Genomic DNA, 72,089 nt, shown 5'->3' with positions numbered 1-72,089 from the left:
ATTACTTACTTATGTTGGCATCATTATCACCTTAGTATTCTTACCAAAATGTCTGGGAGAACAGTTAACTTTTCACTTCCCATTTTATATGTGCAACCTTCAATAGTAAGATAAGTAAGTTGTATGGGAGATTTAGAAAAACTGTACTTGCAATTTTAATGGCCTTTACTTAATTTTTTAACAACATTGAAAGAAAGGTATTATTATGACCCTTGCCCTAATTTAAAATGAGAAAACCTGGGCTCAAAGGGATTAAATGTTCAAGGTCACCTAGCAATGTAGCAATGAAGAGGCAGTATCTGTACTCCACTCAGATCACCTCCCACCATGGTCAATGCTCTTCTTCATCCATAGATGCCTTTTTAGAAAATAAAACCCCTCCTCTTGAGGATCACTGGACAGAACGCTACCTACTGGAACAAAGACCAACCAGATGCTTCGGCAGTGATAGCAAACCAGGTATGGACTAATATGTAGTATTAATGAACACGTTCCCCACACATATTCTCACATACATCATTCACCTGTGCCCTGAATAGCTGCCTATAATCCAAATACTGCTGAAACAGGGAGCAGGAAGACCAAATTCCTTGACTTCAGAAGACAGTATCCAGAAATAAGACAGAAAACATCTGAATAGAGCTATAAGCTGGCAGCGTTCATTTTTTCCTGCCCTTTCTTCATCTGCATCCTCCCCCACTTCCAAGCCCAATAGATAACGCTCTGTAAGCTGGGTAGAGAGAAGAGAGTTGAAGAGGAAATATGAGGATCAGATCCCTACCTTTGTCTGTGTTTTGTGAATGAATAGTTGCTATATTAGCTATTGTTTTATGCCAAGTACTTTATACATATCATCTCATCTAATCATAATGATTTTATGATGTATTCATTACTGTCCCCACTATGTGAGATGGAAGAGACTCAGTATCTACCACTGGTCAGTTTTAATAATCAACAAAGCCAGGATTTGTATCTGCATCTATATGAATCCAAAACATGCATTCCTGGGATTGGAGGGGAGAGATTATCCAATGCGCCATTTGTACCTTTGTCTTTTAAGTTACTTCCTACTTGGCCCTTTAAAAATGCAAATATAGCCTTTTTCCTCCCCTTCACCAGACACTCCCTACAAGGCAAGTTTATCTTTGTGCTTAGAAACTCCAGAAAGGAACTCGCACCCACCAGGAGAAAGCCTCAAGAGAAAATGGTTGATTTACAACCCAAAGTCCCGCTACAAAAACTCTCTCCTACCTGGGGAGTTTTTGGCCTGGTCCTGTCCACAAAGGCACCAGCAGTCACCAGCTCTACAGCTCAGTAGATAAAGCACCAGAGCTAGCACTTTGATGCCCCCCTACCTGCTGACTTCCTCCCCTGTGTGCCTTCCCCTTTAAAAGTACCCAGTTTCTGCCCCATAAGCAAAGTGGTCCCCTTAGGCAGGAATCCTGTACTTTTTCCCCTAAATTGACTTTGGAATAAATCACTTTCTTTACACCAGACCTCACTCTTGTTAATTGGACTCTGCAAGCCACGTCTACCTATCCTCTCTACACAAAAGCATACTGATATTCCCAAAGCACTGAATTCCGTTCCCCTCCTTCTTTACAGGTGTGCATAAAAGCACTAACTCCTGATAACTAGACTTCCACTTTCAAAGCTGTCTTTGCCTTTAGTAGGCATGAGCAGGTAGGGTAGGCTCAGAGGGCTTCACAGGCCCTGGAGAGCAAACAAGATATTGAACTTGTGGGGGCAAGCCCTTTAAAAGGTCTGTGAGACCAGCAGTTCTTTCTTTACTCATTAAACATGGTTGCTCATGACCTATGTGACTTCAGACTTTGGACAGCGTGAGAGTGTGGAAGAGATATGCTGGCTGTCCTCACATGTCTGGGGAAGGGGGAGCACTGTACATAGCAGAATATCTCTTGCTCTCAAATCGTCCTCCTCTAAACACATAGCCAACTGCAACCACACAATGTGTTCACCTTGCCTGCCACCTAGACAGAACCGATTTATCAAGACAGGGGAATTGCAATGGAGAAAGAGTAATTCATGCAGAGCTGGCTCTGTGGGAGACCAGAGTTTTATTATTACTCAAATCAGTCACTCTAAGCATTTGGGGATCAGAGTTTTTAAAGAATTTTGTGGGTAGGGGCTTGGAAGTGGGGAGTGCTGGTTGGTCAGGTTGGAGATGGAATCATAGTGGGTTGAAGTTAAGTTTCCTTAATGTCTTCTGTTCCTGGGTATAATGGCAGAACTAGTTGGGCCAGATTACAGGTCTGGGTGGTGTCAGCTGATTCATCGAATGCAGGGTCTGCAAAATATCTCAAGTGCCGAATTTAGGTTTTACAATAGTGATGTTACCCCCAGGAGCAATTTGGGGAGGTTCAGACTCTTGGAGCCAGAGGCTGCATGAGCCCGAAATTGTAATTTCTAATCTTGTAGCTGATTTGTTAGTCCTGCAAAGGAAGACTGGGCCTCAGACAAGAAGGGGGTCTTTTTGGGAAAGCACTCTTATCAATTTTGTTTCAGAGTCAAACCATGAACTGAACTCCTTCCCAAAGTTAGTTCCACCTATGCCCAGGAATTAATGACAGCTTAAGGGTTGGAAGATAGAGTTGCAAGATAGAGTCAGTCAAGTCTGATTTATTTCACTGTTATAATTTCCTCAGTTATAATTTTGCAAAGGCGGTTTCACAACCAGCACCACTGTTTTCCTATCAGATTGCCCATAGTGCCATAAGAAAAAGGGATTCCTTACCTGAACAAGAGACAAAAATCAGAAAATCATTGTCCTGATTGGATGCAGCCTTGGGGGTTACATTTTCATTTCATACCTAATCTTTGGAAATGAGAGAGAAAGGATAATTCCAAAACTGACTTTGAGGACAGAGAGAAGCAGAATGATACTTCAAATCCCTCTCATTCACAATATCGACAATTTTCCAAGTAGGAATTGTGAACCCAGAAAATCTGAGACAGGTCTTAGTTAATTTAGAAAGTTTATTTGCCAAAGTTGAGGATGCACCTGTGACACAACCTCAGGAAGTCCTGACAACACATGCCCAAGGTGGCCGGGGCACAGCTTGGTTTTATACATTTTAGGGAAACATGAGACATCAATCAATATATGTAAGAAGTACATTTGTTCCATCCAAAAAAGTAGGGACAACTCAAAGCAAGCCCCCTTTACCCTATGGGCTTCCAGGTCACAGGTAGGTGAGAGACAAATGGTTGCATTCTTTTGAATTTCTGATAAGTCTTTCCAAAGAAGGCAATCAGAATATACATCTATCTCTGAGCAGAGAAATGACTTCGAATAGAATGAGAGACAGATTTGTCCTGAGCAGTTCCCAGCTTGAAGGGACTCAATATATTTTCCTTTCACATTTCTCCTCTTTTGTTTTTAAAAATCTTTTGGAGAAATCATTTTAGAAGAAAATGAGTCTCTGGCCTCAGGTTTCATCTGATCTCTCAAGGCTAGGACTGTTTATTCCTAGACAGGTAGGTCCCAAAGGCTTATTTTTAGCAGGCTGTGAAGTCTCATGTCCTATGAAGAGAAAATTGGGGAAAGAAGGGAGAAAAACAAAAATAAACAAAAGAACAATCCTGGAAAAATGTATATAGGTCACATTACTCTGAAGTCCATACATCAGTAGGCAGGTATGCAAGTGGCTTATGTATATAAATAGGTTGCTGTTACTTTCTTCTGAAGTTTAAGTTGTCTGGCTTCAGTTCACAGGGTTTTAAGAAAGCAAAACTTACTTTTCAGTGATTTCAAATTAGGAAAAACTTGAAAAAAAGAAGGAAAAAAATTGAAAACATTATTTTGAAGACTTGTAGCCAAGAAAAATTAGAATTCAGTTCAAACAGTAGAAAATAATAAAACTTGAAAAAAACATCACACAAGACTACAATCTAACAACAGGGGTACTGTAGTTTTGAAACATAATTTTTCTCTCTCCAGCTTCCCATTTGTACTGAAGACAAATTATGGCAGTACTGGTTTGCTTTATTATACTTGGCCTAATTATTTGTATACAGTGTGGCAATTATATATATGTGTGTGTGTGTATATATATATATATATATATTTTTTTTTTTTTTCTTTTACATAGGTTTTTAATTGGCTTTGATGGAACTTGTTTCATAAGAAGAATCTCAGATGAGACTTTTTAAAGCCAAACCAGGCATGGATTTGTGTCATCAAATATCTATGAGTTGGGTGAATTTCCTCTCCTCTTGAGGTTTTAAGATAAACCTGGGGCTTCTGGGCCTGTTGGAAAGTGACATTCATTATTTACCACAAGTCAGAAGCCCTGTATGCAAACTGTGTACACAAAATTTGAGGCCAGTTTTTCCAAGGGTTTATTGGCTCCATAAGTCAAGTTTGATTCCTTAAAAGAAAGCACACCATTCCAGTCAAAACCTTGGTGAAATAACCACTTTCTCCAATTGTTTCCTGTTACAAATGAAAACAGATTCTTATGGCACTTATACAAATAACTGTATTGCCATAAGTTAAAAATACTCACAAATAGTTTCCAAATTCTGAAGAAATCAGGTAGAGAGAAATAAATATGCTCCTAATTTTATTCATACGAGCATTCTGAGTTGTTAAAAGCTGTCAATAGCATAAAAGAAAAGTTTTAAGACTCTGAAAAACAAAACAAAGGATGAGCAAACATTTTAAGCAAAAAAGTGAAAAAGATTAGTTCAGTCCATGTAGTATATTCCTGTTCTTCTTGATATTCATGAACATTTTAGCTCTCCATGAGTCCTGAAAGTTTTTCCTCTATTCTGATGTCACAGTCTCCAGAGTTATCAGAAACCTGCATTCAAGAGCACCTGTTAGAATTTTATAGCTGATTATAAAACCACCTTGTAAAGAGGACCAAAATAAGACAACAATTGTCCGTGGATGACAAAAAGTTTTAGGGCAGCCTTAGTCAAAGACACAATTGACAAGGAAATTTGTTACCTCTGTAGCACACAATTTTACCATAACAGTTATGATTATTACTGATAATGTACACTAAGTTATATCAGAATTATAGGAGTTTCCCATAATTTTGGAACACATAACAATAACCTATTTATACAAATATAGCCCAAAGGAAACCAAACACCATTGCATATTCCTGTAAAATTTTTGTACCAAATAAGCCAAATTATGTGGCATTTTTTGGACGTTAGGGAACCTAATATCTTAAAGAATTAATTAGGTTATAAAAAGACATAATTTATAATTGATTTTGGAAAGTTTGTCAAACATCAAAGGTTTTAAACACTTGATATCACAAAATAGGATCACAGGTCATAGTAAAATAAGTCATTCATTTAACCAAAGTGATAACTCAAATACTAAAAACAAAAAAACAAAAAAACAAAAAACAAAAAACAGGCAAACGCCTTTATTCTTTGAGAGAGAAGGCTTAATTTTCCAAACAATAAACCCTAATAAAAACAGCATGTAATCCCAGCGCTTTGGGAGCCTGAGGCAGGCAGATCACGAGGTCACGAGATTGAGACCATCTTGGCTAACATGGTGAAACCTCATCTCTACTAAAATTACAAAAAATTAGCTGGGTATGGTTGTGGGCGCCTGTAGTCTCAGCTACTTAAAAGGCTGAGGCAGGAGAATGGCATGAACCCAGGAGGCGAAGCTTGCAGTGAACCGAGATTGTGCCACTGCACTCCAGCCTGAGTGACAGAGTGAGACTCCATCTGAAAAAAAAAAAAAAAAAAAAAAAAAAAAAACCGGCATGAAGTCAATTAATTTTTTTTTCAAAATTTTATAAACAATCTCTAAAATTTTAATCCTGACTGTAAGATATAGCTTCCATAAGCCTTTTATAATCTTTATAACCTTTATATAGGAGCTGGTTAATGCTTCGAGAAAACCTTATTAATCTGACACAGGGGCCCATATGCTGGTCTTGCCTCGGTGTGCCTTTAACATTAATGATTAACTTATAGAGAAACAGAACTTATTTTATCTTTCAAAATTGACCCTTACAATCTTATGTGTCCACCTCTCCCTCAGTAGTGCCTGGGCCTTGAGGAGTTGAATAGCTTTAATTTATTGCCCCATGTGTCAGGAATGCAGTTTATTTTGATTAGCCTCTTCTATCAGGCCTGAAGATGAGGCTTTAATTGCTGTCAGTGTTTAAGATTTAGCTGGACTTGGTGTCCTTTTTAGACCCAGGAGTCAAAACCCTGTAACTCAATGTCACAAGGACTTTAAAAGCACGTACAGGAAGATACATTGATGTAATAACCTTAATTTTTTTAAAAAAAATTGTCTCAGTTTTTTTTTTCCCTAAGCAAGCCAAAACTTGATGACAATATGACAACTGGATCATATTAAAGTTTTTTATTTTAATATAAATCCTCTTATTGTGACTTATGCAGACTGTTCATGACATGCTTGGACTTTCTGGTTTGTCCTGGACATCTCTCTTTCTTAAACAACCAGTCTTTTAATTATTTTATTTTAAAACTGCATTTACCATACAAGATTCTTTCTCTTATAAAATTATTTCTCTTTCAGTTTTCTTATCACAAAATGAACCTGTTTATTGTTATGATTTTCTTTACATCTTGTTTTATTCTCTGGTTCCTTTTACCTTGTTTTATACATAACCTTTAAATAAGCTTTGAATTAGACAAAACTTGTACAACTTTCTTTTAAAAAAGGGACACCCCCTTTTTTTTAGCAAGAATGTTTTCCTACAATATATGTTTATTGGAAAATACCCAAATAATAAAATATCTGTTATTTAATTTAATATAACTTTATATTCTAAATTATGACCAGTTTGTCTACAGGTGTTTATCCCATTACATTTACCTAATTATTTTATTTTAATTGTTTACCCAGATTATTTATGAAAACTGTGATAGTCATGATTTAAAGTGATAAAACCACCATTTCAAAATTATAACAAAGATGGTGAAAAAAATATTTGACATAATTGACTCCATCTTGTTGTTAACCTCCAAGCTACCCTTGTTCATTCCTAGGCATAGGCCAAACTAACTTTAGGAGGAACTTAGTTTATAGTTTAGCTTTGAAACAAACAGTCCTTTCCCAAAACAAACATCCCTATTGCCTGTGGACTAGACTGCCTAAAGTCAAAAGATTAGAATTCATAGTAATCTTACTAAATTTAAGATGCAGCTATTTTCATTAAACCAGTATCAATGTCTTATTAAAAATTACAAAAGCAAAGATCATTCTGTTTGGGGCTGGGTTTATAATTTTGTAACCCTTGTGCCAAATTTTGACACCTTATAGTATTTGGCAGGGATAAGAATGAAATTGCTTGACTAATAAATGCAAATAAAAATGTATGCTGGTAATTCTTAAGACATTTCTCATATTACTTTACCAATAATTTTAAAGCTAGCTTATTTATTAAAGATTTTACTTAAGATACATAAACTTGAAAAAGCATTTGACTAGTCTTTGCTTTTTTAGTATCTGATTTAGGCACTTTTTTTAAAGCCAATTAATTAGAGCTCTTTTGTATTTTTTTGCAGTGAAACTTTGTGTATACACACATAAATACAGAGACATATTAGGCATGCTGATAAAAGTATATTTTATAGATTCATAAAACATTTTTTTTTCCTATCTTAGACTTTCAGATTCCTGATAACCTGCTTTATCACCCTAGGCAGTTGTCAACTAAATAGCCTTAAATTTGCATATTAAAGAAGCAGCTCATGTGAAAGTCAAATAGCAAAAATTACATTGTAAGATGCAGAGAGAAAAAGGTTGGGTTATATAAATTATAAAGAACTTTTAAATAGATAAATACACATGTACACACACACATACACGAAGTTCCTACGGTTTTTACTTCAGAACTTTTAGCCATGAGATAAATACAAATTTACCAGCTTGCAGAAAGAACTTCTTGGGTCTAAACAGTGGTTTTTATCTTAATGGAAATATAATGGAAATATAACAGCACATTCAGAGCAGGAAGAAAAGAAAAACAGAGAAAAACAGGACTTAGGAACTCTATAGTTTGCAGGTTGACCTTAGGGCTCTTTTTTCTTAATGTAAATGTGCACAAAGGCTATATTATTTCCATTTTATGTAAACTTTGGCAAGTAGAGGTGACATAAAACCTATGGAGTTCTCAAAAGGGGGTCATTCTCCTTGTTTTCTCCTCATTTTTAGATTGTTTCCTGCCTTTTTTTTTTTTTTTTTTTTTTTTTTTTAATGGAGGAACGGAGTTACGGTCTAGGGCTTTTGTGTGGTGGATCAATATGTGCTGCTTGTGGGCAGGACTCCACAGTGTGTCACCACTGAGTCATCTCCACCCTTTTACATGTCTCAGTTTCTCTCTCCAAAGGTCTATGACCTCATAGAGGGCTCAAAACCCTGGGTGATCAGTCCTTATATGCGTTTCCTGGATGAGCCATTTTTAAAATTAATTTTTGTTGGGGATTTCCCTGTGGGGCTGCTTCACATCATGGAGGGGGTCAACCCCCAGACGCTCCCATGAGGTCTTGGTCACCCAGGGACATCCTTCGGCTGGGAGGAACAAAATGCCCTTTCCTTCAGAGCTGAGAAAGCTCAGTCTCTTATTATGAAAACAACGGTTCAGTTCCTCATGCAAATGCACACAGACAAACCAAATTAAGATTAAATTTGGGAGAAAAAGCAATAGAGAAGACCCTTTAGAATGTATCTCCAGACTACAGTTAGGATCCTTAAACAACAACTTCAGACAGGAACAAACAACAACAAAAACCCCAACAATATGATCACTGAGCCCTCTAATGGTAAGCAGAAATTAAGACCAGTTTGTTGTTAATCTTAACTTTAGCCAAGACAAGCTCCAATTCAGTTACTTACCTAGAGATGGGTCTCAGGCTGAAGATTGCTCTCTAGCATCCTAGAAGAAGGGAAAAAAACAAAACAAAACAAAAAACCTCATCTTCCTTGTTGGAAGCCAGCTCAAACTCCATGAAGGAGTTACCTGCCTTCCATCATCACAGAAGCAAGGAATACCTGCCTTCCTTATGTTGGAAGCAAGTAAAACTCCGATAAACAAAGAGGAGCTGTACAGCAAAATAAACTTTAAATCTCAACCAAATTTGGGGATATCTGGGATTCTCTGGAGAGGGTACCCACTCAGACCTCAGCAAATTGTCCTATTGGTTTGAGTCATAAAGTCAGTTTGTGCTGGTACCAAGCACCGACAGGAGGTTTATGAAAGATCAGGGGCATCTCCACTCAGAATCCTCCCATGGTTACCAAAATGTGAACCCAGAAAATCTGAGACAGGTCTCAGTTAATTTAGAAAGTTTATTTTGCCAAGGTTGAGGATGCGCCAGTGACACAGCTTCGGGAAGTCCTGATGACATGTGCCTAAGGTGATCGGGGCACAGCTTGGTTTTATACATTTTAGGGCGACATGAGACATCGGCCAATATATGTAAGAAGTATATTAGTTCCATCCAGCAAGGCCCTCCCCCGTCCAACCTTGGGGGCTTACAGGTCACGAGTAGGTGAGAGACAAATGGTTGCATTCTTTTGAGTTCCTAATAAGTCTTTCCAAAGGAGGCAATAAGAATATACATCTATCTCTGTGAGCAGAGGGGTGACTTTGAATAGAATGGGAGACAGACTTGTCCTGAGTAGTGCCCAGCTTGAAGGGGCCTAAGACATTTCCTTTACAGAATCATGACACTTTCTTCATTATCTATAACTGTAAACTTTGGAAAATCAGAAAGAAAAAGGAGAATGAAAGGAAAAAGAGGAGAGTGGCAGCGATAGATGAGGTGGATTCATTTGTGAGTGGTTTTTATTTGTACACAAAATTGTATCACTAATTCAGGGTCCATATTTAACTATCTCTCTATTAAATTTTCCATTTAACCCTGATAAAAGAAAAACCTCAGCTGAATTAAATTTAAAGGAGTTTAATTGAGAAGTGAATGATTCCCAAATCAGGCAGCCTCCTGAGCCAGAATAGGCTTTGAGACTCCAGCGCAGCACAAGGTGGAAGAAGATTTATGGACAGAAAAAAAGGAAGGTGATATACAGAAAACAGAAATGAGGCACAAAAATAGCTGGATTGGTTATAGCTCAGCGTTTGCCTTATTTGAACAGAGTTCAAATAGTTGGCCACATTTGATTGGCCAAAACTCAGTGACTGGCACAAGTGTAGGCTACGGTCTGTTTACACCTTCATTTATTAGAGTTCACGATGTATAGAGAAACCTTTAGGTTGAACTTAAAATATGTAAGGAGGCAGCTTTAGGCTAAACTTGTTTCAACAACCTATATCTTATGCATGTATTATCAGGAAATCCAGAATCTTATTTTTGAATTCTCTTCCCCTGTATCTCAATATCCTCAGATTGTACAAGAGTTCCAAGAACTTACACATTATCTTCTGGTGAGAGAATTGAACATTTGCCAGATCCACTAATCACTGTAGGCCCTACAGGAGTTGACAGCTACCCTTGGCTTCTGATGTTAAGATGGCCTTGCTTAGGTCACTATAGTTCTCCATGCAAAGATTACAACCCTTTTAACCTCACATTTCCTTACTCAGCCATCATTCTCCAGAGCACTGTTAAAGCAAACTAGATATGACCTGAGAAAGACTCTGTATTTCTATATTTGAGTCCTTGTGGATGCACTGTAACCTAGCTTAACAGGCAGACAAGACTGAAAACTTAGGAGTGTGCACCTGCAACAATAGCTGAGTCTTGACCAATCCCAGTGGCCATACTTCAACCCCTCATAGACTGATAAGTGTTCAAACTGTGCTCAAGTAAGGCAAATGCCAACCTGTAATGAATGCAGCTGTTTCTATACCTCACTTCTGATTTCTATACAACACTTTCCTTTTTTGTCTACAAATTTGTTCTGACCACGAGGCGTCCCTGTAGTCTCTCTGAATCTGCTGTGATTCTAGGGGCTGCCCAGTTCACGAATTGTTCATTGCTCAATTAAACTCCTTTACATTTAATTCAGCTGAAGTTTTTCTTTTAAAGGCACAAACATTGGTGCCTCGGTGCTTGTGTCTGGAGGACCTCTCACTATGAACCTTATGATGTGTACCCAAAACTACCCTCCTCTACTCTGACAGATTGCATCGTTAGTCAGTTCTCCATCCCTCCTTATATCCATGTACTTTGCCACATAACTTTGAAGTTTCTCTACTAAAGGGGCAGAGTGGCTAGGTGTAGTGGTTCATGCCTGTAATCCTAACACTTCAAGAGGACAAGGCGAGAGGATTGCTTGAGCCCGGGAGTTTGAGACCAGACTGGGCAACATAGTGAAACCTCATCTCTACAGAAAATACAAAAATTAGCCAGGCATCGTGGTATGCACCTGTAGTCCCAGCTACTCAGGAGGCTAAGGTGGGAAGATCAATTGAGCCTAGGAGGTCAAGGCTGCAGTTAGCTGTAACCATCAACTGCACTCCAGCCTGGGCGATAAGAGTGAGACCCTGTCTCATAACAAGGATAGCAGGGAGGTGCAGAATATATTTTCCCACTCTTAAATTTGGACTTGGCCATGTGACTTGCCTTGGCCAATAGAAAAAGTTGAAAACAATGTGTTAGTTCTATGGCTGAGCCTTAAGAAGCCTCATGTATATTTGACTGCAGAACTCAGCTGAGCCACTGCAGTCAAGGACAGCCTAGATTGACTGAGCTCCAGCAAACCCACACACATTTGAATGAGCCTATTGGAAATCATCAGAGCCTTGCTCCTGAGCCTAGCAAATATCAGCCAACCCTTAGTCAACTAAAAGACTCCTTAGCAAAATAGTGTTTATTGGTTTTTCCACTGATATTTTGTGGTTGTTTGTTTTACAGCATTAGTGTGGTCACTGTTAATTGGTCCATGGACTATCACTCCATGTTGAGCCCAGGCCATCATGATTCCCCCTTTCTTCAAGATAATTTAGTTTTCAGGGAGTTTATTGGTCTTCCCCATCCCTGGCCTTGGTTGGGGGCTCCCTTAGCCTGTGGATCATTATAACTTTGGTTCCTTGGAACACAGGGTTGATATCTCAGCTCCTGTTTTCCCAGAAACCCTTGTGATCCTTTTGCAAAAATGTCATAGCCCTTTACCAGAGCTTCCCTTCCCAAGGAGATAGGCAAGTTTGTGAAGGCTCAAATATCAGAAAGTCTATTTATCTCTTTCTCCCAGAGATGATAATCTGATTAGCCAATTCTTATGTAACTAACAGGCATTTTTCAGGCTATGCCTCTGTAGAGCCTTGAAAGCTTCTCTGTCTAGAAAAAAGTCTCTAACAGTACACTGTATTATATACATGTGTCATGGTGTGGTACGCCACTACACATACAGTAGTCCCCCCTTATTTGCAGTCCACTGTTTCAGCTACCTGTGGTCAACTACAGTCTGAAAATAGTAAATGGAAAATTTCAGAAATGAACAATTCCTAAGTTTTAGACTGCATGTCATTCTGCATAAGATGGTTAAATCTCATGCCACCCAGTCCGTCCTGCCCATGATGTGAATCACGCCTTTGTTCAGCATATCCATCCTGTACATGCTACCCACCTGTTAGTCACTTAGCAGCTGTCTCGTTACCAAATGGAAAAACACAGTATATATAGGGTTTGGTACTATCTGCAGTTTTAGGCATCCACTGGGGGTCTTAATATATATTCTCTACAGATAAAGGGAAACTGCTGTGTAATTGTAGGGTAGTGATTTTATGAACTAGTTTTACATTTAAGAAAATTGAAGCAGAGAAATGTTATATGTCTCCCCAAAATTCCAACACCTAAGGAAAGACAGAGCTAGGATCAGAACTAAACTTTTCAAGTTCTCCATTCAGTTTGCTTGATGCTTAAACCATGTTGGGGTGTCTAAGGAATCCCAATAAATAGCTCTCCTCTTTGCCAATGTTCTGTACAAATTGAAAAAGGACTGGCAAATGGAAAACCAAACTATCCTTTGTTTCTGGTAGAGGCCAGGTTGGAGGATGTGGCAATCTGTTAGCCAAGTTGGTCTGCCTGTACTGAACCCCAATAAGGAAAAACCCTCCCCTAGAAGAGCAAAATAAAATGCTTTCTCTCTGTGAGCAACTCACTCCCAATAGGGAGGAACATGGAGCTGAGCATGCCCAGAGGTATCCATCAGGTAAGATACTCCATCCACCCCGGAAGGGTGAGCAATGGAGACAGGAGGACAGGAGTAACACTAAATGAGCTCCCTTTAACAAAAGGAAACATCATGAGTTAGGTAAAAATATTCTTACAATACGCCAAATTTATTTAATGTCAATCTAAGTGAGGCCTCATTTGAAAAGTCCGTATCTCAACCATCCAACTTCCATTAAGCCAGATAGATATGTCCTCTGCCTCTCTGTTAACAAACACAATAGCAGTTTTTCAAGCCTTAAACTCTGAAGTACTGTGAGGTAGAGTGGAATGGAGTGTATACTAAACCATCCTGAAATCACACCACCATATTCAACTATTAGCTCTGCCTCTGTATAAAATTGACCTGACTGACCCTGACACAAGGAAAACCTCTGTGTTTTGTCAATTTGTCAACTAATAAGAAACTACCTCAATCATAATACAGTTGTCATTTCTCATCCCATTCCCACCTTCAGATGTAGTATTCTTTTTTTTTTTTTTTTTTTTTTTTTTTTTTTTTTTTTTTTTTTTTTTGACAGAGTCTCTCTCTGTTGCCTAGGCTGGTGTGTAGTGGTGCAAACTTAGCTCACTGCAACCTCCGCCTCCTGGGTTCAAGCAATTTTCCTGCGTCAGTCTCCAGAGTAGCTAGGATTACAGGTGCGTGCCACAATGCCCGGCTAATTTTTGTATTTTTAGTAGAGATGAGGTTTCTCCATGTTGGCCAGGCTGGTCTCAAACTCCTGACCTCAGTGATCTGCCCACCTCTGCCTCCCAAAGTGCTGGGATTACAGGCTTGGGCCACCACACCTGGCTGACAGTAGTATTCTTTTAAGCCCAAATAGATTTATCTTCTAGAAAAATTATCTGTTAGAAGAATCTGGATTTTAAATAGGTTGCCATCTTAGCATATTCCCAATTCATTATCAAATCCAGTTGCTTATTAGCTTCTTATAGCCAATGCACAATGCACAGTGTACATTTATAGAATAAGAATTCATAGATGGATTCCTCAAATCAAGGCAGCAAAGATTACTAATGGTCAAAGCCTTTTATAAAATAGGTGGAGAGCAGGAATGGTTCTCATCATATCCTGTCTCTGCCATCTTGATTCATCTACAGTAAAAAGGGGGAAGGGTGTGGGTGTAGAAATACGTGTAGATGTGTGTGTTGATGTGTGTGTGTGTGTGTGTGTGTGTGTGCGTGTGTTTCAAATTGCATTTTTTGGCTACATCTCCAGTGAGATGATTAAAGAACTTTAGCTCTTTGCAACCAGCCCAGCCAAAAGTTTGACTAGGCTTCACTTTCCCAATGTGGTTCTCATTTACTTTCAGCCTTACTCATTTATTATTTGTCTTACAGAGAAAAAGGCAGCAAGAAAAATCAACCTTGGGGTTCGTTAATTAGGCCTGCATTCTTGTTGATATATTTCAGGAAAACAATTGGTAACTTTTGCCCTGCTCTCTGGAGAACCTTATAATGTGGTTCTATTCATTCATCAGGGCTCAGTGAAGCTTTGGGGCCCACCCCCGTTAGGTGATCCTTAAATCCTTTTGCATATGGAATTGTGGACACCACATCAGTTTTTAAAACGAATCTTTCTCCCTGCAGAGCTTCAGCAAGCAACCACTAGGGTAATGTCAAAGATCTTCAGTGGTAAGAAGACAAGGAGCAAAGATTTTTATCTTACTTTGTGATTTTCATAATTAAAAAAAAAAAGAAAGAAAGAAAAGGTAAGCACTAGCTCTCTCACTGCCCTCACTCCCAAACACCAAGCATTCTAGTTCTGATTTCCTGTTTACTTGGTATGTGAGATCCTGACCCATCTTAAACTTAGTTTCATTTTTCATGATAAACCAAAATAAAGGCAGGAAACTGTGGGGATGTTTTCCCAAATGTGGAACCAGATAGAGTCAGGAAAAGAAGCCATATATGTGTCTTCTCAGCTCTTTCCTCTTCACATTTATGCCTCTGGAAAAAAGACTGATGTGGTTCAGTCATTTTATCCAAGCCCCTTTTGTCATTTTCACCAAAATAAAATATTCAGGCTGGGATTCCCTAAGTAAGAATAGATCCTTAAATAAAAAGTTCTCTATTAATTATTTAATTATTCTGCTCAAGGAAATAGTCTGGGTGTTGTAGGAACTCAGAGATGAGTTCTACATTTGGTTTTCCAAAGGCTTTGCCACAGCCAGAGGAACTAAGTACCATAGAAGAATTCTGCATATGAGAGAGCTTTGTACATGTGATCTGTGATGGAAAAATGGCCCCTATTTTCAGAGATGTTTGAGTGCGTGACTTAGGGAGGGATTCCAGGAAGCACTGAGGAGTGGCCATGCAGGCAGCCAACGGTGCCAAACCAGCCAGAACTGTGCATGCAGGGACATGTGTGGCAGGCCCTACAGGCAAGCCAGGGCTAGATGTTGAAGAATCCTAAATGTCAAGTTAGCGAGTTTGAAATTCCCAGGAGGTACTGAGGAATCACTGAGCGCTATAGTGCCAAGAGTGTAGATGATACCTGCAACAGTGCCTGGCACACAAGAGGCATTCAGTATGTGCTCATTGAATGAATAGCTCACCTTAAGATGCTCCAGGTTCTTCTGCTTCAACATAAACAACAAGGCTGTTAGCACCCTCCTCTTTGAAGCAGAAGGCTATTACACTGATGGTAGCTCTGCTCCCATTAGGTAGAGACCACCGCTGAATCTTTTGTATTAGGGTATAAGACTGCTAAAAGTTGTTATATTATTATTATCATCATCACTATTATTTGACAAGTAGCCATCCTGCAGAATGGTGCCTGGAAAGTGCTAGGGCCCTAACTCAGAGACTGATGGCTTGAAACCATCCTCTGCTCCTAACGTTTAAAACCTCATGGTGGGAGAACTAGTTATTGTATAAAAATTAAGGTATTCAAGGAGTTATATAAAACAATGCATATTATAATCTCAGTTTTATTATCTTGTTCCCAATCATTTGTCTATTGAGGCACTAGAAACAAGAGTATGAGAATGTTTAGAATGTGTTTAATTTCGTTGAATTTGTACACTAGACCAAAAGTGCTAGAATCCCAGTGAGAACTGAGGTTGGCACCTTCCTGGCTGCGTGATGTTGAGTGAGCTTCTTATCCATTCTGGGCTTCTGCTTCCTCAGCTGTAAAACCCATAGCACCTACCACAAGATATTGTTCTGGAGGTCAAATGACACGATGCATGTGATGTTTGAATGAGGTGATGCTACTCTGACCATGCTGACAGGTTCTCTCCCTGAGCACCTTGTATATTTTTTGGAATAAGTGTGGTCCAGCTGCCTTGCTTATTCTCTAATAGTAGCTATTTTATAATAAAGGGTTGAATGTCTCATGTAATTTATTGAATACTGTACTGAAAGTGAAAAACAGAATGATCACATGGGTATGCAAAGCATAGTTTCAGTTGAGTGCATATGGCACAAAGAGAAGCCATAGGAATGTAAAGCTGTTTCTTCAGTTCACCCATACAACACCCTTCACGCTGATTCCCGACACCACCAGACCAATGATTCTTTTTATAATACAGGTGTAATTGTTGCCCCTTTACCATCCTAAGATTAAATTCATAGTTTAACCTACCTCTGCACATTATTATAAAAATCAATAGGCCAGGCATGGTGGCTCACGCCTGTAATCCCAACACTTTGGGAGGCCAAGGGGGGCAGATCACGAGATCAGGAGATCAAGACCATCCTGGCCAACATGGTAAAACCCCGTCCCTACTAAAAATACAAAAATTAGCTGGGTGTGATGGCGCACGCCTGTAATCTCAGCTACTCAAGAGGCTGAGGCAGGAGAATCCCTCGAACCCGGGAGACAGAGATTGCAGTGAGCCAAGATCACGCCACTGCACTCCACCCTGGTGACAGAGTGAGACTCTGTCTCAAAAAGCAAACAATATACTGTCCTAACTGTAATAGAAAGGTGAAAACATAGTATTCTGTGATAAAAATATGCAACTCAATATGTATATATTCACACATAAACAGACCAGAGGACATAATTGGGTCACATGCTTGCACCTACTTAAAATGATAGTTTGAATTAAACAAACAAACAAAAAAAAAACATGCCTGTAATCCCAGAACTTCAGGAGCCTGAGGCAGGAGGACCACTTGAGCCTAGAAGTTTGAGACAAGGCTGGACAACAAAGTGGGGCCCCATCTCTACGAAAAAAAAATAAAATTACCCGGATGTGGTGGTGCGCACCTGTAGTCCCAGCTACTCAGGAAGCTACAGTGGGAGGCCTGAGAGGTCAAGGCTGCAGTAAGCTGAACTGGTGCCTCTGTACTTCAGCCTGGGTGATGGAGTAAAACCCTTATGAAGTATCTGGAAAAAGTGTCCATCCTCTGAGAATTCATAGAAATATGGAAAGGGAGGAATAGGAATTCCAAATTCAATGTGATATGGGAGTTAGAGCCAGTTTGCTTTTTAATATTGAAGAGAAGGTGGCTCCATATGACAAGAGGACCAGAAACATTTAGGAAGCTGAAACTTGGGTTGCAAATCACAGCTCAGGTAGTGTTGCTGTCACTGTGTGAGATTTATCAACAGAATAAACCATGTACCTCTTTCAGAGCAGGAACTTAACAAAGGCTGGTTGTCAGCTGAGTGAATATGCATTTGGTAAATGGTGCCCTTGTATAACTCAGACAACGAGCCTACTTAATATTGAGGCTTTTGTTTGTTGTGCACCCACTGTAATGGTGCTTTATCTACACTACCTAATTCCTATAACAACTCTGTAAGGCATATACTATTATCTTTATTTCATGAGGATGAAAACCCAGATTTGGAAAGTTTTTGGTAGGATGTGAATGCAACTGTTTCATATTTGACTCTCACCCCCATCCTAGGCAGTAGGTCGGTAGACACAGGAATTACTGTTCTCACTTTGGCTTTGAGGCCCCTGACGCCAGCAGCAGGGATGCAACTTGCTGGATGCTGTATAGCTGGTGTGCAGCATCCCTTTTCTGCCTGGAAAGTCCCTGTCTTCTCAGCATTTACATAATATCTTGTGATATGTGCATCAAATTTGTTTTCGAGATCTCAGAAATCAGCTGCAATCTTAGGCAAATTAAAATTAAACCCTACTACCCAAATATGAGCATGGTAACTTTCATATCAGAGAGCAGAAATTTAAATGCCACTCAGTTAAGATCATTTAGTTAAGATCTGTGCTCAGTATGGGAACAATTAGCTAACAGATTGCAAATAAATTCTCTGATTACTTTCAGGGATGGAATAGTGACTTGTTAAAAGCCATTCCTGGATACGATGGTGATGTTCCTCTATCATCTGCATCAAATTGCTTGTTGGTTTTGACCCTGTATGGTAGAATGAGCTGTTCTGCCTTCTGTGCTCATTGCTCCTTGAACAGTCTTCCCAAATGTGCATGCTGGGCTGAAGGTCCCAGTGAGTGGAAACCCCTTCTCCTATCAGGATCATTCCAGGGTGAAGCATCTCCTGAGAGGCAGAAGACCCTGTGAAATCGGTTTGTAGAAACCAGTATTATGGTTGTATGTTCTCTCTAATTAGCGACTATGTGCTATTAGAATGAAGCCTAAGTGGAATAAAATAACTAGAACTTGTGCACTTTAAAGGTAGAAATGTAAAATGGGACTACTTTTTCTTATAGTTAAAAATACACTTGCCTTGTTACTCACCAACTTTACTATGAAGCATTTATCTCAGAGAAATAAAATATAGTCCCAAAAAATTGTGTAAGAATATTCACAGTGGTTTCATTCATAATAGCCCCCCAAACTGGAAACCATTCGAATGCCCACCAACAGGTGAATGGATAAAACAAATGTATATTATATTCATACAATAGAACAGTGCTGAGCAATGGAAAAACAGTGAAATACTCATGCAAGCAAAACACAGTTGACTCTCAAAAGCATGTTGAGCAAAAGGAGTCATGAATTAATTAATTAATTAATATTTAATTGATCCCAATAATTAGAAACTCCAGAGCAACAATTTGAAATTCTGTGTGATGATGAGAGAAGTCAGAACAGTGACTACCTCTGTGGGTGAAACAGCATTGACTGGGAAAAACAAGGAAACTTTCTGTAATGTTGAAAATGTTCAATTATCTTGAATGTGGTGGTATCTTGATGCCTGTCTTGCCGAAACGAAGAGCTGTACACTTAAAATGATGTGTTTTATGGTGTGTAAATTATATTCTAATTTTAAAAAATGAAACCTAAGATGATTTCAGCTACTGGATGATCATAACTCTGTTCTGTTTCCACTCCTGCCTTCTCTTCTACTTCTTTCTTTTATGCTTCAAGCCTTTCTTTTATGCTTAAATGCCACACCTGCAGCAAATATTTGCCTGGGCATCCAGGCGTTTCCACACATCTGATATCTATGCAGAGGTTTCCAGACCTCAACTCTTGACTTCTGTGCACCTGCAGGCTCAACACGACACAGAAACTGCCAAGGCTTGGGGCTTCCTTCCACCGTCTGAAGCCACAGCCTGAGCTGTACTTTGGCCCCTTTCAGCCACAGCTGGAGCAGCTGCAACACAGGGCACCAAGTCCCCAGGCTGTACATAGCCTGTGTTGGGAGGGGCTGCCCTGAAGGTCTCTGACATGGCCTGGAGACATTTTCCTGTGGTCTTGGGGATTAACGTCAGACTTCTTGATACTTATGCAAATTTCTGCAGCAGGCTTGAATTTCTCCTCAAATTTTTTTTTTCTTTTTCTACTGCATCATCAGGCTGCAAGTTTTCTGAATGTTTACGCTGTTTCCGTTTTAAAATGGAATGCTTTTAACAACACGCAAGTCACCTTTTAAACGCTTTGCTGCTTAGAAATTTCTTCTACCAGATACCCTAAATCATCTCTCTCAAGTTCAAAGTTCCACAAATCTCTAGGGCAGGGGCAAAATGCCGCCAGTCTCTTTGTTAAAACATAACAACAGTCACCTTTACTCCAGTTCCCAACAAGTTCCTCATCTCCACCTGAGACCACCTCAGCCTGGACCTTATTGTCCATATTGCTATCAGCATTTTGGGTAAAGCTATTCAACAAGTCTCTAGGAAGTTCCCACATTTTCCTGTCTTCTTCTGAGCCCTCCAAACTGTTCCAGTCTCTTCCTGTTACCCAGTTCCAAAGTCCCTTCCACATGTTCGCGTATCTTTTCAATGATGTCCCACTCTACTGGCACCAGTTTACTGTATTAGTCTGTTTTCATGCTGTTGGTAAAGTCATATCTGAGACTGGGAAGAAAAGAGGTTTAATTGGACTTACAGTTCCACATGGCTAGGGAGGCCTCAAGATCATGGCGGGAGGCAAAAGGCACTTCTTACATGGGGGCAGCAAGAGAAAATGAGGAAGAAGCAAAAGCAGAAACCCCTGATAAATCCATCAGATCTCATGAGACTTATTCACGATCATGAGAATAGTATGGGAAAGACTGGCCCCTATGATTCAATAACCTCCCCATGGGTCCCTCCCACAATAGGTTAATATTAGGTTCATGCAAAAGTAATGGTGATTTTGCCATTAAAAGTAATTAATGCAACCTTGGGTTGTTGGGAATTCTGGGAGATACAATTCCAGTTGAGATTTGGGTGGGGACACAGCCAAAGCATATCAGGCTCTAACTGGGAGTCAGTGGTGCCCATATGAGGAAGGGACTGAGGGTCTCCCTAGACTTTTAGAATGTAATGAAGCTACGCCCAGAGAAGCTGATTGTACTAACATAAGCTGGTGTGCTCACTTGGAGTTCAGCTTCTGGATATGTCGACGTCCTTGTGAGTTCAAAAATGTAAACATCAGTCCAAGAACCAAAGATGCCCTGACCTTTGCATTCAGTTGGCCATACCCTTCCAGAGGAGACCATGGTAGAAAGCAGAGAGAGCAGGGTGAGGCTGGGCAGAGATGGGAATGAGTAATGCTGACTACATCCTACCCCTCCTTCTTTGAGAATTCAGGTTTTAAAATCTGTTCTCTAATTCCACAACAAATCATCATCATGCACCTACTATGTATCAGGCTCTGCGCTGGGTAGTGGGATTCAAGAATGAATGCAACATGGTTCCTGGCCTCAGGGAACTCAAGGTCCTGAAAAAGCCACACTGTTATGACACACACACGCACACACACACAGCCAGCTCTACCCAGTGGCACTGAGGAAGGTTTCATGGATGGAGAAACACATCAACTGAGTCCTAAGGATGAGGAATGATTAGTATGCTCCAGAATGAAGGAACAGTAAGTACAAAGCAGAAGCTTTTTAAAAAATGTGTTTTGATGTAGGCAGAGGCAAAAGTCCCCCAGTGGGCTGTTAGAACTTTCTTGAAGACTCAGATAGTCTTGAAGAGTTCCTCACCAGCTTTACCACTGGCTTCCCACTCTCTGCTGAATAAACTCTTGGTTCAGCAGGCCTGAGGCCTTGGCTACATACCTGTACCCTGGTTCATGTAACAGCAGGACCTGTGGGCTCAGTTTCATACCCAAGGACTAGGGCGGGCAGAAGAAAATATAGTTCAATTTATGTGAAAGGGCCAGCTGAAACACCTGTCTCTTCTGGCAGTGTTCCTTGGTCACCGTAGCCAGAAGCCATTTTGCCCTCCTCTGATCTCCTGTTGGCAACTCTTTGTAGTATTAATTAAAAGCACCATAGTTAAGTGTGGACTCTGGGGCCAGAATTCCTGGTTTTGAATTCCAGAATGTCTGGCCTCCACCTCCATATCTGTAAAACAGAGATAATAATGATCCCTACTTAATGAGTGAAGAGCTACCAAACCCTTAAAACACTGCCTGACACACAGTAAATGCTCTGTGTTATTAGTTACTATTATTGAAGATAACGCAACCATTTATTGAGTATTTATTGATACTAAGTGCAACACTAGGCCCTTTACATGCCTTATCATTGCTCAGCACAGGGTGCTGAGTGTCTGAGCATAGAGGATGTTACAATATTAGGTGACTTTAGGGAGGACATTGCTGCTTTCTGAGTAGAAGAAACTTTGTCTCCTGCTGAAGCCACCTAACTCACAGTAAGTTGTGTTTGATCCTGGATCAACCTAAACCCCTTGAAGAATACAAACTGTCTCCAAGATGCCAGTGACTCTCACATCCACAGGCTGTTGAGAGTGGATCCCACAGCATCTTACACGTAGGCACCCATGTCCTCGACCCCAGACACCCAGCAGATTCTGAAATCCTGATTGTTTTTCCTGTACCCAGCAACTGACTTTCTCCATGATCTTGGGAAGGTGCATAATCCCAGCTCTTGCTACCTAACTCATCTTCACATCCAGAAACCCCACTTCCTCCAGTCAGATCTGATCTACGTAGCAAGCTCAGCAGCTAGAGGGACACACTTCCTTCCTACTTTAGACCCGATAAAGCAAACACAAACAATGCAACCCTATGACAGAAGTCATCGGCCTTGGACCAAGATCTTCAGCAGGCCCTCCTTCAGGCTTTCTTCCCATCTCTTCCTGTAACTGACTGCAGAGCTGCCCCCATCCACCGTGTAGCCATTGCAAAGAGGCTCATAGCCTATAAGTGGCTTGTTGGCTGCAGAAATATGCAAACTGTCTTCAGTTTGACTTAGCCATCCATGACTGATTTGGCTTCAGTTTGCAATGACCCAAGGTTGCATTAATTATTTTCAATAGCCAAACCACAGTTACTTTTGCACCAACCTAATATTAACCTGACCACAGCACCAAACTGTTCATCTTTAACCCTGACGGGCAGGCTTGAGCACAGACTGCAAAGTCCAGGGCTCATCCTGACTTCCAGAATTACCTCAAGCGAAATGGATGGCTGGGTTAGAACAGGATCACAGTGATCAGGAGAACCTAGCATGTTTTTAATCCCCTCCATTATGAAGAATTTTGGCATTCTATTCTACTGTGAAACTATATTTGCTTTCTAAGAGACTGGGTTATGACAGCTCAAGAATGACTCGACATTTCTCTTCATCCAAAATAAGCAGGCATATTGCTCAATGGGTACCCCATGACCACCTGAATAAAACCAATATCTTTTCATAACCTCATCCTGAAACACTCTCCAAGCCTGCTAGTGGGTCCAAAGCTGGCCTGTCTTATCCATGGACCCATTCCCTGGAATTCAAGAGGTGCTGCAAAAATGCTGCCTCAATTAGCTCTGCCTGTGGCCGTATATCCCCCATTTGAGATTAGTTCACTTAGGTGCAAACATTAGAGGCTGATATTACACTGTGTTACCTTGGAGAGAAGATGTTCTTTAACTCAGTGCAATGATCAGATTTAAAAGGTCTCCAAGAAGGTCATTATTTCAAATTTTAGAATCTCTCGTGAGAACCTCTACTGTTCTTTCTATCTACTGCCAGCACCTTTTAAGTATTAACTCACTTGCTTCCCATTACAGTGTGGGAGGTGTTATGAGGAAACCGAGGCACAGATAATTTAAGTAACATGTGGATGTTAGTGAGTGAGTGGCTGCAGTTTGGAGCTTACACACCACGTTCCAGTGTGTGTTCATCACCAGGCTTCCTTCTGGAAGGGAGAGACATAGTCAGAGTCTGGAAAACAGCAAGGGAGGGTCTGGATCAGGGGACTGTGAGCAGGCCAGGTGATGTGAGAGCTGACAGAGAATATGGCCTAGAGGCTGATTATGGAGGTTGTGAAAATTGCTATGGAAAAGAAATTTCCAGAACCCAGATTTTGGCAAATTTGAAAGCACTTTTGAGGTAATACTGTCCTCTAGTGGCTAGGTAGCAGGTAGTGATTACCCTCCAAATAAACAGCCAATGAGCCTTGAGTGGAGATGGTATGACAAATCAGTGGGAAACTCATTTTGCACTCGAACTACAGATTCCAAAGGAAAGGCAAACCCCACTGCTATGGTCATTGGTACAGTTCAGGATTTCTGCCTCCCCCGCCCCATGTGTTGGCTACAGGCTAGGTTCAAATCCCAATTCTGCTTATTACTGCTGAAAGGCTTTGGTCATGTTAATTAATCTCATTTTCTCTTCTGAAAAAGAAACAATCTTGAAAAGATTGACCTTCCATGAAGATCAAATGAAGTAACACGTGTAGTGTGTCTGGCACGTCATAAATGCATCACACATGTGAGCTGTGGCAATACTAAGGAGCAGTGGCAAGAGCTGGGGGAGGAGTGGAGACGAACAGACCTGGACAAATTAGTGACCTTTCTGGGACTCCTACAGAACTGTTCTGGAGAAATTATTTCATTTTTCCAGGTACTTTTAAGTTTGCTTTTCCTAGCGTTTCTTCTATATTCCTGAATAATTTTCCACTCAAAAATTTCACTGGTTCTCCCTGCCTCCCATATTAATCTAGACATAATTAATTTCCCCAGAACAGTTCTGTGGGCAGGGAGGGCTCTACACTATGCACCCTCCTAAATCCCCGAAGCTCAGACCGTCCTGGCCTGGGTCCCCACTGCTGTCCTGCCCCCGGGCTCCCAGGCTGTGCTTGCTCTTCTCCCACACCAACCCCATCACCACAAAAAGCCCCTCCTTCTCCAACACGGGGACTTTTGCAATTTTCTACCTGAAGTCACCCACTCCCTACCTGTAACCATCTGTGATGAGCAGAGGACAAGATAAAGTTTGAGAGAAAAGAAACCATTTGTTCACTTTGAAGTTTAATTTTGTAATAAACTTCACTTAATTTTGAAGTAAATTTGCAAAGCCAGCAAAATTCTTTCAAAGTCAACCTTGCTCAGGCCTAGTTGCTTATTTACTGCCAAGCTGGATGTTTTCATTAAAAGATTAACTTTGAGCCTTCAGCCTCTCCTTTAGCATGAACTGTGGGTAGTGATGTTGTGTGTTTCCTAACACCTCCGGCAGTGAGCCAGGCTTTGAGTGACTGTGTCTAACACCGCTTTCCCTGAGGACTGGAAGATGTTAGAATCAGGTTTGTCATTGAGTGTGTTCTGTGTGCTTAGAATTGAGAAAGGAGATGAAGTGCCAGGTAGGATGGGAATGGGAGATATCGTGGAAGCCAAGTGTGAGTTTGCAAGGCAAGGACCTTGGCAAAGACAGTCCTAGAGAGAGAGGTCTTAGGGAACTCAGGGGGCATAGCAAAGGAAGATCTGGTTTCAAAGAGGATACAGACAGAGAAGGTTAAGTCTAGAAAGTTGAGTCTTAGAATTGTCTGGTGGAATATCTGTGGGTGTCCGTAGGAGGGAAAATGGATTAAAATGTTTTCACTTGACAGCGTTCTGAAAATCTAAAAGGTATGGTTATTGCCTTCATGGATATATTTAGTATTTTGATCACTGCTTCCTGGACACAAGCAAAAGAAAACAGTGACATGGCTATACTCCTAGAAAAGCAAAGAAGTCACTGTGTCTCAAACAATGTAGTTCCTTTGAGCAATAAGCTTATTTGGAACAAATAGGTTACAAAGTCCCTCTAATGAAGAGCCTCTGATTGTGTTAAGTTGAATCCACAGATCAACCTGGAGAGAACTGCCAAGAACACTAATGAAGACAGGGAGGTACTGGTATAAAGACAGATAATAGATCAATGGAACAGAATAGAGAGTTCATTAGTAGGAAGCAAAATCCCCAAACTTTTATTCTTAACTACTACTATATTCTGCATTTTGCAAGATCCTTCAATTCTCACAAGATCACTATGAGACAGATAGTAATATCCTAATTTAAAGATAGATGAGAATTGGAGCTTATCTAGAATAGATTGAGTGGAGCATCATTTGTGGTATATCATTTGAGAGGTAGTGGGAATATTGCCAAATTTCCAGGTAACTCCCCCACCAAAGGGACTTCTGTTATACTCTACATCGTATCAGTTATCAAACGACAAGCTATTAAAATCTGTCTTCTTAGACTGTAAGCTTCTTGAGAGCAGAAACTTATGTGATAAAGACTTTTCCCCCCAAATCTCTAGTGTTTAGCATAATACCTTGATATATTATGTTAGATTAAGCTATGTTATACTAAAGAATAAACCTTGACAACTTAGTGAGGTAACACATAAATATTTATTCCTCCCTCATACAATATCAACTGATCTCCAGGGCTACTTTTTTCTGAATGGCGTTTTGGGAATCCAAGTGGCCTTTCTCTTACAGCTCTGTCTTCTTGAGGATGGAGGATCACTGTAGAGGAGGAAACAAAGCTGGATGGTCATATACCAGCTCTTCAATCCTTGGCCTAGAATTAACACCTGCTATTCCCACTCCCAGCTCATTGGCCAGAAGAACTAGACACAGAGCCGTGCCTGTATTTAAGCAGCAGGGAACTGTTAAGCACATGGGGAGCAGTATATGCCTCTGCCATCCTGGCTGAGAGTGTGTGTCAACAAACCTTCTTGGGTAAACTAATGAGTAAATCTGACAGAGGGTTTAAATTATACTATGACAGAAATACTCAAATCCTGAAGCAGCTTTCCACTTCCAGAGCCTCAGATGAAATCACAGATGTCATCAACAGGAGGAACAATGAACATGGAGTTGCCTTTATTGACAACCTAGTCTATACAAGGCACTGTTTTAGAAATTTCAAAGAGGCCATAGTGCTTAGTCCTCATGGTAGCTCTATGGAATGGATGTTAATATTCTCCTTTAATAAATAAATTTTGCACGGAACTGTGGTGAGCAAGTAATAGAGCTGAGATTTCAGGCTATGTTTGCCAAGTGCCAAAGTTTGTGATATACTCTATCTTCTCTACTCCACTGACTCCCTCAGTCATAGTTCCTTGGGCACAGTCGATCGATGGAAAACAATGGCCTTCAGAAACACAATCTGGGTAGTTGCCATAGACAGAGATGCCAGGAGCAAGGCAAAGAGAGAAAAAACTGCACTTAATAGCTGGGCTCTTCCATCCCCAACTGCTCTGGTCTTTCTCCTCTCCTCCTGCTACCACCCAGTGATTGCCACTGTGAGATATAGGTACACCTGTAAGACCTGAAGTCACTAGTGGACAGAGTGGAGGGCAGAGCCTGTTTTGGAGCTTTGTGTGGATGCTGATGTCTGTTTTGCACATTCTATCCTTGTTGAGCAGATAAAGAGGCAGGGGCAGTGATCTCACAGTATCACATAGAACTCCTTTCCCAATAGCCTGGATTTTATGGGAATTGACCAAGCTCACTTTATGCAGCTCTCTGACCATTCAGAACAGAGACTTAAATATCTCCTTCATACCGCTAACACTCTATACTAGTTCAAAGACATTGGAAACAAGTCAGAAGGATTCCAGGTCAGGCTTTGCCATTTCTGTTGCATGAGCTTGGATAACTCACATGGATTCTCTGAGCTTTAGTATTTTCATCTATAACATGGGGCTCATACATACAGTCTCTGAATGCCCGCTGGATTGTTGTAAGCACCAAATGGAATAGCATATAGAAGAGTGCTCTGTAGACTGTTAAGACCGATTTAAACATAAGAGGTTAGTTTTTAGTGATTTGCTGAATAATGAAGATTTTTTCTGATTGAGTTATGATTTTTTTTGAGGGAAGAAAGCAAAGTTGCATATGTCCATGACATTTTAATCCTCTAAAGTCTGTGCCAACTCTGTCATTCCATAAACCACACTTGGCTGTGCCCATTTTCTTCTTTCTATGGTGCTTCAGAGCCAGGCCACTGGAATCGTGACACATTACTAGATATGTAATATTGAACAAAGTATTTTAACCTCCTGAACTTCAGGTTTCTCACCCGTGAAATGGGGATGATAATATTTGTGTTGAACATTTCAACAAGGATTAAAACAGTCATGCATGTAAAGCAATTTACACAGTGCATGGCACATCAGGAAGCACTTGATAGATGGTTGCAATATTGTTGTCATTATTATTACTCATATTGAGGAGCCGTCATGCTGTCTCCAAGGTTCTTTGCATAATCAAATTATTCCACTGTTTGAAATAATAAGAAAATCCTCAATCTTTCAAAACACTATATAAACATTTGGATCAATGTCTCCCAGTATGCCCTAAACTATTTTCAACACCCTATGGGCAGCACACAGTTTACAACATGGCTGGGTTCCAACACTCTACTTGGAGGGCATTTGTTTGAAACTCAGAACAGATTTTCTCACAGAAAGAATGCTATTAAAATAGCAGTTGGATTCCCAGGTGACTGAAAATACCCACTTGATTCACAAAATAGCAGAAGATCTGGCATATTTGCAATGCAAATTAACGTGAAACAATGTTATTGTATTGCTGGTCATTAATCAAAACTGAAAACTAAGAAAATTGTGTAATAAATCATTTAAAAAATTTCTTGTATATGCAGCTGATGAAGAAAACCAGGCTTAATTAGAGAAAGAGAGAATTGAGTGGAAATTAAGTAAGAAATGTTAAGATGTCTTTGAGGGTACTTTCAAAGGTTTTTGAAGTTCTTTGCTAGGTCTAATGTGCCTTCAAAATTGTTTCACTTTGTTCTTCTTGACACAAGGGACTACATAGCACAATTATTTTTGGTTTGCAAATGAAAAAGGAAAGGAGATGGGAGATATTAGGAAAAGCGAAGAAGGGGTGAGAAAGATTTCCCTGAGAAGGCACTCAATAGTTTGGAGAAATTGAGAAAGGAGGAAGAGGCACATCTATGTAGTAAAATGGATTTCAGTTACCTGGTCTGACAGCAGGAAAAACAGGTGGCGTGACAGACCATATCCTCTTGTAAAAGGGAATGGTGACAAGATTGGTCAAGTAGTTATTCACTGAAACCATAAGGTGGTGCCATGGGACCAGAAAAGTTCATGAAAAGAAAGCTCTCCAGGCTGGGGAGGAGGAGCAAAGGCAGGCTTGAGCATCCAGCTGTTTGGTGTTGGCAAATATGTCTAAATATTGTGCTAGTTCCCTGTTCTATACTTTATTGCCATGAAGTAAATGTTGAATTCGAATGTTCATATGAACTAATCTAAATAGCTCCTTGTATTTATGGGCCAAGAAAGCACAGAATACGAGTACTTGAAGGACCTCAGCTCAGCTTTTAATTTCAGGTGGCTTCAAATCTATCATGGATTAAGCTGAAATATACAAAAATGTATATTTTCTCAAATGAGGACACTGAGACTTGGAGAGAAGACATGTAGTCTGCCACTGTTCAAATAACAAATAAGTGTTAGTAACTATCTCCCTTGAAGCAGCCTGCCTCTCAGGCTGCCACATGCACAACTCCACTGACTGGAGGAAGCAAAAGTTTATTCTGTACCTCCAACTTCACGTGGAGCTCCTTTTGCTGGCATGACTAAGCAGGGTCAGAAGGAGTAGAGGTGAAGGTGGAATGATAAAATCTAGTGTAGATGAGTTGAGTCTCTAGAAATCTTAGGTCTGTGCTGAGAAGCTAATTCTCAAGTAAGGAGAAACTAATTCTAGGTTTTGCCAGGCTATCCACAAGCAATTGCAAGAGTCATATTGTATTTCAGAAAGAACCCTAAATGTGGAGATAGAAGACCTGGGTTCATTTACTAACTGCGCTACCAAACTTGTGCACATCTCTCTGTTTCTCTAGGGTCCCCCTTGGCTCCATCAAGCAAGACTGTTCTCATAGTCTTCCAATCCTCAATAGGCAGGATGTGTGGGAGGCAGGACAGTGGTAGGTAATTGCCTAATTAGGTCACTATAGCTTCAGAGTGAGCATGTCCTTAACATAAATGTGCCCGCCACCGCAAACCTCAAAAACTCTTTCAATCCATGACACACAAAGCTCCTAGAGTAAAGCAAAGATATGAGTCACTCCCCTATCATGACTAAAGAAGCTGTTCTGAAGAACTCAGGCATCATACTTCTCGTGGTAGAACATGCTTACAGGTCGAGAAGGGCATTTTCATTAGTAGAAAGGAAAAAAGGCTAATGAGAACGGGTGAGGAGTGGCAGTCTAAGGAGGAGAGATTATTATTATACAAATCAGAATAAAACAAAAAAAAAGGGCCATTATGTTTCAGAAGGCTCCTGCATCCTTGATTCACAATGTGTGAGAGCTCAGAGAAGAAGTCAGAGCTGATTCTGGGCTGACAGCCACCAGGAATTAATCCTTGCCGCATCTTAACTGGACTGGCTCCTTTTACCCTCACTCCCATACAAATGCCATCCTTGATTCCTCAGGTCACTGCAATGTTAGAAACACTTGGTTCCCTTTATACACTGAGGGCTGACCTGCTGTTCCTGGGTATCCAAATTCTTCTTCCTTCCCTCTCCTCCCCATGCTTGGGGCTCATCTGCCTCAGTCACAGGAGCATTTTCCAATGCCATTGATTCATGTCTTCCCTGGACCCAACACTGCCATCTGCACATGGCTCTCCTAGTCTCCATCAGCTCTGCGACCCTTCTCCTCTCCCGTCACCTCTTCATTCTCAGGGTCTCCTCTAGCTTCAGCCTCTCCCCTGACAATGCTGTTGTTGACAATGCTATGGTAATGGCTATATCCTTTGTATCCACTATCCTTGAGGGCAAGACTGATTAAAGCATTTTCAGCCAACTTTGAACAGTCTAATCTCTCAAACTAGGCCCGTAAAATGTAGCCTTGATATTATCTGACATTCCATTGGGAAACTTGGCATAAGTTCTTAAAGAATTAGGCCAGAGGTTCTGGAAGGACACCATCCTATAGCACCAAGCAAGTGTACCTTAAAGTGAGTCATCAGAGGCTGACTTTTCTCCCCCGTTGTATCTCCACAGCCTACCCTGCAATTTTCACACTGAGATTTCCCACAGACTGTGTAGGGGGTTTCCAAACAAATATAAGCTGTGATAACCCTGAGTTCCTAAAGCAACACCAACATGAATCATATGAATCATACAGAATCTTCAAAGGAAGACAACTTGTTATCTGTCTGGTGTTAAATCAGATTGCAATATTGAAGAAAGCCAAGTCTTCCTTGAAAAGCCTGCCAGCTTCTCTACTTCCTTCCTCCTTCCCTCAGTCAGGGCAGTTTGAACTTCAGATTGTTAGCAACAGGTACTCCTGAATGTCCTTGCCCTTAGATTTCCTCCTCCTTGTCACTGGTCTGCTAATTGTACCTCACTGTTTTCATTATCAGACAAAAAGCCTAAAGAGGTTCAAGGAGCTAAAATGAGCTAAAGTTTCTAGAACAATAGCTGGCAATTGGTCAGTTTGCAGTTTTATTCTTTTCTCCTGTGTCTCTTCTTCTTGGGCAGTAGGAATAAAAAAGGAAAAAAGAAAACAACATTGAAATGGAGACAAAATAAAATGGGAATACAAGAAGACAAAATAAAATGAGAATACAAGAAAACCATTAGATTACTTGAATCTTCCCTTTAATTTCTGGTGGCTTCAAGGCTGGTAGGGATCAAACTGAAATAAAGTATATACAAATATATTATGCTAATTTCTTCATTTCCAAATTTAGGAAAAGCTTTGAACAATGAAGTCATCCTTTTCTTTAATTATAAACCTTATATTAAACCTCTAATAAAAATAATAGAGATTTGCATATATTATATTAAAAACTGTATAATTGTATTTTTCAACCTACAAAATTCTCTCAAGTTCAATGTAACAAGTCATTTATGAGAACCAACTATTTTGTTCTTTACCTGAAATTGAAAATAGAGAAAGTCTACCTTTAGAAGCTACCAGGACACACAAGTTCAGAACCATCTCTCATAATAACTTACTACCTGATTGTATTAGTTCATTTTCATACTGCTATGAATAAACACCTGAGACTGGGTAATTTATAAATTAAAAAAAGGTTTAATGGAGTCTCAGTTCCACATAACTGAAGGGGCCTCATAATTATGGCAGAAGGCAAAGGAGGAACAAAGGCATGTCTTACATGGTGGCAGGCAAGAGCATGTGCAAGGGAACTGCCCTTTATAAGACTATCGGATCTCATGAGACTTATTCACTATCATGAGAACAGCATGGTGAAACCCACCCCCCATGATTCAATTACCTCCCACCGGGCCCCTCCCGTGACATGTGTGGATTATGGGAGCTAAAATTCAAGATGAGGTTTTGTTGGGGACACAGCCAAACCATATCATTCCACTCTTGGTCCCTCCCAAATCTCATGTCCTCACATTTCAAAACGAATCATACCTTCCCAACAGTCCCTCAAAGTCATAACTAATTTCAGCATTAACTCAAAAATTCACAGTCCAAAGTCTCATCTGAGACAAGGCAAGTCCCTTTTACCTATGAGTCTGTAAAATCAAAAGCAAGTTAGTTACTTCCTGGATACAATGGGGATATAGGCATTGGGTAAATACAGCCATTCCAAATGGGAGAAATTAGACAAATTGAAGGTGCTACGGCCCCATGCAAGCCTAAAATCCAGCAGGACAGTCAAATCTTAAAGCTCCAAAATGATCTCTTTGACTCCATGTCTCACATCCAGGTCACACTGATGCAAGAGGTGGGTTCCCATGGTCTTGGGCCACTCTGCTTCTGTGGCTTTTCAGGGTACAGCCTCTCTTCTGGCTGCTTTCACAGGCTAGTGTTGAGTGTCTGTGGCTTTTCCAGGTGCATAGTGCAAGTTGTCAGTGTATCTACAGTTCTGGAGTCTGGAGGATGATGGCCCTCTTCTCAGAGCTCCCACTAGGCAGTGCCCCAGTGGGGATTCTGTATGAAGGCTCCAACCCTACATTTTCCTCCTGCACTGCCCTAGCAGAGGTTCTCCATGAGGGCTCTGCTTTAAGCTGATTTCTGCCTAGACATCCAAATGCTTCTATACATCCTCTGAAATTTAGGAAAGCTTCGCAAACCTCAGTTCTTGTCTTCTGCACATCCACAGGCCCAACACCATGTGGAAGCTGCCAAGCTTTGGGGCTTGCACCCTCTGAAACTACAATCTGAGCTGTACTTTGGGTTTTAGCCACCGCTGGAACACGGCACCCAGTCCTGAGACTGCACAAAGCAGCAAGGCCCTGGTGCCTTGCACCCTAGGCCTCCAGTCCTATGATGGGAGGGTCTGCAGTGAAGATGTCTGATGTGCCCTGGATACATTTTCCCCATTGTCTTGGCAATTAACATTTGTTTCCTCATTGTGTATGCACATTTCTGCAGCCGGCTTGAATTTCTCCTTAGAAAATTGGTTTTGCTTTTCTATCATCAAATCATCAGGTTGCAAATTTTCCAGACTTTTACTATGCTCTGTTCCCCTTTTAAAAATAAGTTCCAATTCTAAACCATATATTTGTGAATACATAAAACTGAATGCTTTTAACAGCCCCCAAGTCACTTCTTGAATGCTTTGCTGCTTAGAAATTTCTTCTACCAGATACCCTAAATCATCTTTCTCAAGCTCAAAGTTCCACAGATCTCTAGAGAAGGGGCAGAATACTGCCAGTCTCTTTGCTAAAACATAGCAAGAGTCACCATCATTCTAGTTGCCAACAAGTTCCCCATCTCCATTTGAGACCACCTCAGCCTGGACTTCATTGTCCATATTACTATCAAAATTTTAGTCAAAGCCATTCAAGAAGTCTCTAGGAAGTTCCAAACCTTCCCACATCTTCCTGTCTTCTTCTAAGCCCTCCAAACTGTTCCAACCTCTGCCTATTATTCAGTTCCAAAGTCACTTCCACATTTTCGGATATCTTTATAGCAGCGTCCCACTACCAGGTACCAATTTACTGTATTAGTCCATTTGCATACTGTAAGAGAAATACTTGAGACTGGATAATTTATAAAGAAAAACAGGTTTAATGGACTCCCAGTTCCACATGGTTGGGGAAGCCTCACAATCATGGTGAAAGGTGCAGGAGGAGCAAAGACATGTTTTAAGTGGCAGCAGGTAAGAGAGCACATGCAGGGAACTGCCCTTTATAAAACCATCAGATCTGCCAGGCATGGTGGCTCATGGCTGTAATCCCAGCACTTTGGGAAGCCAAAGTGGGTGGATCACCTGAGGTCAGGAGTTTGAGAACAGCTTGGCCAACATGATGAAACCCTGTTTCTACTAAAAATACAAAAATGAGCTGGGTGTGGTGGTACATGCCTATAATCCCAGCCACTCGGGAGGCTGAGGCAGAAGAATTGCTTGAACTGGGGAGACAGAAATTACAGTGAGCCGAGACCATACTAAGCTTTACATACATTATAAAAAGAAAAAAATGCATAATTGTATTTTTAAACCTACAAAATGCTCTTAAATATAACAAGCAATTTGTGAGAACCAACATTTTTGTTCTTTACATGAAATTGAAAAATAGAGAATGTCTATCTTTAGAAGCTACCAGAACACATGAGTCTAGAACAAACTGCACTCGAGTCTGGGCGACAGAGTGAGACTCCATCCCAAAATAAATAATAAGTAAATAAATAAATAAACCCGTCAGATCTCATGAGACTCATTCACTCTCACAAGAACAGCACTGGAAAATCCACTCCCATGATTAAATTACCTCCCACCAGGCCCCTCCCATGACATGTGGGGATCATGGGAGCTACAGTTCAAGAAGAGATTTGGGTGGGGAAACAGCTAAACCATATCACAGATCTTTCACAAGTTATTTTATTTCTGAGGCCTCAGTCTCTTTAAATGCAAAACTCAAAAATTCACAGTCCACTAATACCTTCTCTGTCTTCTTTACAGGGACATTAAGAAAAAGCTGTAGATAGAAAAGAGTCTAAGGAAAAATTAGAAGAGGTATAGAAATGAGATAAAATAGTGTTTGTTATATATAAGATGCTAGGGTTGATTCTTTGTGTCCAAGCAGCTTTCAAATCACATAATTGACACTATTCTAGGCATATGACTCTGCCATAATTGTGAGCATATTTCATCTGGATTAGACACAATCTTTATGCTAGAATTGTGTAGAACAGCATTTCTATGAGTGTGTAATGTATAGGATATGTGGATTTATTGAGATATCAGGAGTTGAAACCTGGTGGAGAATTCTCATCCAATAATGAAGATAAATGACAGGCAGGGGAATGTTAAATTCAAGTAAGGAACACTTGTAAGCAGCAACTCAGTGCCATGTACTATCCTAATGCCTGGGAATACAAAGTGTGTTGGGGATCTCAGGTTCAGTTCTTCATTCGGAAGAACAAATAGTCGAGGCTATGCTTTATTACTGAAAGCAAAATTAGCAAAGGGAAAAATGGCTCTTGCAGCAAAATCTGGAGGAAACCAGATATAAGCTTCCATGAGTCCTCTGCCAGTGGACTCATGTAGGATGCAGTTAATTCCCCCAGCAACAAGATGTGATGACACATGTAAAATGTTACCTACCTGAGCAGGTTAGTAGAGATTCAATGCCCAGAGTTTCACGTTGGGGCCTGCTCATGTGGTCACCCTCTGCCTAGCCCATACCAAAATTCTAGACTCCCAGAGGAGAAGCAAATGTTCATCATAAACCACATTGTTTATACAAACAGTTTACACACAGGGAGGTACTCTTATCAGGGAACACTGGGAACCCTGTTGAAATCCAAGTTCCCAGACACCAACCAAGGTCCAATCTTGCAAGTAGACCTCTGGAAGAATAACATTTCCAGGCTTGGTATGTTAATTCTTTTATGCACACAGAGATATAAATAAGCAATTGTGATGTAATTGGTTACTTGCAATGATTAATTCATTTGACTAAGGTTTATTAACCCTTTGAAGGGTGGAGAAAGAATGAGCTAAATTAGATATGGTTGTAGTACTTTGTCAGACTCAACTCCATACCTCAATGTTCTCTCCTCACTCACTGGAAGAGTACTTTTTCTATAAAAAGTGCTATGACTGGGCTCCAGATTACTCCTCCTAGCCTCCATCTAGAGCCCAGTGCACTTCCTGGGGGCTCTGTTTCCTGTCTGTCATATAATTTCTTCCTGCTTAGACCTTTAAGTAAGTGCTAAGGGCTACTTCTCTGTTTGACTTCAACACAATCCGGCTTGACCAGATTCTGGCTTGACTTGAGGTATCTTCAAGCAAGTTCTGCCCCATCCCTGCTCCAGCCAAGATTCCCAGCACCTCACATCTCGTCTGGCCTCTCTATCCCCTTTGTCCATTAGAGGAACTAACCCATTCCTAGTTGAAGCCCTAGTTACTGGGAACTATCCTCTTCCTTTAGATAATGACTTAAAAGCCATTCAGTTTCTACCCACAACCTTTGGTTAATTTTCACACGGCTGCCAACTGCCTGGGAGTTGGCTGGAGCTTAGAACTTCACGTTTCTCTGTTTTTCCTTCTGGAATCCTCTCATGCAGGAGCTCTACATGCTGTAACTGAAAGCAGCTAGTGTCTTCAGCATCTCTGCTGCTGCTGCTGTTCCTACTGCCCTGTTTCTACTGGAGAGATTTATTGATTACCCCCAAGCCTGTCCTCTTTTCTCTTTCAGAGGTGTTGTATCAAAAGTAGCAAGCTCTGGGTTTAAGGGCTCAAATTGAAGATGGGAATAAATGGAGGCAACATACATTGTTTCTCAGGTCCCCAAATTAGCAAAAATAGCAAAGAGGTAGATGGTGACCCTTAAGCCTCCTGCTAATATTAAGCAACATGTTCAGCGACCCAGCCAAGAATTACAAAGTAAACTTTCTTTTGTTCTTTCCGCTTTCTGTAATCCACGGCCCCAGCAATTCAAACACTGAGGTTCCTGGGAACTCTCAGATGGTAGCATAAGTTCACCAAGGAATGAAGCTGGTGAGGCAGTGAAGAGCCAGGGCCTAGAAAGCTGGGAATGCCATGATGTGGGCACATTGAAAGGCAAGAGGCAGGCATGATCAACCTTGAACTTTAGGAAGATCCCAGGCAGCTGATGGAAGACAAGATGGGGAGTGAATGTGAAGGCAAGATAAAAAAATAATTACAAAAAAAAATTTGTAATGAGGTTTTAAGAGGTGGTGGGGCCTGAACTAGGTCTAAGGTGGTGTGTGTAGAGTGGAGGAGAAAATATGAGAAATACTCAGAAGGCCAAATAATCAGGATTTGGGAATGGGAATGGGAGAATGGAGGGGTGGACCATTACTCTCTGCCTTTTGGTTTAGGGATCACTGGCTTTGGCAATAACTCCGTTAAGATAAAGAATACAGGGAGACCAATGTTGAATCCAAACAATTTCATACCGTAGCTTCCCGTTCATTTTCTTTTCTGCATCTGAAGCGTTCTCACTGGGTTTGGTTTGGTTTTGTTTTCTCCTTGGAAGGTCCAGAAATGTCCTTGGTGTGTCTGACAGACTTTCAGGAACACGCGCGAGAGCATCTGTCTAAGTCAACTCGGGATTTTATTGAAGGTGGAGCTGACGACAGTGTCACGCGGGATGAAAACATTGCAGCATTTAAAAGGTTTGGTCTTCTGCACCCTGTCTATTGTTAGGTTAAGGTGCACTGGTGGAGAGCTCCTTGGACAGTAGTAGTCCTGGTTTCTGCCTCCAGAAAACACAGACCACTCAAGACCTAATAATGTGGATGATTTTTTTGTTGTTTTTGTTTGTTGGGAGCAGGGGAGGGAGGGTTATGGGAAGATAGAAAAAGAGAGAATTTCTCTTATAACTAGCATAAGGAAGTCATTCTCCTTCATCTCAGCAACTCTGCAACCTGACAAGATAGAACAACAGTCTCAGAATGACCAGTTCCCTGGTCAGGGAGGATGGGCCTGCTGGGAGGCCTAGATCTCCTGAGTTCCTAAACTCTGGCTTGGAGAAGAAAATGGAAGACAGGAGAGAACACTCAGGTTTGGAGAAAATACAGAGATCCAAGGAGTCTTAGAGATAAGAGTGAGTCAGGGGAGAAGAGTTGGTCTGAAAAAGTAGGAGACAGAGCATCGGTCAACCAACATCAGTCCACAGGCAGAGACTGACCCGCCACTTATTTTTGTATGGTCCATGAGCTAACGATCGTTTTTCGTTTTTGAATGACTGGGGGGTGGGGAGTCAAAAGAAGAATAATTTGTAATACATAAAAATTATATGAAATTCAAATTTTGGTGCCCATAAATAAAGTTTTATTTTAACACATCGATGCTCAGCCATTTACTATTGCTTATGGCTGCTTTTGCACTTCAACAGCAGCGCTGAATACTTGTGACGAAGACCACATGGCCCACAAAGCCTAAAGTATTTACTCTCTGGCCCTTTATAGAAAAAGCTTGCTGATTCCTGTGATAGAGAGGTCAGGAGAAAACTGAAAAATGGTATGAAAGGGAGCCCTATGTTCTGTATTTTCATACTTAGCACTATGCTAAGCACCTTACATCATTTATTTCAGTCTGTCTTCACAAAATAATTAGGAAATTTGGATTATTATTCCTACTTCAGATGAAGTGACTGAGGTTATCTTACTCAAATTTGCACAATTAGAATTTTCAGAAGATTTTTCTAAGTTCGTGTGCAGAAATACTGATATTGTGTAAACAATAAAAACTTTAGACTCCTGAGGCTAAGTAAACATTTATCTAAAAAGCGTGTTTTGCGTATTTATTATTTGTAAACTCTCCTACTTTCTTCTAAAGCAGGGTTTAAGTCAAATCTTCAAACTAACTAGCCTTTATCACAAAAGCCTCAATCACTCCCTGGGATTTGTTCTCATTCAGTGGCCTTTTCTTACTTTCTGGAGACTTGTTCCTAACCTGAGAGGAAAAGAGCCTGGAACTTCTTCCTACCTATTCTTTTCCTTTTAGTCTTTGTTATGATGAACCAAACCATCCAAGTGCTGCAGTGTAGTCAGGGAGGCATGGCTCAAAGACACAGACCTCTGACAGAGCAAAGCAGGTATAGTGTATAGTGTGGACTTGGTGTGCACAGAGTGGTTCAGAGAAGGTTGGGTAATGGGAAATGAGGTGTTGGGAATGGCTTTCTGGAGATGAGCCTTCTTCTGGATCAACACAGGTTACTCAGCTCTCAGCCAACTGAACCCACCAAGGTTCCACAGGACCCAGTCTGGTTTAGACTTGTATCAGGAATCAGGGGGGGTCCACCCCAGGCAGCACCTCCCTGCTGCAGAATCATCACACCAACAGAAGATCTCTTTGTTGTCTGGCACAGAATTCGCCTCCGTCCCCGGTACCTGAGAGATGTGTCTGAGGTGGACACCAGAACCACAATCCAAGGGGAGGAGATCAGTGCCCCTATTTGCATCGCACCCACAGGGTTCCACTGCCTTGTCTGGCCTGATGGGGAAATGAGCACAGCAAGAGGTATGAACCGTCCCCACCTCGAGGTTCCCTTCCCAGAGGAGGGATCCCTCAGAGCAGTGGCAGAGTGCTCCAAGATTCTCTCTAGAAGGGCTTTAGGAACACAATCTGGTTAACATTAAGGAAAGCAGGAAAGGGAATGCTTAAAGCTATGTTTGTGTAACCTAAGATTGAGAAAACATTCATTTTCCATAATAAAGAATAGTTAGAGTGCAAGGGGGGTTAATGAATAAGATGAATAAGAAGGTGCTAAAATCCAACCAAGTCATCCCTCAGAAGAGGGATGCTGGCCCTTCAGGCTCACACCATCTGCAGGAAAAGGGACGCTTAATGCAGCCCCAAGGCTAGGGCTTTCTTTGGCCCCTGATGGGCCAGGACTAGGGCTGAATGGCAGTCTCTGAATTTAGGATGAGGAGAGAATCATGACATTAGGTCCTAACACAAGACCCTGGAAGCTGCTGTTGCCCAAATATTCCATTTTCCCTCTCTTCAATTGACCTTGTCATCTTGTTTGGCAAAGATTTTCTTGTTGGGTTACATCTCCTTCCCAGTCAACCTGATTCTCATCCCACATCCTCCACCACCACCACCACCAATAATAATAATAATAATAATAATAATAATAATAATAATAATAAATAGAAAAGGAGAGACGGGGCTGAAAATGCTCTTGGGACTCCTTCATAATCTTCACTCTAAGTCACATCTGTTTTTGTGAATAGCTCAGGGCTTCCCTGAGGTCTTTTCCTTTGACTCCATGATATAGGAAGCTATGGATTCAAGGATTCTAGAGCTGAATGTGACATCCATCTTGATGGGGTTTAGGGACCAGGTCTAGCTAGGTTGAAACATTAATATCCTATATGAATATGACTAGTTTACTAGGTCGTCATGGTTGAATGTGTTGTTTAGGGGTAGGATGAAAGAATGGGGTATCTCCTGTTGACATGAAAAATTGAAAGTGTTAATTTTTGACTAGCCCAAATTCTCTGCCCATAAGTTATAGTGGGACAGTGACATTAACCTGTTGGAGATTTCATTGTAATGAATAGAGTAGGAAATGGGAAATCTGCCAGTCAGCAGCAGCAGTATGAATGTCATCACCATCAACTTCATTAGCACTGGTATCTATGCAGTACGCCACTTTGCAATGTAAAGAATGCTTCCATAGCTAGTATCTTATTCAGTCTCCCAACAACCCTAAAGAGATGTATTATTTTCCCCATTTTACAGATAAAGAAAATGAGAGACTCAAGGCCACACAGCAAAGAAGGAGTAGAACTAACGTTCTTCTAATTTCATATGTTATGCTTTTTCCACCATGAAGTTCAGGATACTCCACTGGAATTACATTCCCTTGTCCTCTGTCCTCTCTAATTCTCTTCTGCTTCATTAAGGAGTTCATAAGAAGCCCAGTTTCCTGTTTGAAGGCTATAACACAACCAGCATGATTCTGGAGATTGCATGACATCTTTAGCTGGAGATATTTTGTTATCGAGTAGAGGGTTTGTAAGACAGGTTATACAGAGGAGAACCCAAACAGCTTTAGGTCTCTCAGTCTCATCAAATTGCCTTCCATCCCTTTCTTACAAGGAAGCAGAATGAAATTAAGTTTTATCTGCATTCATGGGGCAAGATGGCCAGAGGCTACACAGACTCCCAAGGCTTTTTAGTCTAGTCCAGAGGCCTCTGCCCTCCAGCCTGAGTCATGTCCTTTGCTTTGCAGCTGCCCAAGCAGCTGGTATCTGCTACATCACCAGCACATTTGCCAGCTGTAGCCTTGAAGACATTGTTATTGCAGCTCCCGAAGGCCTCCGATGGTTCCAACTCTATGCGCATCCAGACCTGCAGCTGAACAAACAGTTGATCCAGAGGGTAGAATCCCTAGGTTTCAAAGCTTTGGTAATTACTTTGGATGCACCTGTATGTGGCAATAGGCGACATGACATTCGAAACCAATTGAGGAAGAACTTAACACTAACAGATCTTCAATTACCTAAAAAGGTAGGAAAGATACCAAATGCAATGGACAGACATTACAGGAGGCAAATTTCCTTCCCTCTTTTCTCCTTTCCTCCATTCTTTCTTTCCACAACCTGTTATTGAATGCCTGCTCTGTGCCAGACACTGGTGATACAGCAGTTCGAAAAAGCAGATATGGTTCCTGCACCTTAGAGTTTCCAGACAAGCAGAATATAAGACCAAATGTTGTCACCCTTGGAGCTGCCCAACCTGTCACCAGAAGTGTTCTGACCAGAGCTGGATGCTGAGAAATAGGAAAGCCATGGAAAAGATTTTCACATGAACAGGGGAGTAAACTAAAAAAGTTCATCTAACATTTTCTACTTTATGACACACTCAGAAAATGCTAATTTTGGTTGGCATACATAGACAAACTGACTCTCCAAAGGGGATGTTCATGGCCAAGGTGACTGACCAGACAGTCTAGACAGGCCAGGTTCTACCCTACTGCCTTGAAACTGAGGAATCACTATCTCTGCACACATAGAACTCATTTGTGGAGCACCAGCATGTTATAGCACATTTGTTTGTAATCTCTGAACTAGGTGACTACAAAGGGCACCTTCCCCATTAAAATCCTGCAATTAAATGGCAAGGAGTACCTCAGAGAGAGACAGCCATGATAAAGTGGGAATCCCTGGCTATAGTAGAGATACTAAAGCCAGCCTTTTCACCCAGTGGGCAGCTGTGACATCCAGCCAAGTAACTCAACAGTCCTCATTAATCACAGATTGGCCTTGAGGTGCTCCAAAATCCTTATTCAAATTCCAGAAGCACATTGAGATTTATAAATATTTGATGTACATGGTGAGCCAAGAGTAAATATTGGGTAATAACTGATTTGGTATTGCTTAGTTCTTATCCTGGGTATGTCTCAACCATAACATATCACATTGACCTATAAATGCTTTTGCTTATCCATCTCATATACTAAACTCTGAATTTTTTTAAAGTAGAAACTTTGTCTTATTTGTCTTTTTGTCACCAGATCCTAGCACAATTATTGAGCAGCAACATGATTCATGGTCAATGATAAGCAATTGAAGTAGAAATTCTTTTATACTAATTTTGTTAGAAAAAGGAGCTAGAAATATTGTTGGGTTTTGTTGCTCCTTTTTCTTTTTGTTTCTTTGTTGTTTGTTTGTTTGTTTGTTTTTGAGACAAGGTCTCACTCTATCAGCCAGGCTAGTATGTGGTGGCGCCATCACTACTCACTGCAGTCTAGAGCTCCTGAGCCCAAGCGATTCTCCCACTTTAGCCTCCCGAGTAGCTGGGACTACAGGCATGCACCACTATTTATTTTTTTTAGAGGAGCAGAAGCAGGGTCTCTCTGTGTTGCCCATGCTGGTCTCAAACTCCTGGGCTCAAGAGAGAACCTTCCACCTCAGCCCCACAAAGTGCTGGGATTACAGGCAAGAGCCACCATGCCCAGCCCTGTTCTTCTTCCTTCCAGTTTATAAATGGCAGCTCTCCAAATGTGTCTCATCTTTGGAATGCATCAAATATCCTTGTGAGAGTTCAGGACTAAGTTCCCTTTTTATTTCCTATAGGGAAATTCAATACCTTATTTCCAGATGACTCCTATCAGCACTTCTCTCTGCTGGAATGATCTCTCCTGGTTTCAGAGCATAACTCGATTGCCCATCATCCTTAAAGGGATTCTGACAAAAGAGGATGCAGAGTTAGCTGTGAAGCACAAGGTCCAGGGCATCATTGTTTCCAACCATGGTGGGAGGCAGCTTGATGAGGTTCTCGCTTCAGTAAGTAGGATTACTTCCGAGAGGGGTGTGTTTGTGAGTGCTGTGTGTGTATGCGTGAGTGTGTCCACATCAAGGGACTCTGTGCAATCTGAGCATATTTCACTCCTCCATACCACATGTGTTGGTATGTAGCTGTAAATTTTAAGGACTGTTAATTATTATTAGTAGACTACTGTGTGCTAGGCTGTTTTTTCAACCTTTACATATAGCATCTCTAAGTCTCATGCCAATGCTGCAAGATGGGTATTATCCCTGTTTTGCCAATGGGGATTCTGTAGTTTAGTGATGTTAAGTAACTTGTCTTTAGTTCACATAGATAATAAATAGTTAATATGGAATCTCATTAGACAGATGTTCTAAAGTAAACACCTTTCATGGCAAAACTCTAAAAACACCCTAATGAGTCTTTTGCTAACATCTACAAAAGTCCATAATTTTTTCCCTTAACTCATAAACTTCTGTCCATTATAGATGAAGTTTGAGGGCAAGAAAGTGAGGGAAAGGAAGGCAGGGAAAGAATCTTTACGTGGGAATTTGTTGTTGATTTGTTTTCATTGAGTTATATTTTTTCAAATGTTCTGTTGCTGCTTGACTTGTTTTAAGAAAGAGAAATGAGATTTTTTTCCTCTTCAGTTTCATTGACACATAAATAAAACATGTTCACTGCAGATACATTAGAAAATATGCATAAGCAAAAGATAAAAATTAACACTAATTTTTTTTTTTTTTTTTTTTTTTTTTTTTTTTTTTTTTTTTTGGGACGGTGTCTCGCTCTGTCGCCCAGGCTGGAGTGCAGTGGCCGGATCTCAGCTCACTGCAAGCTCCGCCTCCCGGGTTTACGCCATTCTCCTGCCTCAGCCTCCCAAGTAGCTGGGACTACAGGCACCCGCCACCATGCCCAGCTAGTTTTTTGTATTTTTTAGTAGAGACGGGGTTCCACCGGGTTAGCCACGATGGTCTTGATCTCCTGACCTCGTGATCCACTCGTTTCGGCCTCCCGAAGTGCTGGGATTGCAGGCCCCATTAACACTAATTTTATCACTATCACTAACATCAATATTTTGGTCATTGTTAACATCTTCTTAATGCAAATACAACTTTTTGTGTTTAAGAAAAGTATAAATACTATTTTGTTATATTTTTCTTTTACTTAGCATTATATTAAGAGCAACTTTTTGTTTCAGTATATATCCTCCTCTTATTTTTAATGGTATGTAGTGTGAACAGACAACTATATAACCGACATACATTGGAGAACATCTGTATTGCCTCTAATCTTTGCCTATTTTAAACAACACATCAGTGATTGAATCCATAGCATATTCTCAAGTACTTCTTTAAGATAAATTCCAGGAATTAGAAATTTGCACTAGCTGGTTGGTACATTCCAAGGCGCGTGATGCTGGGAAGCCTAAGAGCCAGCCACTCACCTCCTCCTCTGCACCAGCTCTAACTGGTAGAGGCAGAGGAATGGCAAGCCCACATGGGAGAGCAGGGGCCACTCTTCACTGTGGCTCTCTGGTAAGAGTTGAACTGAAGTGGTTGGGCCTCCTACTTTCCATCCCCTCTGTTGACCTGCAACCTTAGGAGAAAGTGGTTGGGCAGAGCACACACTGAGCTCTCTCACCCAATCCCTGCCAGGATGCCTACAAACCATCCAGTATTTAGCAAAACAGAGAAAGCAAAAGAGTATGGCATGCCCTGAGTCATCCCAACTATGCCTAAATAGGAACAGAAGGCAATGAAGAGCCCATCACCAACAAGCAGCAAACAGTAGAATATAGGCTTTTGAAAGAAAACTAATAAAATACATCATACAATAGGTGTCAGGCTCTCATTAATCAACTTAGCTGGTCTTGTTCCTTTGGAAGAACTGAGTAATGAGTAGAGAAAGAGGAAGACTAATTCTCCCATTGTGCTTCCCCACTAGAGAATGAGTATTGGCTAAGGCAGGGGCCAGGGAGAGGAGAATTTCTCCTATCTTATTCTGCTGATCAACTTGTTATTCTCGCAAGCCATTTGGCTTCACATCCAAGCCCAACATCACTCAGAGACAGCACCAATATCATTGTGAGCCTAGTGAGGGTTTTGCTTCAGGTGAAACCTGACTCTACACTTGTGTAACCCTACCTCACTCACTTCACCTTAATCCTGGCCCGAGATCTATTTATTTATAAAAACAAACTTCCAGCTCACAGGTCAGAGTTTGTCATTTGGTTTTTAAAAACATTGTATTCAAATATCATTTGTCTGAGTTTTTTTTTTTTTTTTAATTTACTTCCATAGGTTATTAAGGAACAGTTGGTATCTGTTACATGAGTAAGTTCTTTAGTGGTGATTTGTGAGATTTTGGTGCAACCATCACCTGAGCAGTATACACTGCACCCTATTTGTAATCTTTTATTCCTCACCCCCTTCACACCCTTTCTCCCTTAGTCCCCAAGGTACATTGTGTCACTCTTATGCCTTTGCATCTCATAGCTTAGCTCCCACTTATGAGTGAGAACATATGATGTTTGGTTTTCCATTCCTGAGTTACTTCACTTAGAATAACAATCTCCAACCTCATCCAGGTTGCTGCAAATGCCATTAATTCATTCCTTCTTATTATGGCTGAGTAGTATTTCATTATCTATCTATCTATCTATCTCTCTCTATATATATATATGCATCACAGTTTCTTTTCTTTTCTTTCTCTTTTTTTTTTTTTTTTTTGAGATGGACTCTCACTGTGTCTCCCAGGCTGGAGTGCAGTGGCGCAATCTTGGCTCACTGGAAACTCCGCCTCCCAGGTTCACGCCATTCTCCTCCCTCAGCCACCAGAGTAGCTGGGACTACAGGCACCTGCCACCATGCCCAGCTAATTTTATTATTATTTTTTTTTTTGTATTTTTAGTAGAGATAGGGTTTCACTGTGTTAGCCAGGATGGTCTCGATCTCCTGACGTTGTGATCCACCCGCCTCAGCCTCCCAAAGTGCTGGAATTACAGGCATGAGCCACCACACCCAGCCCATACCACATTTTCTTTATCCACTCATTGACTGATGGGCATTTGGGTTGATTCTACATTTTTGCAGCTGTTAATTCTACTGCTATAAACATGTGTGCAAGTATATTTTTCATATAACGACTTCTTTTCCTCTGGGTAGATAGCCAGTAGTGGGATTGCTGGATCAAATGGTAGTTCTACTTTTAGTTCTATAAGGAATCTCCACAGTGTTTTCCATAGTGGTTGTACTAGCTTACATTCCCACCGGCAGTGTGGAAGTGTTCCCTGTTCACTGCATCCACATGAACATCTATTATTTTTTGATTTTTTGATTATGGCCATGCTTCTAGGAGTAAGGAAGTATTGCGTTATAGTTTTGATTTGCATTTCCCTAATCATCACTGACGTTGAGCACTTTTTCAAAGGTTTGTTGGTTATTTGTATATTTTCTTTTGAGAATTATCTATTCGTGTCCTTAGCTCACTTTTTGATGAGATTTTTTGTTTTTTGTTTTTTTTTCTTGTTGTTTGAGTTCCTCATAGATTCTGGATGTTAGACTTCTGTCAGATGTATAGATTGTGAAGGTTTTCTTCCACTCTGTGGGTTGTCTGTTTACTCTGCAGACTGTTCCTTTGCCATACAAAAGCTCCTTAGTTTAATTAAGTGCCTGCTATTTATCCTTGTTTTTATAGTACTTACTTTTGGGTTCTTGGTCATAAAATCCTTGCCTAAGCCAATATCCAGAAGGGTTTTTCCTGTTATATTCTAGAATTTTTATAGTTTCAGATCTTAGAATTAAGTCCTTGATCCATCTTGAGTTGATTTTTGTATAAGGTGAGACATGATGATTCAGTTTCATTCTCCTACATGTGGCTAGCCAATTATCCCAGCACCATTTGTTAAATATAGTATCTTTTCCCCACGTTATGTTTTTGTTTGCTTCACCAAAGATCAGTTGGCTGTAAGTATTTGGGTTTATTTCTGGGTTCTCTCTTCTGTTCCATTGGTCTATGTGCCTATTTTTATACCAGTACCATGCAGTTTTGGTGACTATTAGTAACGAGAGAGAATTCATGTCCAAATAAAAGACATTTTTATAGTCCCAGCGTGGCATTATTTGGATTTTTTCTTTTTTTTTTTTTTTTGAGACAGAGTCTCGCTCTGTCGCCCGGGCTGGAGTGCAGTGGCCGGATCTCAGCTCACTGCAAGCTCCGCCTCCCGGGTTTACGCCATTCTCCTGCCTCAGTCTCCCGAGTAGCTGGGACTACAGGCGCCCGCCACCTCGCCCAGCTAGTTTTTTGTATTTTTTTTTAGTAGAGACGGGGTTTCACCGTGTTAGCCAGGATGGTCTCGATCTCCTGACCTCGTGATCCGCCCGTCTCAGCCTCCCAAAGTGCTGGGATTACAGGCTTGAGCCACCGCGCCCGGCCTAGAGTTAATTTTTAATAGAACAGAACAGGACATTCATTAGAGTCTTCTGGGGACAACAGCTGACTTATCCTTTCCCCTGGTCCCAGGAGGAAGTACAAGGACAATGTTAGATATGAACCCTCATAGAGGTGGGAACTTTTCTCAAAATCCTCACCTTTTATAGCACTGGCAACATCCTGCAGGGAGTGGGACACTGACCTCAGGCACAGACTCTAAGGGGGTACCAAAAACTCAGATACTATAGTTCGAAATCAGATAATCTCGAAGTTCCTCATAGAAGTTCCCACCTCTTTCACAACAGTATAAAAATATTCCAAATAATACCATGCTGGGACTATAAAAATACCTCTTATTAGAATGTGAATTCTCTCTAGTTATTACATGTAAGTTCCAAACATATTCAATTCCACCCCCTCACCTATAAATTATACAAAATTATTTCCTCACTAGTTTCTTATGCTGTTCAGTCTCGGCCAAAGGATCCCATTCAGATAGAATGCTGATGGATTCCTTTGGCAGCAGATGGCCTCATAGGGCCCAGTTTTGACTCCTCTTCTCAGCCTATCCCTCAGAGAAGCACAGACAGAACCCCGAGGGAGTTCCAGAACTCCCTCCCCAAGGATCTTCCCCCTTGATCCATAAGGGGCCTGCTGTCACTCTTCTTTACAGACTTGTAGGTGCCTAGAAGCAAAGATTGGCCTGGGCCACCTTGTGTGGTCAAGGCCTATTGACCTGCTCCCTGGAATTGAAGAGGCGACATAAGAGACAAAGCTCCTTAGAAAAATCAGGCCAAGGTGATAAGATGTTTTCATTGTGTCTATCAAAGTCTCAAAATTTAGTTTTACCATGTTGTACTTTAGTCCTATCTCATTTTCTCAGATACGCCATGAGGGAGTCAGGGACAAGTTGGCCAAATGGTGCATGAGAAATAGTGTGCAGCCCAGTTTCCCAAGTCAGGCTGCAATCCAGACATGCAGGGCATGGCCGAGTATACTTGTCTTGCCAAAAAGACTTAGTGCCTTCACAGTGGAGAGCCTTTCTATTTTTGCCACCCTAGAAACAGAGACAGTAGAAGAAAATCAAAAGTCAAACTGTTGTTTGAAAATAAGAAAGTTAAAGTGAACATTACAAATGGAAAATGCCCCTTTTGGGATGGAAAGAGCAACCAAGCTCTTCTTCCAATCTGTAAGAAAGTTAAGGGGGTTAGAGAGAAGCTAGACTGGAGTCAAAGCAGAAAGTCAAGGCAGGAGGGCCTCAGGAATGTGACTGCCGCTGCAGTTGATCAGCACCGGCAGCCTCAAGCATGGGAGGGGAAGAAATTGTCAAGGGCATCTCCTCACCTTGATTTGCCTGTTCGTATGCCAGGAAGACCAAGTCTGAGAGTCAAAATAGAAAGCCCTCCAGCCCATGTGTATCTCCTTTCCAGATTGATGCTTTGACAGAAGTGGTGGCTGCTGTAAAGGGGAAAATTGAAGTCTACCTTGATGGCGGGGTCCGAACTGGCAATGATGTGCTGAAGGCTCTGGCCCTTGGGGCTAGGTGCATTTTTCTTGGGAGACCAATCCTATGGGGTCTTGCTTACAAGGTGAGAGTGGCAAAGCGAACCAGCAAGAAGATACAGAGCTTCTCATTCATTTCTGTGCTTTCCTGTGGTTCATTTTCCAAGCTTAGCCCTTTTCAAAATGATTCCTAAAGGATAGTTACACCTAAGCTGCATCTCCATGCTTCCTCTGAAGCCTATTGCAAAATGTTCAATAGCTCTCATCCCCTATCTTTGTCTCTGTCCTTTCCTTTATTCCCAAGGTAATTCTTACTTCACAGATATTTCCCATCTTTCCCATCATAGCTCTGACTACATCTAGAATTTATATTCAGTGGATGGTCAGAATGTTCCTTTATGTCTCTTTGTGTCTCTGTCTGTCTGCCTCGGGAGCAGGGTGAACATGGTGTTAAGGAAGTTTTGAACATTTTAACAAATGAGTTCCACACTTCCATGGCCCTTACAGGTAAGTTAAAAACATTTTTTTCCCCTGATTTGGAACTTAAAGCAGGATGGCTAAAGAATAGGAATAGCAGTCCTTCCCTCTAGCTGACCCTTTCCTGACATGGTAGCTGTCCAAAACATAGGACAGGCAGGCAACATTAAAGACAAAGATTAAGCAGTATTCTCTGCCCAGTGGAAACCAGAGCTCTCCTCAAGATCACTGTCAGTTCTGGGGAGTGTCACCTCTGGCTCTGAATTCTTGCTTCTGTTGAATTCATTCTATTTATGGACTATTGACATATCCCATGCCTGCTGCTTCTGTCCACTCCAATCAACCCAGGCATGAAACTCAACTCTTTCTACGCTTCTATTTCTAGGAAAAGACCCTCTCATTCATATATTTTTGTGAATAATACATTTTGCCAAAGTTATGGTACATACATCATAAATATGGAAAGAACTCCCAGTTAAACATTATGCAGCCTGTTATTGAATTCTTTCAGCCTTCTTATGACCAGGGACTTCTCATTGCCTACTCAAGCCCACAACTCCCCAGCCCCATAACATCATGCCAGCTTCTCTTTCTCCCTCCCTTTAGTTATCTGGAGTTACTCTCTTCAATCCTTATGTCCAATCTGAGCTACAGTCATAATTTTACATATTAATTAATATCTTCTTCTAAAGAAGAGTCTTTTCCTTTGACAGAACTTTCCTTTAGAAGGCAATTGTTACGTGGAATACTCACCCCATCTCTTTTGATATCTGTGTGTCATATTCCTCCCTAACAGATACTTCCTATATCCCTGAGCCTTATCAAAACCAAGATAAAGATCAAAGACATCTATTGCACACAAGAGTTGATTTAGAAAATGCTAAAATAGGGTTTTTACATGTTTACCCTGACATTTTGACATAGCTGTGTTCAGAGATGACATGGGCTCAGGTTCACAGAATAATTCCCAATGCAAACAGAATTACATTATTCATTCTGTATGTAAACCATTTATAAGAGTGAGCACAAAGATCAAGTCAGACTTGTTCCCCTTCATCACCCCTTACCCATGATGAGGCGAATTGCTGGTATTTGAGAGAAATGAGCTTGTAACCACATTGTTCTTTTAGGCTGCCGGTCGGTTGCTGAGATCAATCGAAACTTGATCCAATTTTCCAGGCTGTAAGAAAAAAAGGCCAATAACCAGATTGCTGAGGCTGCCCACAGGAGGATCACAAACTCACAGCACGGTGTGTGATGCTGTCCTGCCTGGACCCCATCCTGTCTGGAGGCTCATGCCCCATATTTCCCATATTTCCAATCCCTCCACCCCTGTGCTTCAGGCCCTCCAAAGCCCTGTGTTCCCCAAATGTTCCATACCCTTCTTTGTATCACTGACCATTATATTTTGCTTTCTTGCCTAAAATCTTCCTTTGAAGTAAAAGATCTCAAAAGGACAGATCATTAATGGCTGGAACCACTAGTGGGTTATATTTTTTGCATACTCTATGCAACTCTATGAAATGACCATTTAACTTTGTACTCTGGACAGAGGAGCTGTGTATACAAGGCATTTTCCCGACAAAAACATACTCCTATCTAAAGAAATAGGGAAATAGTTAAGGACGTAGGCTTTGGAGCCACACAGATACGGATTTGACAGTCAAGACTAATGCAAGCTATGTGACTTGGGCAAGTTTTCTGATCTCTCTGTGTTTCTGAGTCCTGGTCTGTAAAATGGGGATTATACTCCCTCAGTCAGTAGGTTGGGAAAAAGTTTGAGTACAATGATGTATTTGAAGTTCATAACACAATGGTTAGCACATAGTTAATGAGTGTATATATATATACTCATATATATATATATATATACACACACTCATAATGAGTGTATATATATATACTCATACTTAATGAGTGTATGTATATATACTCATATTCATTAAGTATGAGTATATATATATTTATTTATTTATTGCTTGGAAAATTCCTATTAACTTTTCAAGGTATTGTTCAACTTTCAACTATCACTGAATATTAACCCAGGCTATTTGCTCTGTCCTTCCTATTGTACTTTGCACATTCCAGTATTACAACCCTTATTACACCCTGTCATATTTCTTTATTTGCATGTCTCTCTCCACAAATAGACTATGAATGACTCCAAACAAGAAACTCTGCTTTATTCTGGGCTTGGCATATAGGAACATCTCAGTGAACATTTCTCCGATGGATGGATGGAAGGATGAAGGGATAGATAAAGGAGAGTTGGAAAATATATAAAATGACCTATCAGAACAAAACCTCCTGAGACCAGTAGTCAGCTTGAATAGATTTCTAGAGCAGGGATACCCAGCTGAATAAGATCTGACACTTGAAGACATCAAGAAGGTTAGAGATGGCGGGGCATGAAGGCTCATGCCTATAATCCCAGTACTCTGGGAGGCTGAGGCAGGAGGATCACTTGAGCCTAGAATTTTGAGACCTCTGTGGGCAACATAGGGATACCTCTACAAAATTTAAAAATTTGTTAAAAACCTAGCCGGGTGTGCTGGTGTGCAGCTGTGGTCCCAGCCACTCAGGAGGCTGAGGTAGAAGAACCACTTGGTCTGGGAAGTTGAAGATCATGCCACTGCACTCCAGTGTTCTGAGTGACAGTGCAAGACCCCATCTCAAAGCTACAACAACAACAAAACCAAAAAAAAAAAGAAAAAGAAGAAGAAGGTTGAAGAAAAAATATCTATGTCTAAACTAATAACTTCAGCAATGGCTTCCCCATCATCTCTCCTGCTGCTTGCCACACTCTGTTCCCACACAACAGCCTGAGAGAGTTTTTAAAAGTAAAATCAAATCCTATGTCTCACCTATTTAAAACCTTTCTATAGCTTCCCATTCCACTTGCTATACACTCTAAACTGATCTCCAGCTCTCTCGGGCACTGCGTGATCTGCTCATCCTTGCAATGCATTTTCCTCATCACTCTCCTTTCTACTCACAATGCCACAGACAGATTGGCCTCCCTTCTATTCCATAAACAATCAAAACTTTCTTGCCTCTGGATCTTCACATTTACCATTCCCTTTACATAAAATGGTGTTCCTCACCTTCTCATGGTTGGCTGTCTGTTGACATGTAGATCTCAGCTGAACTGTCACCACCCTGATGAGGTGAGACATCCCTGACCATCCTCTTCTGAAAACACTCTGCTTCACTCATCACATCACACTGTTTCTCCCCTCCTAGCTGTTACCACAACCTGCAACTTATCAGTTGTCTACTTTATCGTTTATCTGTACCTGCATAGGGACCTTAGACCATCTTGCTTCCTGCTACGCTCCCAAAAGCCTAGAATCATGTCCAATGTCATAGAGGGCCCATACGTATTTATTAAATAAATTAATCCATGAAGGCAAAGCTGGATCAAATACATCAGCACATCTGGAGAATTATAGCAGTCAGAGGAGGAAAACAGTGAGTTAGGATGGAATCCAGCAGAATGGGTCACTACCTAAGCCAACAGACCTGAAAAGTCTTCTATCATTCCTTGACTGGAAACTTTCCTGCATGAAACCACGCCATAGTACAGGCCCACTTTTTCCCAGATTAACCCACAGAGCCAAGGGCTGGGTCAAGGGAACATTAGCATGGAAAACACCAAAAGAGAATGCAGTCCCACAGCAGTCTCCCTGGTAATAACTTTTAAGGATTATTTGCTTAACCCAAATATATGTATAGGATGTCCACCACCCACGTATTTAGAAAAAGGAAAATGAAGTAAGGTCATACAACCTGTTTGCCTATAACTGCAATTCAGAACCCATAATTCAGGAGAAGTGAACACCCAAACTTTCAAATCAGCAGTCCCTTTAAAAAAAAGTTCATAAAGTGTGTGACTCAAGGAAGACCCTTTGATTCTTCTCAGAACAAAAGATCTTAAAAGGGCAGATCAGAAATGACTGAAACAGTCAGTGGATTATAAAATTTTGCACATCCTATAGATCTCCATGAAATAACTGTGGAATTTTGCACTCTGGACAGAAGAACTATACTTATAAAATATGCCCCAACAAAAATCATACTGTCTATTAAATAGTGCAGCATAAAGAAACCAGACGCAAAGGAAAAAAAGCAGATGTTGTTAGAATACTTGGAAGAGCAGCGGATACTTTGGAGAATCATGGTCATTGCAAAGGGGCTCAGAAAGCTAAATTAGATGTAATTGTTAGTGGGTTGATAAAAAGAAAAGGGAAATTGACCATGATCCCAGTGTTAGGCCTTAACTTTTTACTCAAGTGTCAAATTGGTTGCTGCATTGGTGGGCTGATAATTTGAGGTCAAGGAGGGGTCTTTAATCTGGCAGCCAGGATGGAGTGCTTGTGCTGAAAGTTTAGGGACATACTAAGAAAGCACATATCTAGGGATGAGTGTCTGGATGACACAGTAAGTCACGATTGCATTATGGGACAGGAGACCTAGATGACCATGGGCCTTGTAGATGACCTTCAAACCCTGATTTGCATAGCAACATGTGACTTATAAAAAATAGAAGCTTCATGATTTAGTCTGTTTGTGCTAGTATAACAAAATATATGAGATCAGATCATTTAAAAACAACAGAAACTTATGTCTCACGTTCTGGAGGCTGGTAAGTCTGGTAAAAGCCCAGAGTCTCCTTCCAAGATGGATTTTTGTTGCTGCATCCTCTGCAGGAGATGAACACTGTGTCCTCACATGGCAAAGGAATGGAAGGGGCCATCTAGTTCCCTCAAGCCCTTTTATAAGGTCACTAATCCCATTCATAAGGGCCTTGTCCTCATATGTTAATAACTTCCTAATGACCCCAGCTCTAAATAGTATCACATTGGCAATTAAGTTTCAACATATGAATTTGGAGGTAACACCTACAGACCATACAGTTTCACGAGATCAAGAAAGAATATGGGACAAGGGTCATCTTGGTGTAACCTAACTCATGCACCGCTGCAATGGACTTTGGGAATATTTTTTTTTTACTTTGAGTCACACTGCCAAGGCCAGAGACAAGACAGAACAGAGGAGCAAAGGAAAGCCTAAAATATTCATTCTCATGAACTAGGATGTTACAGGATTTTATGACGCATTGACTAATGTTATTCTGTGCAATGCACTGACTTCCAAGAAAAGTAGCAGAAAGAGAGTTTTCAGATAAGAGATTCAGGGACCCTGGAAACAAAGTAATAGTGACTAGTCCAGTTCTTCCACAGTAAATTAGAAAGGAGAAACCTTTATTCTGGTCACACTGGATAGATGTGGATAGATGGAGGCTTTCTCAATAAAGTACTAAAGAGCTAAACTAATGGCAGAGATTTAAGTCTAGGAAATCTTCTCTTACCCAGGGGTCCCTAAGTTTGCCTCAGACAGTGGGCAAACTCATGAAAGAGCTGTCTCACCAGCATATGACCAAACCTAGACAAACTTTGCTCTCTGGCCTGTTCCCCAGCCCTCATACCTTTGTCCTCCACCAGAAATCAGCCACAGAGACAGTGGGACTTGGTGCCCTTTCTAAAACTTTACTCTCTGGAATTTCACTTCTAGACCATAGAACTCTTTGTCAGATATCAGTTTCTCAGCCTCGTTACATTTGTGTTAAGTTTATAACTACCATCTCATGATTCTCCTCACATCAAAAAAAGATAAGAACATCTCAGTACTAAATTTTTTTTGTGCTTAAGTAAATAAATAAATAAAGCTTTGAAGATAAAACTTGACATTATAGAAAACGTAAGTAGGATAATATCCACCCCTCCAAACACCCAGTCGCAGTCTCATAAATCAATTTTTTATCATGCTTTCATGTTGGCTAGTGATCACGTTGCAAAATTTCCCAGTTTCTTTTATTACAGGTACTTTTTAATGCAGGCATAATTGTCTGCTTAAGGTTATCTTTTCAACCCTGAAATCATCAGCTGAAGACTTGTGGGAGACATTACAGATAGTTTTGGGATAAGAGTGAAACAAATCACATGAGCATATGGTATTAAAGCAATGTGATATACAGACAATGATGTTAGCTTACTTTATAAGAGAAAGTAGTAGAAGCTTTCTGTATAAATCTACCTGGTGATAGCTGTGCTCCCGGATACAAGTGTGTAATATTTTCAGTTTGTCTGGGCTTAGAGGGCTAGATCCAAAATTATAAGGGAAATCAGCCAGAATATTGTCAAGATAATGTCAAAAGGTTGTTCTCTATTGCTCAGAAACATGGGAAAAGGAATGCCCACAGTAAACTGAAGAGATGCGTATGAAATCTCAGAAGCAATCCCTTAACTCCTAAAAATGTCTTACATTTGGAATGCAATCTGATAGAAAGTCTGGCAAAAGACCTCAACAGACACCTAACAAAAGAATATATATTGATTACAAAAAAGAAGTATGAAAAGATACTCAACATTGTATGTTATTAGAGAATTGCAAACTAAAACAAAAATGAGATACCACTGCACACCCATTAGAATGGCAAAATCCACAACACTGACAACACCAAATGCTAGCAAGAATGTGGAGCATCAAGAACGCTCATCCATTGCTAGTGGGATGCAAAATGGTACAGACACTTTGTAAGGCAGTTTGGCAGTTTCTTATAAAACTAAATATATTCTTACCATATGATCCAGCAATCATACTCCACTGCATTTACACAAATAATTGGGAAATCTATTTCCACACCAAAGCCTACTTTTAGATTAGATCTTTAGAGCAGTTTTATTCATGATTATCAAAACTTGGAGGCAGCTAAATTGTCCTTCAGTAGGTGAATGGGTAAATAAACTATGGTGCATCCAGACAATGGAATATTAGTCAGTGCTTAAAAAAAGAAAAATGCCATCAAGCCATAAAAAGACATGGAGGAAATTTAAACGTATTTTACTAAATGCAAGAAGCCAATATGAATGGGCTACATACAGTGTTATTCCAAATACATGTATTCTGGAAAAGGAAAAACCTTGGAGACAGTACAAAGGTCAATGGCTGTTGGAGTCAGGGTGAACAGAGAGATGAATAGGCAGAGCATAGAGGATTTTTAGGGCAGATGATACTATAACAGTGGTTACATGTCTTTATACATCTGTCGAAACTCAGAGAATGTGCCAGACCAAGAGTAAACTGTGGACTTTGAGTGACAAAGATGTGACAATACAGGTCAATTGATTGTACTAAAGGTACCATTCTGGTGCAGGATATTGATAGTGGGGGAGGTTACTGTATGTGTGGGGGTAGGAAGTACATGAGAACTCTCTGCACTTTCCCTCAGTTTTGTTGTGAAGGTAAAACTATTATAGAAAATAAAGCCCATTTAAAAAATTAAGTGAGATAATATAGTTAAGTTCCTGATACATAATAAAGGGTTCAATTAATATATTAGATCTCATATGTAGAGCTTTTTGTGTGCAAGGAGATATCCCATATGACCTCTTGGTCTGATATTAACTAATTATTCCTTAAAATAAATGTCTGGAGTGGAGGGAAAATGGCTAATAGGAGGTAGGACTAAATTGCTCCTCCCACTTGGACGGACAGAACAGCACGTGGAAACTTGCATCATGAACTTCTGCTCCAGAACTACTGCAGGGGCATACCAGGAAAGCTGAGAGAACCCACAGACTCTCTGAAGGAAGCAGATTGCTCCTGCAGAACTCAGAAGAGAGCCCAAACACTCTGAATGTCCAAGGTGTGAAAGTGAGAAAAGGGTAATCATATACTCCCAAACACACACCCTCAGTAGGGAACCTGAAGATCTAGATCATGGGAGAAAGATTTGATCTTACCTGGAGCTGAGTCAATTTAGAGAGCTGAGCAAAACACAGGGGTAGAGAAAGCAGTGGGAAAAGCCCTGTGGCCCCTCTGGGTCCCCAGGGAAGCCATTTCTGACTTGTCTCACAAAGGTCCTTGGGAAGGGCTGCCAGAGGAACTGGGAAAAGACCACAGGGAGAAGGAAACTTTCAGCTGATTTTGTAACAATTCCAAACAAACTCAGAGGAGGGTGTGAATCTGATATGCAGACTCAACAGGCGGGAAGGTATGAAAGCTCAGCTTACATGGGAGGCTGGTAGCCTGGTGCAGGGTCTCAGCCCTGCTGACACACTGCCTGGAAACAAACTTGGTGATGTTGGGGTGGGGGCATTCTGGGAGTGAGAACAGCTTTTTGGGTTGTGTGGGAGCTGGGTGATTCCTATGACTGCTAGATTTCCTCCACTTCTCTGACAACCTGCATGACACAGCACAGGCAGCCATAATTCTCCTGGGAACATAACTCCATTGACCTGGGAACCATAACCCTATAGCCCAGCAGCTGCAACAAGTCCACCCAAGGAGAGTCTGAGCTCAGACATGCCTAACCCTGCCCCCACCTGATAGTCCTTCCCTACCGACCCTGGTAGTTGAAGACAAAGGGCATATTTTCTTGGGAGTTCTAGGACCCTGCCCACTGCCTGATTCTCCCTATACTACCACAGCTGGTGCTCTCTTGAAAGTGCTACCTCTTGGCAAGAGGCCAACCAGCACAAAAACAGTGCATTAAATAACCAAAACTAAGAACCCTCACAAAGTCCATTTCACTCCCCTGCCACCTCCACCAGAGCAGGTGCTGGTATCCACAGCTGAGAGATCTGAAGATGGTTCACATCACAGGACTCTGTGCAAACAACCCCCAGTACTAGCCCAGAGCCTAGATCCAGAAGAGAAATAACAGTCATTATAGTTCAGCTTTCAGGCAACCACATCCCTAGGAAAAGGGGGAGAATATACATCAAGGGAATACTCTGTGGGACAGAGAATCTGAATAGCAGCATTAAGCCCCAGATCTTCCCTCTGACATAGCCTACCCAAATGAGAAGGAACCAGAATAACAATCCTGGTAATATTACACAACAACATTTTTAAACAACCTGCCACCACCCCCTCGCCTGAAAAAAATCATACCAGCTCATCAGCAATGGATCTGAACCAAGAAGAAATCCCTGATTTACCTGAAAAAGAATTCAGAAGGTTGATTTTTTTTTTTTTTTTTTTTTTTTTTTTGAGGCAGAGTCTCACTCTGTCGCAGGGGCTAGAGTGCAGTGGCCGGATCTCAGCTCACTGCAAGCTCCGCCTCCCGGGTTTACGCCATTCTCCTGCCTCAGCCTCCCGAGTAGCTGGGACTACAGGCGCCCGCCACTTCGCCCGGCTAGTTTTTGTATTTTTAGTAGAGATGGGGTTTCACCGTGTTAGCCAGGATGGTCTCGATCTCCTGACCTCGTGATCCGCCCGTCTCGGCCTCCCAAAGTGCTGGGATTACAGGCTTGAGCCACCACGCCCGGCCAGAAGGTTGATTATTAAGCTAATCAAGGAGGCACCAGAGAAAGGTGAAGTCCAATTTAAGGAAATAAAAAAAAATTATATAAGATATGAGGGGAAAAGTCTTCAGTGAAATATATAGCATAAATAAAAAACAATCACAACTTCAGGAAATAAAGGACACACTTAGAGAAATGCAAAATGTACTGGAAAGTCTCAGCAATAGAAGTGAACAAGCAGAAGAATTTCAGAGCTCAAAGACAAGGTTTTAGAATTAACCCCATCCAATAAAGACAAAGAAAAAAGAATTTAGGAAATGAACAAAGCCTCCAAAAAGTTGGTGATTACATTAAATGACCACTAAGAATAATTGGCATTCCTGAAAAAGAAGAGAAATCTAAAAGTTTGGAAAACTTATTTGGGAGAATAATCGAGGAAAACTTTCCTGGCCTTGCTAGAGACCTAGACATTCAAACACAACAAACTCAAATAACACCTGGGAAATTCATTGCAAAAAGATCATTGCCTAGGCACATTGTCATTAGGTTATCTAAAGTCAAGATGAAGGAAAGAATCTTAAGAGCTGTGAGGCAAAAGCACCAGGTGCTTTTTTCCTGATAGACAAAACCCATAAAGGAAAACCTATCAGATTAACAGCAGATTTCTCAGCAGAAGGGATTGGGGCCCTATCATCAGCCTCCTTAAACAACACAATTATCAGCCAAGAATTTTGTATCCAGCAAAACTAAGCTTCGTAAATGAAGGAAAGATACAATCTTTCTGACAAACAAATGCTGAGAGAATTCACCATTACCAAGCCACCACTACAAAAACTGGTAAAAGAAGCTCTAAATCTTAAAACAAATCCTGAAAATTCATCTAAACAGAATCTCTTTAAAGCATAAATCTCACAGGACCTATAAAACAAAAATACAATAAAAAAACCCCAAGGTATACAGGCAACAAATAGCATGATGAATAGAATAGTACCTCAAATATCAATGCTAATGTTGAATACAAATGGCCTAAATGCTACACTTAAAAGATACAGAATTGCAGAATGGATAAGAATTCACCAACCAAGTATCTGCTGCCTTCAGGATACTCATCTAACACATAAGGACTCACATAAACTTAGGATAAAAGGGTGGAAAAAGACATTTCATGTAAATGGACACCAAAAGTGAGCAAAAGTAGCTATTTGTATGTCAGGCAAAAGAAACTTTAAAGCAACAGCAGTTAAAAAAAAGACAAAGAGGGACATTATATAATGATAAAAGGCCTTGCCCAACAGATAAACACCACAATCCAAAATGTACATGCACCTAACACTGGAGCTCCCAAAAGAAGTGAGATAGACAGTAACACAATAATAGTAGGGGACTTCAATACTCCACTGACAGAACTAGACAGGTCATCAAAACAAAAGTCAACAAAGAAACAATAGATTTAACTATACCCTGGAACAAATGGACTTAACATATATTTACAGAGCATTCTACCCAACAACTTCAGACTATACATTCTATTCATCAGTGCATGGAACTTTCTCCAAGACAGACCATATGATAGGCCACAAAACAGATCTCAATAAATTTAAGAAAATTCAGATTATATCAAGTACACTCTCAGACCACAGTGGACTAAAATTGGAAATAAACTTCAAAAGGAACCTTCAAAACCAAGCAACTACATGGAAATTAAATAACCTGCTCCTGAGTGATCACTGGGGCAACAATGAAATCAAGATAAAAATAAAAAAATCTTCAAACTGAATGATAATAGTGGCATAACATATCAAAACTTCTGGGGATACAGCAAAGGCAGTGCTAAAAAAGAAAGTTCACAGCCTTAAATGCCTACATCAAAAATCTGAAAGAGCACAAATAGATAATCTAAGGTCATACCTAAGGAACCAGAGAAACAAGAACAAACCAAACCAAACCCAGCAGAAGAAAGAAGAAAAACAAGATCAGAGTAGAACTAAATGAAATTGAAACAAAAAATAGAAATGATAAATAAAACAAAAAGGTAGATATTTAAAAAGATAAATAAAATTGATAGACCATTAGCAACATTAACCAGGAAAAGAAGAGAGCCAAATAAGTTCAATTAGAAACAAAATGGGAGATATTACAACCAACACCACAGAAATACAAAAGTTTATTCAAGGCTACTGTGAACAACTTTCATGTGCATAAACTAAAAAAAGCTAGAGGAGATAGATAAATTCCTGGAAAGATACAACCATTCTAGCTTAAATCAGGAAGAATTCGAAACCCTGAACAGACCAATAATAAGTAGTGAGAATGAAAAGTTAACCGAGACGGGTGGATCACAAGGTCAGGAGATCGAGACCATCCTGCCTAACATGGTGAAACTCCGTCTCTACTAAAAAATACAAAAAAACTAGCCAGGCAATGTGGCGGGTGCCTGTAGTCCTGGCTACTCGGGAGGCTGAGGCAGGAGAACGGCATAAACCCAGGAGACAGAACTTGCAGTGAACTGAGATCAGGCCACTGCACTCCAGCCTGGGCGACAGAGCAAGACTCTGTCTCAAAAAATATATATATATTATCAACAACAACAACAACAAAAAAAGTCCAGGACCAGACAGATTCACAACGGAATTCTACCAGACATTCAAAGAAGAATTGGTACCAATCCTATTGACACTGTTCCGCAAGATCGAGAAAGGGCTAATCCTCCCTAAACCATTCTATGAAGCTAGTATCATGCTAATACCAAAACCAGGAAAGAACATGACAAAAAAGAGAAAACTACAGAGCAATATCCCTGATGAACATAGAAGCAAAAATCCTTCACAACATATTAGCTAACTGAATCTAACAGCATCTCAAAAAGACAATCTGCCATGGTCAAGTGCATTTCATACAATGGATGCAGGGATGGTTTAACATACACAAGTCAATAAATGTGATACACCAGATAAACAGAATTAAAAACAAAAAAAATCACATGATCATTTCAACAAATGCAAGAAAAGCATTTGACAAAATTCAACATCCCTTTATGACTAAAACCTCCGCAAAATTGGGATACAAGAAACACCTCAATGTAATAAAAGCCATCTATGACAGATTAACAGCCAACAAAATACTGAATGGGGAAAAGTTGAAAGCATTCCCTCTGAGAGCTGGGACAAGGATGCCCACTCTCACCACTTCTATTCAACATAGTACTGAAAGTCCTAGCAAGAGAAATCAGACAAGAGAAAGAAATAAAGGGCATTCAAATTGGTAATGAGGAGGTCAAACTGTTGCTATTTGCTGACAATATGATTGTATATCTACAAAACCCTAAAGACTCCTCCAGAAAGCTCCTAGAACTGACAAATCTCAAATAAATTTAAGGAAATTATAAAAGACCTTGTCCTTTTATCATTTGCTGAATTCAGCAAAATTTCAGGATACAAAATTAATGTACACAAATCAGTAGCTCTGCTATATATTAACAGCTACCAAACTGAGAATCAAATCAAGAACTCAACCCCTTTTACAATAGCTGCATAATAATAATAATAATAATAATAATAATAATAATAATAAAATACTTAGGAATATACCTAACCAAGTAGGCGGAAGACCTCTACAAGGAAAACTACAAAACACTGCTGAACGAAATCATAGACAATACAAACAAATGGAAACACATCCCATGCTCATGAATGGGTAGAATCAACATTGTGAAAAAATTGTAAACTGCCAAAAGCAATCTACAAATTCAATGCAATTCTCATTAAGATACCACCATTATTGTTCACAGAACTAGAGAAAACAATCCTAAAATTCATATGAAATCAAACAAGAGCCTGCATAGCCAAAGTAAGACTAAGCAAAAAGAACAAATCAAGGGTATGAATACCAGGAGGTGGAGATCAATGGTGCCACCTTGGAGGCTGGCTATCATACCATTATTGTCAGCCTCTGGAGCACCTGGTTGAATGCCATCTATGTGACCTCCCCCACCAAGATAATTGGCAGACAGCATAGTAAGTAGCAAATGGAAATGAGATTTTACTAAACCCTTCTCCTTCCTCATTTCGAAGGCCTTCTGGGAAAGACAGCAAAGTTGAGCTCCTATAAACCAAAAGCTCTGGCCCCAGCTCTACCTGTATGGTGTGGGGAATGGCCCATTCTTCCTTACTTCTAACAACTGGCTCTTCCAATACACTTCAAATACCTGGGAACCTATTCATATCCATCCTCTGAATGGGAAGAAAATTGCTTCTCCTTGGCAAACAGCTTTGGCCTGGGCAATGGTCCCAGTCTGCCATTAGTATGAGAAACTTTCCAGTATTTTCATTTGTGTGGTCACTGTTCTCTTCTATTTCCTTTTGTGTATTAGTTCATAAGCACTACCTTTCAAAAGCACTAAGACATTCTAGAGTCCTTGATTGTTCACTAATCTTCCCATTCATTTATTAAATAAACATTTATTAAGTTCCTATTACATGTCAGATGTTGTGAGAATTCTCATGATAATAAGAAGATGTATGAGACATAGACATTTTATTTAGTCAAACACTCAACAATGTTTGAACTTCTACTCTGTACAGGGTGCTAACGATCAATAAAGGAGTAGTCCAGTTTTAAGACAACACAACAAAAATGAACTCTCAACTCCACTGGCCGTAACACCTTTCTACTGAGATCGTCATGGTACAGCTTCTTGATGAACAGGTACTATTTTTAATGGTCACTCTCTTCACTTTTCCCTTCTACTCCTCAACGCGCAGATGAATTGTGTGTTGTACTTTCCAGTTGAACTTTCAACCCAAATATTCAAGGAAATTGCTCTTACCAAATTACTTAGCATGTTGCCAAAACCAATGGTCAATTCTCTTCCTATTGTATTTGATGCATCAGCAGCATCCATCATAGTGGACCACACTCCTCTTGAAACACTTTCTCCAGTTGACTTTTACAATGCCATCCCCTCCTAATTTTCCTCCTGCCACCCACTTCCACTCAGTATCTTTTGCTGGCCCCTCCTCCTCTTTTCAACCTCTAAATGTTGATATGTCTATTCCAGGATTCAGTCCAGAAACTTTTCATTTTATCCATGAATATTATTACCCTAGCTTATTTCATCTAGTTCTGTGCCTTTAAAAATTATTCTATGCTTCTCACATACAAATTGACCTCTCTAGGACTAGCACAAGGGGTGTAATTATCCTAAAGTAACACAGAATTTTAATAAGCTGGCCAAGAAGAGGGATTTTCCTTTTCCCAGCATGAGGGACTGTGCCTAATATAGCTCCCTGTAGAATGGGTGGCTTTCTCCCCTAAGAAAAAGGAAACTCTTTGCATGAGTCCCAAGGACTCTAGGTGCTGGGCAGTTGATTTTCCCAGACAATCTTGTGAATAGCTGGCACATAAATCCAGACTGTTTCACACCAACAGCCTGTGTTCCTCCCTTGATAAAACTGTGTCCTTGTTCTTACATCATAAAAAGTTATAATAAGGGAGACTAGTGTTCCTACACTGAATGAAGACTCACACTGTTAGCCCAGCAATTTCCTAACAATTTATGCCTCAGCATAAGATAAGAGGATGGGGAAATCATGCCGCCTCTTCTTTTGCTAATCAGTAATCTTTGTGAGTTTCCGTAATACAGAATATTATTTAACCCATGATTATCATATTGAGAAATTCTTTACAAATTCTGATGCCAATAGGTGGTAACTCAGATAGGCATCACTTTACACAGCATGCTGACCTTCTCTGAGCATGTGGACAATTTCATTGTCTCAGGATCGCATGTATAAAAGACTGTCTTTTTTTTCCATTGAATTTACTTTTGTCAAAATCAATTGGTCGTACAAATTTAGGCCATTAACTCACACATAAGCAAAAATTCCCTCAACATGGATTATAGGCCTAAATGTAAGGGCTAAACTATACACTTCTTGAAGAAAACAGAAATTAATATATTCATGACATTGGATTAGGCAAAAGCCCAAATTTTCCTGGTAGAAGGAAAAAAGTTGAAAACTGAGACATGATCAACACTAAAAATGTTTGCATGTTAAAAGATATCAATAAGAAAGTGGAAAGATAAGCCACTTTTGACTGGAGGAAAAAAATTTAAATCATATATTTGATAAAGGACTCATATCCAGAATGTTAAATGCACTCACAACTAAATAACAAAAAGATAAATAACCCAATTTTAAAATGAGCAAGATATTTGAATAACCATTTCACCAAAAGGGTGTAGTAATGGCCAATAAAGTACATGAAAAGATGGTCAGCATCATCAGTCAGCAGGGAAATGCAAATTAAAACTACAACGTGACACCACTTCTTACCAACTAGAATGCTATAATAATAATAAAAAAGACAGTAACAATTGGAGGAAGTGAAAGCACAACGATGTGGGAAAATTAAAATACTTATGCATTGTTGATGGGACAGGCCACCGTGTTTAAAAACCTTTTGGCAGTTCCTTAAAACATTAAAGATGCACTTACCATATGACCTAGCAGGTTTACTCCTGAATACCTCAAAGAAATAAAAATGTATTTCTACACAACACATGACTGTGAATATTCATAGCAGCTTTATCCATAATACACTTTGGGAGGCCGAGGCGGGCGGTTCATGAGGTCAAGAGAGTGAGACCATCCTGGCTGACATGGTGAGACCCTGTCTCTCTTAAAAATACAAAAATTAGCTGGGCATGTGGCGTGCACCTGTAGTCCCAGCTACTTGGCAGGCTGAGGCAGGAGAACCACTTGAACCCAGGAGGCAGAGGTTGCAGTGAGCCGAGATAGTGCTACTGCACTCCAGCCTGGTGACAAAGTGACACTCTGTCTCAAAAAAAAAAAAAAAAAAAGGTGGAAAAACATAAATATCCATCAGTCAATTAACTGATGGCAGCCATCCATACAATTTAATAGAATTTGCCACCTAAAAGGAATGAAATATTGATATGTGCTACAACATAAAGGAACCACATGAGTATACTAAGCTAAGTGAAAGAAGGCAGATACAAAAGACCACATATTGCATGATTCCAGTTATATGGTGTCCAGAAAATCAAATCTGTGGAGTCAGGAAGTCATAGGGGCTGCCTAGAGCTGGGGGGTTAGGAATAAGGGGTGGCGACTGATGAGCATGATGGATTTCTTAGGAAAGATAGAAATGTTCCAAAACAGGATCATGGTAATGGTCACACAAGTCTAAAATTTTACTGAAAATAATTGAACTGTACACTTAAAACAGCGGAATGTTATAATATGTCAATTATACCTCAGTAAAGCTGTTTAAAAACAGAAAGTTGGTAGAGTGGCCCCCATCAGCCTTGCTCTTTGTCTTACTGCTCACTCTCCTAAAGAAAGCAAAATATTTATGGGTTTAAAGAAAGCTTACAGTTATTGCTTTTACTCAGAGACTCCAAGAGACACTGGCTGAAATCTAAGAGCCTCCAGAACTCTCAACAGCTGAAGGAACATTCGTTCCCACCCTGAAGGTGATGGGGGTCTGTAAGGTGCACTTCAGCTTCTGATACAGCAGGCATGGTGTGTGATGCACCTGGACGGTTTCAGATAGCACTCCACAAGTCTCAGCAAGACCCAGGGCCTGTGTCTATTTCTGAGAGCTTCAGAGGACAAGCTGCTACATCTTGCATCACAGGGCCAACCTTTCCTAGGCAAGTATGTTTGAAGCATTGGTAGCCAGGTTCCAAGTAGAAGGTGAATGTCTACAACACAGGAGAAAGACAAGACACAGAGTGGAGTGTCAAGCTAAATCATTTGTAGAATATTACTTCCAACAACTTCAGAAAGCATTCTTTTCAAGTGCTTATGGCATTTTCACCAACATAGACCATATGCTGGACCATAAAACAAATATCAGTATATATCCAAGAATCAAAATCATAAAGAGTATATGCTCCACCCACAATAGTATTTAATTAGAAGTCCATAACAATAAGATATCTAGAAAATCAATTTTAGAAAACATGCAACATGCTTCTCAGTAACACTTGGGTCAAAGAAGACATCACAAGAAAAAAATCCAAAACATCAGTGACTGAGTAATCAAAATGTTGGATACAGCGAACATAGTGTTTAGAGAGAATTTTACAACTTTAAATGCCTATAGTGGAAATGAGCCAAGGAGTAAAGTCAATTATCTATGCTTTCATCATAAGAACCCTGAAAAAGAAGAGTAAAATAAACCCAAAGTTAATAAATATAAGCCAATAATAAAAATAATGAAAACATGAAATAGAAAAATGAACAAACAACAGAGACAATCAGTGGCCAATTTTTCTGTGCTCCATGCACAAAAATTCAGTTCAGAATGATTTTATATTTAAATATATATCCAGAACCACAGAGATCTTAGAACAAAAATCAGGAAAATATAGGAATAAAATGGGAATTCTGTGATTCCATTACAGAATTACAGAAAGTAATTGCCCACCAGGTAAACTGAGGGGAGGGCAGGGAATTGACTAAGAACAGGCAGAAAAAAACTTTCTGGAGTGAAGGAAATGGCTTATATCTTCTTTTTGGTGGTACTTACATGGACATATATAACTGTCAAGCTTCATTGACACTGAATACATAAGTGTGTACACTGAACGCTTAAGATCTGGGCCTTGTAATGCATGTAAACTACATCTCTATTTTTTTAAGTAGAGAAAGGTGTCTTGGGGGGTTTATGGCAGTGGTGTTTGGGCAGACTGGGGCATAGGTTTCAGAAGCATTCACAGCATCTTCAGTTCAACAATTTGCTAAGAATGGTTTTGCAGCCAAAAATATAAGATAAGTGCAAATATCTATGATTAGAGTCATTGGGCATGCCATATAATTAATTCGTTATCACTAGATACCTTTCCTTCAATGAGGTTCTTCCATTAGGAACTCAGAGCTCTCCAGAGAAAAATTGCAATTGAGGTTTGGATATATTGGGTGGAAAAGAAAGTCACCTCACATAAAACTTAGTGATTGGAGCTGTCACCATTGTAAATTTCTAAACTTTGCAAAACAGCAGCAACATTTCAAACGACATTTTGAGAGAGGCGATAATGGGCTAAAATAGATTTCCCCCCAGGTGGAATTACTGCACAAGGACAATTACGTTGCCCTTGGAGACTTCTCCCAGTTTGGTTTAAGTTCACAGATTGCGGATCCCAGACAGCTGGTATCAACTAACCAGTGTTCTGTTAAGGCTAAACCCAAGACTCTTTATCACACTGTGGCCTTAAGATTGGATTTCTCTTCCTGTTCCTGGGAAGAATTAGAGATATAACCTAAAGGTCACTATTATTCTGAGAAAAGGGATCCTGGAGGAGGAGGGAGCAATGAGTATGTGGCAGGAGTTCAAGGTGACAAGGGCTGAGCCAGAAGCCACAGAGCATAAAGCTCCAGTCCTTCCTCCAGGGATGAGGCAATGAGGACTCCAACTCCTCTGTCCAGGTTTTAACAATCTAACTTACGGTTAGAGCTTTTTCCTTTTCTTTCAACTACTCCTGGCAGTAGTGGGGTCATGGAATTTTTGTAAAAAATGGGGTGGAGGAAAATAAGGCATCTGCATGAGTGTATAACCATTTTACCTCTGTTTTTAGCCCTCTTCTGGGTCACACTAGAATCAGATCTGCTCTCCAGCATCTTCTGTTTCCTGGCGAGTGATTCCTGCTACTTTGGATTGGCCATGACGTGCTGGAGCTGCCTTGTGACAGGAGCAGGAGGGTTTCTGGGTCAGAGGATTGTCCACCTCTTGGTGGAGGAGAAGGAGCTGAAGGAGATCAGGGTCTTGGACAAAGCCTTCAGACCAGAGCTGAGGGAGGAATTTTCCAGTAAGTAAACTTGAGTCATGGGTCTGTGGCTCCATCTTAAACTCCGCATGGGTGTGGGGAGGTTGACCTTGTCTAGCAAGTTACGGAAAGTTGTAGCCAAATGAAAGCCAATCACACATCTAAAGTCATCAGAAAGGAAACAGTATAAAATGGTATAGTGTAAAAGATACTGGATGGGGTGTCCAGAGACTGGATTCTGGCCCTGACCTAGAACTTGAGAGGCAGCCATGTCAGCCTCAAGGCCCCTTTTCTTCTCTTCTAGAAAATCACACATGAGTTCTCTTTCTTGTCTACAACTCTTATGTTCTGAAGCTTTTTGTCTTGGCGATTGCTGTGCAACATTCACAAAGGACACCATTACAGTGGAGACCTCACCAGTGGGTCCCTGCCTCTCTAGACTACCCCAGGCTTTGTTTCATTTTATAACTTCTTTAGCATCTTTAGTGAAGGCAAAATAAAAGGAAGTGAAGGTACAGGTGTGTGTGTAAGTGTATGTGTGTGTCAAAGAGAGAAAGAAAATGAGGGGGAAAGCAAGTCAGAGACAGAGAATGAGAAAGAGAATGAATGAGAAAGATAGTGTGAGAGAGAGAGCATCAGCAAGAGAGAGAGAGCGAGAGTGAGAGAGATCATCAGTGAGAGAGAGAGAAAGAAAGCGTGCACAGGTGCATAGCACAGAGCAGAGACAGAGTAAAACGCAGTATGAGGCCAGCATGCCTCATTTATATTTCTCATACATAGCCTTTTTTAAAAAACCATTTGTCTCTGTTGCTCAATATCCCAAAGAAATTGACTGCAGATTTTGCTGTAGTAACTCTTTGTGCAAATAATCCTGTGAGGAAGGTAGAAAAGGGGTCACCTCCAACTAGACAATGAGCCCATCAAGTTCTGGAAACATAAAGTAACTTGCCAAAAACAGCTGATTAATGTGTAGCAGAGCTCAGACCAGAGCTTCATTCCAGAGGCTTCATCACTTGACCCTGGGGCTAATCCTTGGCAAAGTAGGTTTTCAGTCTCTCCCTTTGCCTCTCTGTGTGCCCCAAACCAATTCTCTGTCCTCCTCCCAGATGTGTGCTCTTTCCCAGTAAACTGCTACACATTCTGATTTCTGTGCTTTTGTTTACTTGTTCCTTTTATGGAATGTACACCCTCCACTTTAACACCCCCACTCTAATCATCTATCCAGGTGACTGGGTGAACTATGTGTCTTCATGCAGGTTCTGGCTGCCTAGAAGGTCCTTCCCTGTTCACACAGAAGCTGCCCTTGACACTCTATTCTTCTTTCACTCTTCTCTGACCTCTTCAAATGTCCAATTTCCTCCACTTTCTGTTCTTTTTTTTTTTTTTTTTTTTTTTGAGATGGAGTCTTGCTCTGTCGCCCAGGCTGGAGTGCAGTGGCCGGATCTCAGCTCACTGCAAGCTCCGCCTCCCGGGTTCGCGCCATTCTCCTGCCTCAGCCTCCTGAGTAGCTGGGACTACAGGCACCCGCCACCTCACCCGGCTAATTTTTTGTATTTTTTTAGTAGAGACGGGGTTTCACCGTGTTAGCCAGGATGGTCTCGATCTCCTGACCTCGTGATCTGCCCGTCTCGGCCTCCCAAAGTGCTGGGATTACAGGCTTGAGCCACCGCACCCGGCCTCACTCTCTGTTCTAATGGTGTCTTTGAAAAACAAATATTAACAAATGACAAATATTAAATGTTTGTACTCCTTATGTCTCAGCAATATTTGCAATCTAACATCTGATACCAGGAAAAAGCAATGCTCAGCCTAGAGGAACAGTTTTCCTATGGTGAAAATGCGGGGGATATAATAGATGGGCAGAGGTCTGTATGAAGATAAAAACAGAGAATCTTTTCAGTGTTCTTTCTGTGCCCAGGCACTGTGCTAAAGGTTTTGTATGTGCAGGCTCATTACTCCTCATAACAACCCTATGAGATCGGTAATATTATTATCCTCCTTTTTTACAGGTGAGGAGACAGGCACAGAGAAGTTAACCAACTTGTCCAAGGTCCCACAGTTAGATTATGGCGAGGCTGGATTTGAACCCAGGCAGTCTAGTGCAGCGTCGGTGCCCTTAAGCAGTAGTTTATCTAGCAGCTTCTCTGAGCCTCCCTCCAGCCCAACACACACCACAAAAGCAACTGCATTTAGTCTACATAAAACACTTGCCAAGTCCACAGTGCCTTGGAGAAGGAGGGAGCTATGGCTCCATCAAAAAAGTTCCCTTTTCTGGTCTCTCTAGATCCCTGGGAACTCACTGGGGAAGAGTCATTTTCTATCAGCTTTGGACTTCTTCCGCTTTGAGATGGTAATTCCTTTGAGCTAGTCTGTCTAAAGTCGGCAGTAAAGGAGAAGCAGAGAAAGGGAGTAGAAAAGGTAGAGGTGGAAATACAACCAGAGAAAATTCCGCTCTCGGGCTCACATCCACCTCCTTCCCAGCAGCCTCTTCCCTGACTCCACCATTGCAGGGCCTTCTTGGAGTTGCCTGACAGTGGGAAGGGGCTAGGAGTAGACAAAACAAGGCAGAAGCATCAGGAGAGCAAATGGTCCCGCCTGTACCCCAGGAAGGAATTTCTCCAGCCTTTAATTTTTCATTCCGAATTTTGTTGTCACTGTTCTTTGGCCTTTGTTGGCAATTTCAGTTAAACTGGCTTATTCTTACTCTCTCAGAAAAGTTGATTCTAAACAGCTAGTCCTGCACCTGGTGTACAGGGTCCAAAAATGGCAGGTGGCATGGGCAGATTTGAGCCTTCACTAGAAAACTGACTTTAGATCTTTCCCTTAACCTCTCTGAGCCTAAGTTTCCTCACCAATAAAGTAGGACTGAGAATAGCTACCTCACGAGATAGCTGTAAAACGAAAGAAGCAAGCTGTGGGCTGTATGCAGATCATAAAGCACAAATGAGTATAGAGTATTTATCTGAGCTCCATGTAGCATGGTGTTCATTTTGGGGCTAATTCTAGGTGACAGCTTTACTGGCAGCGTTACTGCCTGTGGATTTCAGAGGAGCCTGAAGATATGGATGTTATATCTGCTGCCCTTGGCTAGACACTAGACAACTGAGATGTTAGTTCATCAGTGGCTAACTCATTTTCCGCATTGCTATCTGCTTTTTATGATATCTGATAAAAATTTCTCAATGAAATTCATCATTTAAGCCCATCTGCAATTCCTGAGTAATGGCTCCACTCTCCTCCCAACTGCCCAAGCAGGAAACCATAGGGGTGATTTTGTCTCCTTTTCCTCTCAGCCCAGATCCAGTAGGTACCAGGACCTACTTCAAGGTAAGGTCTGAAATTCAAACCTGGTGTATCTCTCCCCTCCTCTGCTTCCACTGCTGGACCCTGCCTCCAGCCCTCGTCTAAGCTTTGGCACAGACATTCTGATTAGTCTCTTGATCACCTGGATTTCTCCTATCCCCTATACCAGTCCGTTTTATATCCTCAAGCCAAGGTAAATTTCCTATGCCACTACTCTGCGTCTGTTTCTCTTGTATTATTAGTAGTAAGAGTATTTTGAGACAGAGTCTTT

At 40.8% G+C, this 72,089-nt stretch overlaps 2 protein-coding genes across 5 annotated transcripts in view; both read left to right on the top strand.

Moving 5' to 3' along the window:
* Positions 1–24,955: 24,955 nt before the first annotated feature.
* Positions 24,956–50,888, top strand: HAO2 (hydroxyacid oxidase 2). 4 transcript variants are annotated; one of them, XM_010353809.2, is made up of 8 exons: positions 24,956–25,076; positions 37,248–37,386; positions 39,084–39,235; positions 40,959–41,236; positions 42,805–43,014; positions 48,862–49,020; positions 49,372–49,441; positions 50,542–50,888. In XM_010353809.2, exons 1-8 carry the CDS (start codon positions 25,064–25,066, stop codon positions 50,595–50,597), a joined length of 1,077 nt encoding a protein of 358 aa, XP_010352111.1. In that variant the 5' UTR covers positions 24,956–25,063; the 3' UTR covers positions 50,598–50,888. The 4 variants fall into 4 exon arrangements, with proteins under 4 accessions (XP_010352111.1, XP_010352110.1, XP_030790785.1 ...); XM_010353808.2 differs by lacking the exon at positions 24,956–25,076 and adding an exon at positions 36,679–36,891; XM_030934925.1 differs by lacking the exons at positions 24,956–25,076; positions 49,372–49,441 and adding an exon at positions 36,679–36,891 and having other exon boundaries at positions 50,591–50,888.
* Positions 50,889–68,115: 17,227 nt separating this feature from the next.
* Positions 68,116–72,089, top strand: part of LOC104654599 (3 beta-hydroxysteroid dehydrogenase/Delta 5-->4-isomerase type 1) — an 8,157-nt gene continuing 4,183 nt past the window's right edge. The window contains exons 1-2 of the mRNA XM_010353811.2: positions 68,116–68,198; positions 68,327–68,557. Of these exons, the coding sequence (XP_010352113.2) occupies positions 68,413–68,557 (145 nt within the window). The 5' untranslated portion in view covers positions 68,116–68,198; positions 68,327–68,412. The remainder of the gene's footprint in view (positions 68,199–68,326; positions 68,558–72,089) is intronic.

The sequence above is a fragment of the Rhinopithecus roxellana genome, chromosome 8, assembly GCF_007565055.1.
Source record: "Rhinopithecus roxellana isolate Shanxi Qingling chromosome 8, ASM756505v1, whole genome shotgun sequence".
Lineage (NCBI taxonomy): Eukaryota > Metazoa > Chordata > Mammalia > Primates > Cercopithecidae > Rhinopithecus > Rhinopithecus roxellana.
The sequence above is the reverse complement of the archived record's forward strand: the minus strand, read 5'-3'. Positions and strand labels throughout refer to the sequence as shown.

What these genes read in the sequence shown, in the direction of transcription:
- HAO2 (XM_010353808.2), top strand. Translation starts at nt 36,861, where the DNA reads ATGGAAGACAAGATGGGGAGTGAATGTGAAG. An exon ending in GATGGGGAGTGAATGTGAAG is followed by an intron (nt 36,892 to 37,247) that starts GCAAGATAAAAA and finishes TCTCCTTGGAAG; the next exon opens with GTCCAGAAATGTCCTTGGTG. An exon ending in TTGATGAGGTTCTCGCTTCA is followed by an intron (nt 43,015 to 48,861) that starts GTAAGTAGGATT and finishes TCTCCTTTCCAG; the next exon opens with ATTGATGCTTTGACAGAAGT.